Source organism: Capricornis sumatraensis, chromosome 6 (genome assembly GCF_032405125.1).
Source record: "Capricornis sumatraensis isolate serow.1 chromosome 6, serow.2, whole genome shotgun sequence".
Lineage (NCBI taxonomy): Eukaryota > Metazoa > Chordata > Mammalia > Artiodactyla > Bovidae > Capricornis > Capricornis sumatraensis.
The window spans coordinates 119,131,614-119,188,487 of NC_091074.1; the positions used below are offsets into that span (position 1 = coordinate 119,131,614).

At 52.4% G+C, this 56,874-nt stretch overlaps 1 protein-coding gene across 1 annotated transcript; it reads right to left on the reverse strand.

Annotated features, from left to right (window-relative positions):
- Window positions 1–19,703: 19,703 nt before the first annotated feature.
- Window positions 19,704–40,177, reverse strand: TRAF1 (TNF receptor associated factor 1). The gene is made up of 8 exons (XM_068974314.1): window positions 39,324–40,177; window positions 37,082–37,166; window positions 28,399–28,464; window positions 27,491–27,901; window positions 25,648–25,825; window positions 23,549–23,697; window positions 19,835–21,052; window positions 19,704–19,726 (listed from the first exon to the last, which is right to left on the reverse strand). Exons 1-7 carry the CDS (start codon window positions 39,461–39,463, stop codon window positions 20,834–20,836), a joined length of 1,248 nt encoding a protein of 415 aa, XP_068830415.1. The 5' UTR covers window positions 39,464–40,177; the 3' UTR covers window positions 19,704–19,726; window positions 19,835–20,833.
- Between the last annotated feature and the right edge of the window lie 16,697 nt (window positions 40,178–56,874).

Consider the following 56,874-nt stretch of genomic DNA (forward strand, 5'->3'; position numbering starts at 1 on the left):
AGCTAGTGGAGGTGTTGAAATTCCAGTTGAGCTATTTCAAATCCTAAAAGATGATGCTGTGAAAGTGCTGCACTCAACATGCCAGCAAATTTGGAAAACTCAGCAGTGGCCACAGGACTGGAAAAGGTCAGTTTTCATTCCAATCCCTAAGAAAGGCAATGCCAAAGAATGCTCAAACTACTGCACAATTGCACTCATCTCACACGCTAGTAAAGTAATGCTCAAAATTCTCCAAGCCAGGCTTCAGCAATATGTGAACCGTGAACTTCCTGATGTTCAGCTGGTTTTAGAAAAGGCAGAGGAACCAGAGATCAAATTGCCAACATCCACTGGATCATGGAAAAAGCAAGAGAGTTCCAGAAAAACATCTATTTCTGCTTTATTGACTATGCCAAAGCCTTAGACTGTGTGGATCACAATAAACTGTAGAAAATTCTGAAAGAGATGGGAATACCAGACCATCTGACCTGCCCCTGGAGAAATCTGTATGCAAGTCAGGAAGCAACAGTTAGAACTGGACATGGAACAACAGACTGGTTCCAAATAGGAAAAGGAGTACATCAAGGCTGTATATTGACACCCTGCTTATTTAACTTATATGCAGAGTACATCATGAGAAACACTGGACTGGAAGAAACACAAACTGGAATCGAGATTGCTGGGAGAAATATCAATAACCTCAGATATGCAGATGACACCACCCTTATGGCAGAAAGTGAAGAGGAACTAAAAAGCCTCTCAATGAAAGTGAAAGAGGAGAGTGAAAAAGTTGGCTTAAAGCTCAACATTCAGAAAACGAAGATCATGGCATCTGGTCCCATCACTTCATGGGAAATAGATGGGGAAACAGTGGAAACAGTGTCAGACTTTTTTGGGGGGGGCTCAAAAATCACTGCAGATGGTGATTGCAACCATGAAATTAAAAGACGTTTACTCCTTGGAAGAAAAGTTATGACCAACCTAGATAGTATATTCAAAAGCAGAGACATTACTTTGCCGACTAAGGTCCCTCTAGTCAAGGCTGTGGTTTTTCCTGTGGTCATGTATGGATGTGAGAGTTGGAGTGTGAAGAAGGCTGAGCGCCGAAGAATTGATACTTTTGAACTGCAATGTTGGAGAAGACTCTTGAGAGTCCCTTGGACTGCAAGGAGATCCAACCAGTCCATTCTGAAGGAGATCAGCCCTGGGATTTCTTTGGAAGGAATGATGCTAAAGCTGAAACTCCAGTACTTTGGCCACCTCATGTGAAGAGTTGACTCATTGGAAAAGACTCTGATGCTGGGAGGGATTGGGGGCAGGAGGAGAAGGGGACGACAGAGGACGAGATGGCTGGATGGCATCACGGACTCGATGGATGTGAGTTTGAGTGAACTCCGGGAGATGGTGATGGACAGGGAGGCCTGGTGTGCTGCGATTCATGGGGTTGCAGAGTCAGACACGACTGAGCGACTGAACTGAACTGAACTGAACCGATGAGACCAGATGCCATGATCTTCGTTTTCTGAATGTTGAGCTTTAAGCCAACTTTCTCACTCTCCTCTTTCACTTTCATCAACAGGCTCTTTAGCTCCTCTTCACTTTCTGCCATAAGGGTGATGTCATCTGCATATCTGAGGTTATTGATATTTCTCCCGGCTATCTTGATTACAGCTTGTGCTTCATCAGGTCCAGCGTTTCTCATGATGTACTCTGCATATAAGTTAAATAAGCAGGGTGTCAATACACAGCCCTGATGTACTCCTTTTCCTATTTGGAACCAGTCTGTTCCATGTCCAGTTCTAACTGTTGCTTCCTGACCTGCATACAGATTTCTCAAAAGGCAGGTAGGGGATGGCTAAACTTCTCCTGTCCCCTCCATATAATGGAATACAACACTGTCATGATAATAATTTTTCATAGATCTTTAATGGTATGGAAAAATGGTAATAATAATAATATGAAATGGAAAATAAAAGATAAAGATTGGAATACACATATAATACCAATTTGAAGATTGTGTGTGTGTGTGTGTATCTGATATATATTTATCTATCTGTATCTGGCAAGAAATGCACCACTAAGTTAATAGTATTTATCTCTGAGTAGTGAGACACTTTTCTCTATTTCTCTCTCCCATTTAAAAATAGTGAGTGAAAAAGAAAAGAATAAAAATAATGAGCAGCTATCACTTTTGTATTATTATTTTAAATAGCTTTATTGAAGTATGACTCACTTCTCATAAAATGCACCCTGCCTTTGTATTATTTTAAATGATCATGTATTTTGTCCATTTAAAAACAAATTTATGTTTAGAGAATAGAACATTATTTAAAACTAAAAACAAGTCTTCTAGACTGTAACTGTATCAGTTAGGGTTCCACCAAAGAAAGAGAAAAAATATCTATAAATGCCATTGCGTTGCACATTTAAATGGGTGAGCTGTATGCTATGTGAGTTATATCTTAATTATACCTTCCTAAGACTGTTACCCAGAACTCCCCAGCTCTGCCCCTCACTAGCCGTGACTCTGAAGACTGACCTCACCTCCCTCAGCCTCGGTCTCTTCCACTGTTGAATGGTGATGATGAGGGCAGTGACCTCATGAGTTGAGGGATGTTTCGATAAGAGGACAGTGAGCCCTCGGGAAATACTAACAATAGCAAGTGTTTACCGAGGAGGCCTCCCAGGTGCCTGACCCAGGGCTGGGCGCTTGGGCCCAGGACCTCACCGTGCCCTCTAACTCCCCCTGTTGCTGATGATGTAGTGGAGGAGGGGAGGAGGGCCCAACAGACAGGCAGCAGTGGAGCCCAGCTGTCCCGGGGGCCGGGCCTGAGTTCTAACCACAAGGCAGCCCTGGGTCTCCAGTGGCGCTGTCTTTCCCAGCGGGCTGGTCCTTTCATGCTCAGGACCGGCTGCGTCAGGAGAGGTCAACTGCACACCCTGGAGCTAAGCTTCATCCACCTTCTTCCCATCTTCCCTCCCTCTCCTTTTCGTTGGCTTAAAATACTTTCCAAGGTAGAAAATGCTCCAGAGAAAGGCTCCCTGAGAGCTGGTGACTGCCCGCCTCCCTGGGCAGGTCTGGCCTTGGGGAGGAACACTTAGACTTGCCCTGCCCACTCCCAGCCTGGAGAGCCTCTGAGCCCGGCCTCATAAGACAGTCTTCACTTGCCAGAGATGCCGCAAGGCCAGCTCTGAGAGGCCCCCGCGCCAAGGAGTTGGTTTCTCCCGAGACCCCCGTTGGCGGGGAGAGGGCAGGCCTGGGGCTGGCCCCCACCCAGCAAGCCTTGGAGCCAGCTGTGCAGGCGCAGTGAGTATAGCTGCTAAAAACAGAAGTCACGCCCAGCAGGGACATGGGCTGGCTCAGAGGCAAGGCTCAGCCCGGGCAATGGAGTGGGGAGGGGGAGCCAGGACTCTCGCCCACCACCAAGGTCCCCAGTCTGCAGTGTGTGTGTGTGTGTGTGTGTGTGTGTGTGTGCGTGTGTGTGTGCACACGCATGCGTGTGTGTGTGCACATGCATGCGCGTGTGCACCTTGATTCTCTTACCCAGCGTAAGACCCCATCCCCAGAAATTAATTTTAATAAACTTTATTTAATCTAATGAAATGAAATGTTGATTGTTTCTGTCATCAACATAAAAAATATTAAGGAGATCAATGAAACCCTCTTCATCGTACCAAGTCTTCAAAATACAGTGTGTATTTGAGACGCATGGCTCGTCTCAATGTGGGATTGCCATTTGTCAAGTGCCATATTAGCTTTCAACTGCTGTTGTAACACATTGACACTTAATACTTTGAAACAGCACCAAGTCATTATCTTACAGTTCAGGAGGTTAGAAAAGTTTGGAAATAAGTCTCATGGGACTAAAGTTAAGATGTCATTGAGGGCTGTATTTCTCCCTGAGACTCCAGGGGAGAATTGGTTCCTTGTCTTCTCCAGACTGCCTTTCATCCATCCACCCACTCATTCACCCATCCACCCACCCATCCTTCCACCCACCCATCCATCCATCTACCCACTCATCCATCCATCCACCCATCCATCCACCCATCCATCCATCCACCCACCCATCCACCCACCCACCCATCCTTCCACCCTCCCATCCATCCATCTACCCACTCATCCATCCACCCACCCACCCACCCATCCATCCATCCATCCACCCACCCATCCATCCATCCATCCATCCACCCACCCATCCATCCACCCACCCACCCATCCACCCACCCATCCATCCACCCACCCATCCATCCACCCATCCATCCATCCACCCACCCACCCATCCATCCAACCACCCACCCACCCACCCACCCATCCATCCACCCACCCACCCACCCACCCACCCATCCATCCACCCACCCACCCACCCACCCACCCATCCATCCACCCACCCACCCATCCATCCACCCACCCACCCATCCATCCACCCACCCACCCACCCATCCATCCACCCACCCACCCATCCATCCACCCACCCACCCACCCACCCACCCACCCACCCACCCACCCATCCACCCACCCACCCACCCATCCACCCATCCATCCACCCACCCACCCATCCATCCAACCACCCACCCACCCACCCACCCACCCACCCATCCATCCACCCATCCACCCATCCACCCACCCACCCATCCATCCATCCACCCACCCACCCATCCATCCACCCACCCACCCACCCATCCACCCACCCACCCATCCAGCCATCCACCCACCCATCCATCCACCCATCCATCCATCTACCCACCCACCCATCCATTCATCCACCCACCCATCCATCCACCCACCCACCCATCCAGCCATCCACCCACCCATCCATCCACCCATCCACCCATCCATCCACCCACCCATCCATCCATCTACCCACCCACCCATCCATCCACCCACCCACCCATTCTTCCTTACTTCCATCCATCCACCCTCCCATCCATCTCTCCCTTCCCCCATCTTCAAAGTGCACTATCCGAACTCTGGGTCTGTCATCACGTCTGCTTTCTCTTTGCTTCAGTTGCCTCTTTGCCTTCTCCGACTCTAAACCTCTCCACTCTCTCTTATGAGGACCCTTGGGATGATATTGAGTCCACTCAAAAGTCCAGGATGACCTCCCCTATCTCAAGATCCTTAATCACACCTGCAAAGTCCCTTTTGCCATGTAAAGTAGTATACTCACAGATCCGAGGATGGGATGTGAGCACCTTGGGAGGGCGTTATTCAGCCAGCCACACACACTTTACAGCCACGTGTGTCAGTGGCTGCCGGACTGGACAGCACTGTTCTAGGGAAGCTGGGGGGAAATCTAGTTAGATCTCAGCTTCACACTCCATTTTAGCCACCAACTCCTGGTGGGATCTCAGGCACATCTCCTCCCGTCCCTGCTTGCTTGTACTTTCCTTGTTTGTAAAATGGGGTTGATAATAACCTATGCCTGGGAAAATGCAACAAGCTGGGAGGGACATAGGTGCTTATTTAACTGTAAAAGGTGTGGGGGGCAGTTCAATCGACAGGTTGTTGAGGGTTGTTGCCCTGTGGTGGGAGAACTGAATACTAGGAGGGTCCTCAGAGGCCATTGGGTTCAGCTGTCTCATTTTGCAGATGGGAAAACTGAGGCCCAGAGTGGAGAGGAGGCTTGCCAGAGCACCCCATGAGTTGGCAGCTGAGCCAGGAGGGGATCCAGTGGGACACCCCCACCTGGGGACTGCCCACCCCCATCTGAGTTTCCTCAACTATAAAATGCAAATAATAATGACATGTTTTCAGGCTTTGTGGAGATGAAAAGAACTCTCAGGTGTGAATATGCTTGAGGAGCAGCTAGAGGGTTGTGTAAAGGACGGTCACGATGACACCTGAGCACAGGTGATTATGGTCTCCCTCTGGGGCAGCTGGCTGCTCCCTCCACCTACCCGGCCTGCAAGGCTTTGGGCACCTCGGAGGGTGTCAGTCCTGTTTACCCGTCCTGGTTCCCACTTCTAGAAGCCAGCCTCAGAGAGGGAGGAGGCAGACCTTCCGCTGGCTGACTAGGGCCCACAGCCCTCTCACGGAAAGTGCCCGCCTGCGGGCATGGCCCTCCCTAAGCTCTGCTCCTGGTGGGGGGAGGGCGGGGGGCAGTTGTGGCGCTGTGCTCTGGTTGGGGCAGGGGACCAGGTGAGCGCTCCCCCAGGCCTGGATGGAGGAGCTCCACCCCCTGCTGGCCGAGCAGCCTTCGCATGTTCCTGGCCTCCCTGTGTCCTTTGCACAGAGGATGGGAGGGGGCAGAGATGCCCACAGCCCCCTGAGCTTAGGATTCTGGGGCTCCCGTCACTGTCTTCACAGGAGCCAAAAGACAATCTATTCCTGATTCCAACTCCTAGCTGCACAGGTGGGCAGGGCTGGCGGGATGGCAGGGGCCCCGGGGAGAGGCAGGGTGAAGCAGGAATGCAGGGGGGCCTCCATCTGCATCCGGCTCTCTCCTCCCACCATCCTTCCGGCTCCAACCTGAACCAGGGCCAGGGGGCGGGGGCAGCAGCCAGGGGGCATCGGCCAGGGGACAGCGGCCAGGGGGCAGCGGCCAGGGGGCAGCGGCCAGGGGGCAGGGCTGTCCTGCGGAGCTGCAAAGAGGCCTCTGTGTCAGGAGGAGTGGGTGCCGGCATCAGTGGGGAGGTCTGAAAAAGCCTGACTAATGAATAGAGTGCTAGATTGCTAATCTACGACAATAGGTTTGCACCAAGCAACAAAGTTTTACTGCGCAGCACAGGAAACTACAATCAACACCTTGTAATGACCTATAATGGGAAATTTCAAAAATAATATACGTGTATACGCACATCTGAATCACACAAAATGAGAGTTCTGCTTTTTGAAATTTAGTAACGTTTATCTTTTTGCCAGTTTTCCTAACTGTCCTATGGAAATCTAAAAACAACATGAGCTACAAAATTTTTCATATATTCGAGTCAAATATAAGATTAATATAAATTACTATAATTATAAATATTATATTTAAATTGTCAGAGAAATGTTAATATGTCTCACTGTGACTATGTATTTTTTCTTTTCCCTTATATTTCTTCTGATTTTTGCTTTATGTATCTTTGTTTCTTTGCTGTTTGGTGTCTAATGGTTTATGATGTCTATCTTCTTTGTGAATTGTACCTTTTGTCATTAAGAATATTCATCTTTGTTTCATTTACAAATAAAGGAAAGAGAACACCTGACTGCAGCCGAGAACGGGCCTCTCCAGGTCTTAAAAGCCCATTTCGCTGTTCAGCGAAGTTCCACGCTGGAGGGAGGAGCGGGCGGACATTCCCCGCACCTCTGGGGCGCTGGAGACCTGAGACTTTGCAGACACAGTGCCCGAGGGGCAGGGGCGCCTGGCCGGCAGGTCTGTTCACTGCCATCTCAGTGCCAGCTCGGCTCTGCGTCTTGGGACCCAGAGTGAAGACACTGGTTCCCGCCCTCTCACAGTCCGAGCGTCATTTTCTAGGCAGGGTCACCCAGGCCCCACGAGGGGAAGGGGCTGGCCCCAGGTCCGTCAGTGATCCGAGACAGCCAGGGCTGGTGGGAGGAGAGCTATACGGCCTTGACTCCTGGGGCCTGCGGGTCAGGACCCTGACGATGGCTGTAGCCGGCACGCTAGGTACTCCTCGCCCTCGGGGCTCCATCCAAGTTCCTACTGTGTGTTGGTTTGCTTCATCCCCGCCACGCCCCCACGAGGTAGGAATTTCGTATCTCCTCTTTTCCCTTGGGGGAATGGGGGCACAGAGAAGTTGAATGCCTTGCCCTAGGACACGCAGCTACTAACTGACAGAGCCAGGACTCGAACTCACTGCTGGGCTCCAGCATCTGCTCCCGCCCGAGCAGGTGTGAGCATGGCGGGTGCGGTCCGAAGCGCCCTGCATGCCCTGACCCGTGCATGGGCACGCTTCTCCTGTGCCAGGGGAAGAGGACCTCCATTGGTCTCTATCCCAGAATCCCACATGGTCAGCCTCGTATCTTTCCCCAACCACCCATGCACTGTGCGGATGGGAACGTGAGCTCAGAGACGGCAAGTGACTGGCCCAAGGTCCCACCGCCAGAGTCTGGAGTCCTCGGCAGGTGGGACACCGGGCACTCAATGGTCTAGGGGGTTGGGAGTGTCCTCAGACCCCCACCCAGGCCCCCGGAGATGGCCACGGGGCAGGCAACCCTCCAGGGGGCACAGCAGCAGCAGAGAAGAGCTCTTCTCACCCGGCCCAGTCCCAGACGCCCGTGCCCAAATCCCGTGGATTCCCCTCCAGTGCTGGTCCCGGGCTTCCCGCCCCGATGGGGCTGTGCTTGTGAGGGACAGAACCAGCCGTCCCCATAAAGAGACTCTGCAGCCTTGACACCACCACGTTAGCGGGGGCAGCAGAGGTGTGTGTGGCAGAAGACGCCAGGGCTACCCCAAGGGAGTCTCTCTTCTCTGAGCGCCTTCTTTTCATCTGCACAAAGGTAGCCGGGGCCCTACTGCCAAAAGAATGGATCCGGCTGCCCAGAAGTTGGCAGGAGGGAGAGAGCAATGGACGGGGAGGGATGATGGCTCAGCTGACCTCCTCCCACCAGAGAGGAATCACAGGCCACCGCAGCTGAGCCCCTGACCCACTGGGTGACCTTCCTCCCTGCCTTACCAAGATCAGCCGGGGCGGCGATGGTGACTTTAGCACCTGACACCCCAGGTTTTCTAAGGAGGAAAATGCCTTGAAGTGGGTAGGGCTTGAGGAAAGGACCAGAAAAGGAAGAGCTGTCATCACCCCAGGTGACTGTAACTCCCCGGCCCCTCTGGCATGGTCCTCTAACTCTGTGCCACCTAAATGTGCCTTGGTTAAAATGAACACTCAGGTCCCAGATGCTGAGGCGGCAAAGGAGGTCCAGCTACTGGCAAAGGTTCACTGGCCCAGCAGTGGCTCCCCCAGCTTCGTCCTTCATCCCCGTGGCCTGTGTCAATCCCACCCAAAGGGGTCCCGCCAGGCTGAGCGCTCCAGGCAGGGGCATCTCCCCCGGAGGACAAGGGCTGACAGTCAGTCCAGAAGGGACATCACATCCATTTGACCTCCTGCTCCCAAGGCACTGGAGAGGACCCCGTCATGGGTAAAACCTCTGACTGTCATGGATAAAACAGAGGTGTGCCTGTGAGCTGTGTGACCTTGGGGAAGTGGCCTGACCTCTCTCAGCTTGTGTCTTCATCTACAAAGTGGGGAAAACATGCCTTGCTCCCAGGTCCGTCACCAACATAAGGGTGCTGCTCACAAGCGAAGCAGGTGTGGTGGGCGCTCAGGAAACGGGAGTTCTCCTCCTTTCACGGTTGCTTAAAAAGGGGCCCACAGTCTGTGCAGGATTGTAGCCATCTCATCCTTCTGCACCGTTTCCACAATGTCACTCTGATGACATCAGGGGATACGGGTCTGAATCTGGCATTTCGGTCCAAGTCCTGGCTTCCGGCCCTCGTGTGACCTTGGGTGAGTGATTTTTACCCCTCAGAGCCTGGGTTTCCTCCTCTGTAAAAGAGGAATGATCATAATCCCACCTCCTCGTGGGGTTTTCTACGCAAGTTTCATGCCTGTGAGGGCTCAGCTCGGTGTCTGTCGGTCAGCCAGGCACTCCATCACTGTCTGGGATTCTTGTTCCTGTTCTTACTAGACTGGGACCCCACAGGATACAAAGTGAGTGGTTTCCCGGACCCTGGCACCCTCAGAGCAGCCCTGCGAGGCTAGGAGTTCCACCTCCACGCAGAAGAGGAAACCGAGGCTCAGCAGGCCTCTGGGCTGGAGGTCAGTAGGGAACAGGGGCCTGTGAGGGGTGGCGCGGGGCCTGCCTGCTCTCCTGGGGTGCAGCTGCGGGGAGGCAGAGGACGTCTCTCTCTCCCGCTGCCCGGGCGGCCCAGCGTCCCACCCTCCGGCTCCTGCACACACCATCTCCTCCAGACCCAGAGGGCAGATGCTCTCCTGAGACTTCCCAGGCGGGCAGAGGAGGGTCCAGGAGCCCCACAGTCACGTGGCCTTGCGTGACCTCCTCTTCTTGGGGCCTTGGTTTCTCCATCTGAGTGTGACTCACACCGGAAGAGTGAATCCTGACCCCACCACTGACCCGGATGGGGCTTGAACATATCACTTCCCTCTTCTTAGCTTCCGTGTCTTTGCCTACAAACAGGAGCCAACGGGTGGGTGTGATAACGGGGTGTTAAGTGAAAAAACGAGAGTAAAGCTGTAATTAGTATGATTTAAACACATTTTTTTTTAAGTCTGTGTGTGTGTGTGTCTGTGTACATACTGTTTCAAAACGACAAAGAACTTTTACTAAAGTGTTCCCAGTAGCTCTCTCAGGACACTGGGCTCATGACTGTTTTTTTTTTTTTTAAACTTCCTTTTGCACATCACTTTTGTAGCTATCCAGCATTTCTACCAGAGGGCATGTCTCTTCCCATTAGAAATGGACAATTAAAGGCAGACATAACAGCTGCCTCTATGGCTCAGGGTGGTCCAGGATTCCCTGCAGACACCACTGAGCTGGCCTGTGAGTGCCCAGTGAGAGTGGAGTCCCCGCGGTTGTGCTCACGTGCCCCTCCTCACGGGCTCCGTGGGGGTGACAGGGTGGTTCCCACAGGCTGGCCCTCAGGCTGGGAGCAGAGGGACCCATCTCCTCCCAAGGCCCCCCGTGAAGATGTGACCTCATCTTGGCTGAAGACACAGAAGGAATGGAAATTCCTCGTCAGTCTAGAAGGAGAGCCATTAGAACCAAAGATCCGGCTCCTAACTCCATGCCTCCCTTGCTCCCACCTGACCTTGGGGAGGGGACCTGGCCTCCCCGGCCTCAGTTTCCCAGTTTCTAAATGGACGCTCAGCTCTGCCTGCCTCACAGGGTGTGTGAGGGGCCAAGGAAACAGTAGTTTTGCTTGAGTCTTGCCTCCCCTCCCCCCGAACCACCTGTAAACGGTAGGACCTCAGGTGTACGGCGCACTTAACATAGGGCTTTGGTGGAAGATAAATCAAGGTTTAAAATCATCATCTCGCCCTGCTGTCGACAGCCTGAGGGTCACACACAGGTGATTTGAGGCCCTCCCACCCAGTGCTGACAGTCAGGCGGCTGGGGCCGCCATGGGTGCCTTCTGTACTCCAGCCCATCCCACCTTCTTGCCTCTTCCTCCGTGGTTCTGCCTTCCACACGTTACCTGAAGACAAGACAGCACCCCATCTCTGGGCGTTTGCTCTTCCCCACAGCCCTATCCTCTGCATCTCCAGATATGTAAAGGCTGAGTTTATATGCCACCTCTTCCAGGAAGCCCTCCCTGCTTCAACCAATGGGTCTGGACTTCCCATGCTTTCTCTGAGCTTCTCTTATGTATCACTTTCAATGATCTACTTATGGACCTGTTTTGCCCACTGAGCTAAGAGTTCCGTGAAGATAGAGTGCATCGCTTATCTTTCCCCACCCACTAGGGTCCAGCGCAGTAGGTCTCAATAAAGCTCGGCCGACGATTACTCAGAGTGAAAAGTGAGCCAGAAAGAAAAGCATCAATACAGTATACTAACACATGTATATGGAATTTAGAAAGATGGTAATGATAACCCTGTATGCGAGACAGCAAAAGAGACACAGATGTATAGAACAGACTTTTGGACTCTGTGGGAGAGGGAGAGGGTGGGATGATTTGGGAGAATGGCATTGAAACATGTATACTATCATGTAAGAAACGAATTGCCAGTCTAGGTTCAATACAGGATACAGGATGCTCGGGGCTGGTGCACTGGGATGACCCAGAGAGGTGATATGGGGAGGGTGGTGGGAGGGGGGTTCAGGATTGGGAACTCATGTACACCTGTGGCGGATTCATGTCAATGTATGGCAAAACCAATATAGTATTGTTAAGTAAAAAGATAAAAAAATAATAAATAAATAAAAATAAATTTGAAAGATTAAAAAAAAAAAAAAAAAGCTTGGCCGAAAGAATGGCTGCAGCTCACACTGTTTGAAGAGAGTGTGTCTCCTCCCATCAGACACAAGTGGTGAAAGGGACAGAGTGATAGTGTCTCTGGGAGTGCTTCTCCCACAAAGCCCTTATTAGCTCAGCGAGTAGGGATGGTTGTTCCTTTGCCAGGACACCAGCTTTGAGACAAATGTCTCCATCACTCATCTCTGGTTTCCACACACATCAAAGAAGCAAGTCAGCCTCATGACAGGTTGTCAGCAGTGGGGATGGGAAAAAGAAGTCCTGACGTGTTGGTAGCCTGTCTTGTTTGGCAAGATGCCACTACCCTGCAAAGCACTGCTACTGCTGCTGCTCAGGCACTTCAGTCGTGTCCGACTCTGTGCGACCCCAGAGACGGCAGCCCACCAGGCTCCCCCGTCCCTGGGATTCTCCAGGCAAGAACACTGGAGTGGGTTGTCATTTCCTTCTCCAATGCATGAAAGTGAAAAGTGAAAGTGAAGAAGTTGCTCAGTCGTGTCTGACTCCTAGCCACCCCATGGACTGCGGCCCACCAGGCTCAAGCACTGGAGCATCGTATCTCAGCCTTGTGAAAGCCCTGTTGGGGGGGGGCAGGGCCAGGCAGGGTGCTTCTCTGCGTTTGTAAGTGAAGAGGCTGAGGCAAGATGGGATACCAGGTCTGCCCTGGGAGCTGGGCTCTTGGTTTTCTGATACACTGAGCCCATTGGGCCATGCTGCCCCCTCACCTCCCAGGGAGGGCCAGCTAAGAAACGCCGGGCTGGAGAGGACAGGCAGGGGTGCTAACCCATTTCACAGATGAGAACACTGAGGGTCTGAGGAGTGACTCAGCCTCAGCAGGTACAGGAGGAGTAAGCTGCAGAGAAGGCTGGAGGGGAAAAGATGAGGGGGCTGCTCTGGAGCTCTGCGTGGCAACATGAAACCTCAGGGCTCTGGGAGGATGGGCCAGTGCCGGGGTCCAGCCCCGGTGGATCCAGGGAAATTCGAAGGGTGAACGGCGGAGGTAAGGAAAGCTTATTTATTTAGAAATATAAGATTAGATTAGGAAGAAATAGCATTCAGTTCAGTTCAGTCGCTCAGTCGTGTCCGACTCTTTGTGACCCCACGAATCGCAGCACGCCAGGCCTCCCTGTCCATCACCAACTCCCGGAGTTCACTCAGACTTGCGTCCATCGAGTCTGTGATGCCATCCAGCCATCTCATCCTCAGTTGTCCCCTTCTCCTCCTGCCCCCAATCCCTCCCAGCATCAGGGTCTTTTCCAATGAGTCAACTCTTCTCATGAGGTGGCCAAAGTACTGGAGTTTCAGCTTTAGCATCATTCCTTCCAAAGAAATCCCAGGGTTGTAGGAAAATTTAGTGGAGAAAAGAGGCTGAATAACTTGGTTTACATGGAGAACTAATAAAACTTCAGGACGAGAAGTTTGCACCATCTACGTTAGGCCACGGGTGCCCGTTTGAATATCGGAGAGTGCCCCGCCTTGGGCTCTCTCTCTCACGGAACCTAAAAGCCGGGGCAAGTAAGTAGACATGGAGAGCCTCCACGCCCCTGATGGGAATTCAGCCAGAGAACAGAGCAAAGAGGAGACACGGGGGAAACCAGTCCAGCGACTGGCCCAGCCTCTATTGTTGCAAAGGCTTTTTATACCTTTTTTTGTACATAGACATCAATGGATAATATAAAATTATGCAGCATCAGCAGCCCTGACTCTTATTAAAACCGAGCTTTCTCTCTGCATGCCTAGTTGTATACACAAGTCTTAGGTGGCGGCAGAGGAGTTCCCTTTTCCTTTTGTGGTGAATCAGGTGTCTGGGGGACTGTGACATGACGAATCAGCCTGTCTGGGATCCAAATTGGCAAATCTGCGTCCTGTGGAAAAAATGTAAACACCTCCTCGACCACCAGTTAATATTAGGTTGGGACCTTTTTATTGTCTGGAGAGGAGGTCTTTCCACTTTACCAATGGCTTTACATTTTATTGTTCCAGACGAATCAGCATTTAATGTATTACAAAGAGAACATGCTGTAAAATCTGATGGGGGAAAACTATACTTAAATTCTCCTTTTTTAATTTTTGAATTAACAAAGCATGTGAGGGTAAATGATGCAAGATTTGACCACGATAATTTCCTATAGCAATCTGCCAATCATCATCAAACATTTGAAAAGCATCAAGTTGTTCTCTGTTATATGGAATTACAATTTTTGATGGCTCTTACCAAACAATTTAATAAATCAATATTCTTGAATTAATCTTTATAATTAAAATATTAATTAATATATATTGCAGCAATACAACATCCACACAACTAATACCAACCAACACAAACCAATGCACTGTAATAACGTATGTCACACACAATGTAATTATACAGTATATATAACACGTTATCACAGCACGCCAATCTACACCAATTAATATCAGCCACATACATACTATATTACTGCAATATATACATATGTATATATAATTATACAGTATATATTCAATATGTATATATATAGTATACATATTAATTTATATACGAATTAATCAAGCATAGTTCTATAAATAGAATTAGGTATACTGCATTTTTTTTTTTGCACTGTGTAATCCCTTCATATTTCTGCATATTAGTGCTTTACCAACACTACAACCATAAAGAACAGAATTCCAAGTACTGTACTTTTTAGTTTGGGGAGATCACAGTCTACAGACTCATTTACTTATATTAGACAAGATTAACCCATTCAACTTATTGCAGTTTTTAAATGCATATAAAATACAGAAATTGATGCAATTAAACAAAATCTGCAGGATCTTTTTTTTTTTAATTATTAGATTGTAATTTTTTTTCTGCAGGCTTAATTACCGGTCCCCATGATTACCAGTGGTTATGGCTCAATTTAACTACACCAATTTATCAACCTTTCCTTAAAGATAACATAAGTGAAAATTACAATTTCTTATCAAAAGGTTTAGGGTTTTCCGAATTTTAAATATTTGCTCTCCCTCCTCCCCTCACCTTAAGACATTTCAAATAAACTAAAAATAACCACATCTCACCTGCAACATTCCTTAGCAATCATTTGATGTATAAAATTTTAACTATGCCCCCAGTTATTTTAAGACACAAAAATGGCTGCCTACCAATCTGTCTTGTCGCAAGTTAGAAATACTACATTTAAGAATTAACATGAGGGTTTCAAGTTTCTTCCAGTTTAGACATTTATACCTTTGTGCTTGTCGCTTCCGGACGTTACTGTAACATTGACATTTGTGTAACCCATGTTTATGTACCTTATATGTGATCCTTTAAGACACTAGTAGGTATACCTTTATTATATTTTATTTATACCCACTCAGGCAAACTGTAATTAGGCAAATATATTTATATTATGTATTTATATCAATATATGAAGTATTGTTAATTGTACCACCTATTGAGAACTAAGAAATTGAGAAATCCCTTTTCCAAGCAACTCCTATTTGAAATAGCACGTCCCTCCCCCATAGGGTAAAGGGGAGTGAAGGAACTACACAGAGTTAGGAAAGTTTCACAGCTGTCCTCAAACTGCCAAGCTAACATTTTTGAACTTTTAAGGACTGCAGGGGCTTGAGGGCAAATGAAACAAAATTTGACCCCTGAAATCTATCAGGACAACTTGCCAATTATTACTACTTTGTAAAAGACTTGCAGTTGATCCTCATTGAATGGAATTACTATATTTGTTACTTCTTTTCCAGACAGTTCCACACTTCTTTTCCTTCCTTCTAAAATTAACTGTGCCACCAAGCTGGGATAAGATAAAACTATTTTTCTTGGGGTCACTGGCAGATGGAACCAATGGGCCTTCTTGTCACAAGTATCCTGATTTGTGGCGAATAATTTAATCTCCTCTTTTGGCAATATTAATCCTAATTAACTGATCATTAAAGCCTCGTCCACTTTAACAAAAGCCAACTCTGTTTCACTAGGCAACTTTTTCCTAGAACTGGGATTAGGATTGTTTTTTAAGCCATCAAACAAAAGGCCTTAAATCTGCAGTAGTCAGTTTTAAATGTGAGCATATCCAATTAATATCCCCTAATAATTTCTGGAAATCATTTAAAGTTAGTAAACAATCTCTCTGCAGCTTTAAAGGGACATTATCAGTTTTCAAAACTTTTGGCAGACCTAAATATGAGAAGCAAGTAAAGAGCTGTTACACAACATCTTTATAAGCTTTTCCAAAGATCCTTTTGTAGCCTAAATCTGGTCTATAGCTCCTTAGGTGACCAGTAACCATCTAATCTTTGTTTGAATACCTCCAGCAACGGGGAACTCACTACTTGCCAAGGTAAACTCTCTCTCACCTCGTCCTCTACAGCATTCCCATCCTCATACCACTTTCTCTAATCCCACCAACTCATTTTTCAGTAGTGTGTGTTGGCCAGGAGCTGGGCCAGTCTTTCCCAGCAATGCAAGAAACGTCCTGCCTATTGTCTAACAGCCCTGACATTTTATTTCTTTGAATTAAAAATCTTTTAAAGGCCTAGAAGCTGTAATTTTTTGCACCCAAAAGCTAGATCACTAGATCTAAATCCTCTGGGGCTCCTAGCTTGAGAAGTCAAGGTTTTTCCTGTCTGATAGTAAGGTAAAAGCAAAAGCTGTATTATTCCTTAACCTTTATTAATTTGCACAGTTTTAGTAGGTGGCGAGATCAAAACTTTAATTTCCTTAGCATAATCAGAATCTACTACACCAGACATCACCAAAATTCCTTGAAAAGAAAGCGAGCTACATCCCAGCACAAGTCTTACAATGTCCTCGGGCAGGGGGCCAGCCACTCCCATTGGAATCGGAGTAACTGGCACATCAGGGGTTAATATTGTTGCCCTGGCGGAGCTGAGGTCTAGTCCTAAGCTTCTGCTGCTGCTGCTAAGTCGCTTCAGTTGTGTCCGACTCTGTGCGACCCCATAGACGGCAGCCCACCAGGCTCCACCGTCCCTGGGATTCTCCAGGCAAGAACACTGGAGTGGGTTGCCATTTTCTTCTCCAATGCATTACAGTGAAAATTAAAAGTGAAGTCGCTCAGTTGTGTCCAACTCCTAGCGACCCCATGGACTGCAGCCTACCAGGCTCCTCTATCCATGGGATTTTCCAGGCAAGAGTACCAGAGTGGGGTGCCATTGCCTTCTACCTGGGGTTAATTGGCGTGGCCTTTTATCTCTGTTTAGCAGGACATTGCCGGCAAAAACGTTCCATTTGGCCACAAGAGAAACATTTTGTATTTGTAAAATCCTTTTTATTACGATTATTTTTCTTTTTCTCTTTTTTGTATTTCTTTTTCTCTCTTTTTTTTTTTGCTTGGGTGAGGCCCTCCTGAGGGGATTTTCTGCAAGGAGCAAGCTCTGTTTTAAAAGCTCCTTTGTTTTTTAAAATTCTGCCTATCTTTTTCAACCTTAGGCAATGTTCTGGGAGGCTCTGGATGTAAAGTGGAGAGTTCTTAAGCCCTGGGGAGGCGCAAGCAGAGATTGCGGTGGTCGCCTTAAGTCTGATAAATTTTTAAAGGTTTTAGATTTTTAAAGGTTTGCGTAGAGGGGGAGGGGGCTCGACAGGGCGCCCGGCCGCAGCGTCCTGTAAGCTCTCTCTTTCCTCGGGAGATAGAACACAGTCTCCCTCTTTTTGTTAGCCAATGGCAGAAAAATATGATCTGCGTAGAAGGTGGAGACCCACTACCATCCACCGCTATAGCCTCTCCCATAGCCTGTCTAACAGCCTCACGACGGGGGTCCAGAACATTCCTAATCATATTCCACAGAGCAAAAGCATCTACAGGAACTTTTTCTGGCTCCTGTAAAGTATAATAAGTTTTTAGCTGTTTTCATACCTTCACCCAAGTATCCAAATTAACAGTGTCCTTTTCTGGAAACCAAGGACATTGCTTATACAAATTTTAAAAGAAATTGAATGGTAGCCTTTTTAACTTTAATTTCTCTTTTGTTTAACAGTTGCAAAATTACTTCTATAAAGAGTTGTCATTCTTTTGACTCATTGTTACCCGTGTCAGAAAATTAAGATTTATAGAAAAGTCTGCCTTGTCAAGGTTTTACCTTAGCCAAGGTGGGGGTTTCTTTTCAACCCGTCGGTTTCTTTCAATCCTTCAACTGGGTTTCTTTCAACCCAAAACTTCCCACCCTTCTTTCCCTACCTATCTTATGCAGGGGGGTCCGCGACACCCTGAGTGGGGTCCTAGCCGTCCCGAAAACTGCACACTGGGGGAGACCTACCTTCGAATAGCCTGTTCCAGGCGCCACTTGCCGGGGTCCAGCCCCGGTGGATCCAGGGAAATTCGAAGGGTGAACGGCGTAGGCGAGGAAAGCTTATTTATTTAGAAATATAAGATTAGATTAGGAAGAAATAGTGTAGTAGGAAAATTTAGTGGAGAAAAGAGGCTGAATAACTTGGTTTAAGTGGAGAAGTAATAAAACTTCAGGACAAGAAGTTTGCACCATCTACGTTAGGCCACCGGTGCCCGTTTGAATATCGGAGAGTGCCCCGCCTTGGACTCCCTCTCACGTGGAACTTAAAAGCTGGGGCAAGTAAGTAGACATGGCAAGCCTCCACGCCCCCGATGGGAATTCAGCCAGAGAACAGAGCAAAGAGGAGACACGGGGGAAACCAGTCCAGCGACTGGCCCAGCCTCTCTTGTTGTAAAGGCCTTTTATACCTCTTTTTGTACATAGACATCAATGGATAATATAAAATCATGCATCAGCAGCCCTGACTTATCAAAACCAGGCTTTCTCTCTGCATACCTAGTTGTATACACAAGTCTTAGGTGATTTACGTCATCTTCTGGCCAGAGGGCCAATTAACATTTTACGGCCCTTTTCTGATAAGGGTTTGTCAACCAGAAGACATATTTGTGTTGAAAATGTTGTTCTTCCCAAAGTCTGGTGCCACTCTCAGAAAGCACTAAATAAAGTTACATTCTTACATAGCAAGGACACAGCAATTTACAAGTAAAAGGAGTACGGTGAGTTATAACAAAAGAAATTAACTCAAAAGTCTAGTGTTGCTAACATCAAAACTACTATATTCCTTTTTCTATATCCCAATTACATTGATTAATATCCTTCAGGCATTAAAAGATAAAGAATATGGAGGCCTGGCAACAGTCATTGACTCAACAGTGAAAACCCATCACCAATATGATTTTTAGCTCTTTAGAAAAGGCTCTGTATCTTTAAGATGCTTTAAGCTTTGTGCCTCTTGTGGTTGGGGGGCTGGAAACAATTCACAAATTGTAAAAAGTCCGGGGGAACCTGTCAGGCAAGTTAGAGAGCCATCAAAGGGGTTTGAGCTGATGCAGGAGACTGAAGCCCTGAATTAACTTTTTTCCAGAGAATGTCAGAAGACTGAAAAGCACAGTAATAAAGCAGGCAGACTCTGGTTTCGGGGGTAGATGTTCAGGAGAACTCAGGGGGAGCCCCTGAAGCCAGATCACGCCTTTGCGTTTTGTCGGGCTTCCTTCCTCATGACCTTTGCCATGGGCGGGATTCCTCACGCTGGCTCCCAGCAGGCCAGGGTCCTGCGTAGCGACCTCCAAGGTGAGAAGACAAGTGAGCCCCAGCCTGGCCAGGCAGGCAGCGGTGCCCTCACTTCTTGGCAGCCTCTCCTGTGTAGCATCTCCTCTGAGGTCAGCGAACTTGGTGAGTGAGGCAGGCAGGGCAGTTCCCCCGTTACACACAGAGAACCAAGGAGAAGAAGCTTGGGTGCCGCCTGCAAAACTAGCCGGTCCACCCAGAGCTCAAAAGTTACCGCCAACTCCCACAACCCTTCATGAAAACTGCAAAAGAGATTAAAGAACAGTTCTTTCTTTGGTTTTATACACACAAAAGGACAGTGCCTGCAGGTGGCTCAGAGGTCCTGACCCGTCAACTAGAGATGTGGTTACCTGGGTTCAGCAGGTGACATGGGCTTCTGGACGTGGCCGAGGGTGGGGCCCCCAGGCAGGCAGCACAGAAAGTGTGGGTCCCTCTCCTTCTCCACACTCCTACCGGCTGCTCCTGGGAGCTCAGAGCCCCGGTCTCACCTGGAGGAGGCGGAGGGGCCCGTGGCTGGGGGAGGCGCAGGACACAGGGCCTGCACGTGGCTCTGCATAGAGGGGAAGCCGACTGCCAGGCCCAGTGGGGGCTGTGCAATGCAGGCAGCTCGCCCATCGCGAGGTGCTGAAGGTAAATCAGGCCACTGGAGGGCACGGGGCTCCTGAACGCTGCAGCCCGTGGCCTCAGCTGGCCTGGGGGGCTGAGAGGTAGAGACTTTCTGGGCTTGGAAGGAACCTCAAAGGTCTTTAATTCCACCCTTTGTTTGATACCCTCCCCAAAGTGTAGCCCTCTGTGGTTGCTTGTTCACCTCCAGGGCCGGGGAACTCAGTCCAGCCTAGGACAGACTGAATTACACTGGGCTCCATCCCTTCCACCCCTGGTTCCAGTTCTGACCCCCAAGCAGGAAGAGAGCGAGCACGGTCTCCGCGGTGACCTGCAGAGGCCTCCCCATCCCTGGAGCCCTTGGCTGAGGTCCTGCATCTCCAGCTCAGCATCCATGCCCCAGCCTGGTCCCCACACCCTCCCGCTCTTGCCCAGAGTCCACCCCCACGTTCAGGGCTGGGGTGGCCCTCTGGCCTCCAGTTCTGCGTGGTGAGTGCTGAGGGATCAGTCCTGCACCACCTCCCTCTGGACCTTCCGCCTTCATGGGTCGGCCCCAAGGTCCCGCCGCTAAGTTGACGGCATGTCCTGGCCAATTTGTCAGCCGGGCTCAGGTGATGCCAGCCCCGGCCCATCATCGTGCCCTGGGGTCCTGGGCACAGGGGGCCGGGACCTCGGGCATTGTGCTGAACCCTCTTCCGAGCTGGTCTCCCCGAGGACTCGGGCGCGGACGGCTCGGCCCGCCAGCCCTAAGTGTTTGTCTCCACGACGCACTTGAGGAACATGGTGTCGTCCTTTACGTAGGCATGCTTGGGCGACTGCAGCTTGTTGAGGGGGAAGAAGAGCGGGCAGCCGCTGGCCACGTTGGTCTCGCTCTGGGGCCGCTGGAAGGAAGCGGAGTTCAGGTCGGGCCGGAAGGCGTCGATGGCGTGTTCACGGTTGTTCTGGTCCAGCAGCATGAAGGTGACCTGCCGGGCAGCGTGCTAGGAGGTCAGGCCCGGGTCTGACCCATGCCGTCCCTCTGATGCTGAGCTCACGCTGCTGTTGCTTTTATTTAGTTCCTCCGGACTCTTTCGCAACCCTGTGGATGGTAGCCAGCCAGGCTCCTCTGTCCACGGGATTTTCTGGGCCAGAATACTGGAGTGGGTAGCCATTCCCTTCTCCAGGGCATCTTCCCCACCCAGGGATCTAACCCACACCTCCTGCACTGAAGGTGGGTTCTTCACCACCATGCCACCGGGAAAGCCTGAGCTCACACTGAGCAGAAGCTAAAGAAAGAAATAAGAGCCACACGTGGCACATGGTGAGAGCTGGAAAGCAGAAACACCAGGTACTGTGAGCAGGCTCCAGGGGAGTTCTATGATTAGGACTGAGACATTCTATCTGACAGGAGGGGGCAACTCAGATGCCACTGTCAACTGTGGTTGGCTGCTAGAGGCTAAAGGCGAGACTGAGTCCTGACAAGAAGCTGGACCCCTTAAGCCAAGATGCCTCTTTCTGCTCAGAGAGGTTGACCCTTCAACCGCAGCTGGATCCTCTGGGACAAGGCAGAGGGGTAAGAGCAGCCAGGCCTTCCGCTGAGCGGATGTCAATCACATCCTGAAACACAAACCCAGCTTCTGCTCTGCACAGGGGCCCTGTGTGTCCCCAGGAAGCCAGTGATCTCGAAGTGATATATATTCTCCCCTCCGGCCCCCACCCCTGAAATCCCCGTCATCCCCGCCACAATGGTTCTCAAACTCGGCTGCACTTTAGAATTCCCTGGGAAGGTCTGAAAATTCCCAGTGCCCAGGGCTCACCATTCACGGTAGTGAGGCCCAGTCATTAGCATTTTTAAAACTCCCCCAGAACGTACGGGAACCGGTTTCAACCTACTGACTCATACCCAGACCCCGTGGCACCCCGCCCCCACCCATTTGCTCTCTCTCTCATCCCCCTTCACCCCAGCTGAGGTCTGGAGTCCACCCTCTGCCCTACCCTCCTGCTGCTGCCCACCTGCGGGGCAATGCCTGCCCCACCTCCACCTCCGGCTGCCCTTTGAAACATTTTTAACAACCTTTATTTTTTAGAGCAGTTTTAGGTACATGGCAAAATTGAATGGAAAATACAGAGATTTCAAGTATCACCACACTGCCTCCTACACTGTCAACGTCCCCCACCTGAGAGGAACACTGGCTGCAACTGACGAACCTATGCTGAGACATCATGTTCACCCGAAGTCCCTGGTTCACTTCAAGGTTTGCACCTGGTTTTGTACATTCTATAGGTCTGGACAGATGTGTAAGCACAGGAACCTATCATTGTCATATCAGAGTGTCTAGTAGGGTAGTGTTAGTTGCGCAGTCGTGTCCAGCTCTTTGCAATCTCATGGACTGTAGCCCCCCAGGCTCCTCTGTCCATGGGAGTCTCCAGGCAAGAAGACTGGAGTGGGTTGCCATGCCCTTCTGCTGGGGATCCTCCCAACCCAGGGATTGAACCCGGGTCTCCTGCATTGCAGGCGGGCTCTTGACCATCTGAGCTCTAGGGAAGCCCCTCAGAGTGTTTACACTGCCCTAAATCCTCTGCGTCCCACCTACTCATCCCTCCTGTCTTCCGTGAACCCCTGGCAACCTTTGATTTTCTCCCTGTCCTCACAGTTTGCAGCTTCCAGAATATCACATAATTGGAATCACACAGTGTGCAGCTTCTTCAGACTGACTTCTTCCACTCAGTTAACATGCACTTAAGGTCCCTCCGTCTCTTAGGCTCCCTAGCTTATTTCGCTGGAGCGCTGAATAATACTCTATTGTCTAGATGGACCACAGTTTATCCATGCATTCACCTACTGAAGGACATCTTGGCTGCACCCGAGTTTTGGGAATTATGAATAAAGGTGCTATCAATATCTGTGTGCAGGGTTTGGGGTGGCCATAAGTTTTCAACTCATTTGAGTAAATCCCAAGGAGTGTGATTTCTGGGTCACATGGTAACAGTATGTTCAGTTTTGTAAGAAACTGCCAAACCGTCATCCAAAGTGGCCGTCCCGTTTCATATTCCCGCCAGCAATGCATGAGGGTCCCTGCTGCTCCACAGCCTTGCCAGCACTTGGTGTTGCCAGCACTGTGGGTTTGGGCCACTCTTAAAGGTATATGGTGGCATCTGCCTCTCTCCCTTTTTCTGAGAGTGCTGCTGCTGCAGGCTAGGCCCATAGTACCTCCTATAGAAAGTTTTCTTTATTCACCCCGCTGTGTGAACTCCATCCCTACATGTCTTCCAGGGTGGCTGGTCCAGGCATTTCAGCTCCTGGACTCATGCAAGCCTTGGCTACTAGAGGGGAACCCAGGCTCTTGTTTCATAAGCGGGGAAACTGATAACACAGAGGGTGAAGGGCTCTCCGAGGTCACACAGGCAAGCTCATGGCTAAACCAGGAGCAGGCCCCAGGTCTCCCCCACCCGAGGAAGCCCCTCATTTCCCAGGCCCGTACCTTGTTCCTGAAAGGCCATGGCAGCAGGGCGTCGTACTCCCCTCTCATGATCACGATGAAGAGGGACAGGTGGGTCCTCTTCCCCGTCCCATCCCCATTCAGGTAGAGCCGCAGGCACAGCTTGTATCCATACTTGGCGGTGTAGAAAGCTGGAATGCGGAAGCCAGAGTCATCGCCAGGGCAGCCGTCAAGTGCTAGGCTCTGCAGATGAGGAAACTGGGGCTGCCAGTTAGGCAGGCCCAGGCCGTGGCCCCAGAGACTGTGACATCTAGGACCGGAGCTGCTTCTCCGCCACAGAGCATCAGGGGGCTTCCCCGGCGGCTCGGCGGTAAAGAATCTGCCTGCAAGGCTGGAGACGTGGCTTCAAACCCGGGGTCAGGAAGATCCCCTGGAGAAGGAGATGGCAACCCTCTCCAGCGTTCTTGCCTGGGAAATCCCACAGACCGAGGCGCCTAGCGGGCTACAGTCCATGGGGTCGCAAAAGAGTTGAACGTGACTTAGCGACTCAACAATAAACGAAAACACAGAGCCTTAAATCTTGGAGACCGCCTGAACCGCTGGAGGTCAAGGGCCACCAGAATCGCAGACGGCCAGGCCCCAGGCCTGGAGCTTCTGACTCAGCAGTGCAGGGCAGGACTGAGAATTTACGTTTCTGCCAGGGGACAGAGGCGCTGCTGGCCCCACCACACTCCCGATTTAACTGACGTCAGGAGCCGGAGCCCAGCAAGGGGAAGTGGCCGGCCCTCAAAGTCACAGCGAGCTGGGGTCAGGGCCAGAGTGAGGGGCCCGGCCTCCTACGTCCCAACATGCAGCTCTTTCTGCGGCCCCAGGCTAAGCGGCTGGGGTCTCCTGGCAGCTGGGAGGGAGTGGGGAGGCTCACAATCTGCCGGCCACCCTTGGCACAGGCCCCTGGGATGAATCACCCCCTGGTGATTAGGTACAGGGCCTGTGGGCTCTCGCCCTGGGCAGCTGAAAGAGCCATCTGGGTGTGGGTTCCAGCGGCTGTCCCCATGAGGGCCCATCTGGGAGGGGCAGAGCGGGGACAGCTTGTGCAGGGCAGGAAGGCGTGGAGCAGGGACAGGCTGACGGTCTGACTCATCTCTGCCCTCTGTGCTTTGGTAGAACAGGAAGCCAGAGACACTGCTTGATTTTTCCCTCTTTGGAAAGCAGCCAGGACAAAAAGCTTACGTGTAGAGGGCAAGGCCACCCCACGAAGGAGCTGCCCCGGTTCTTGAGGCAAGGTGCCTGGCTTGGGGGCCCACCTGCCCTGTGGGATGGGGCAGACTCCCATGCCCCCTCTTAATCCTCGCACTATTGGCCTTGGGTGAGTCAGAGGAGCTGACAGACAGGAAAGGCATAAGGCTGGAGCAGACTTGAGTGGGGGTTAAAACCGCCTTCAGCAGAAATCCTCCTTAACAACCCACCCATCTTCCTTAGACACACACAGGGAGGCAAGGGGGAAAGCACAAGGTCTGAGCACAGACATGCACAGCGTCACATAAGCAGGTCTCAGCCACGGAAGAGAAACATCGGCCGAGTAACTGCCTACTTTACACAAGATATTGGGCCAGGCCCGGGATCCCAGAAGTGAGTAACAACTGCCCTGATTTACACAACACTCACTCACATGCTCCCCACAATTGTACACAGATGCCTGTGGTTTTACCTAGATCTCCCCTTGTCTGATTTCAGATCACTGGGTCTCGGAGGGCTGGGGCACCTGTGAAAGCCATCCTCCACTTCCCTTGAGTCTGCACAGACTCAGGTTCACAGCGCACTCTCTTTCAAAACCAACGCCCACACAAACGACTGAGATGACTTATTCCTAGTTGCAGAATGTAACTGATGTTCAGGGAGGCAGAAGGCCAGCGTGGTGCCAACAGCCCCTGCTCCACACGGTGGGGTGGGGAGGAGCCTACCACCTCCACAGGCCTGGCAGGGCCGGGCATCTGAATGGCCTCAGGCCTAACTGTACGCAGCAGAGTTGTCAGAGTGGACCACCCCCCACCCCCTGCTTGTCTCCTGGGCCCCGTGGGGAACGCCTCCCCTGCAGGTGCCTGTACCCCCAGCCCCCTGCTTGCCATCCCAGGAGGAGTTACCTGGGGAGAAGAGGCTGACAGTCCTGCCGCAGGCCGACTCATGGCACCGCCGGGTGACATTGGTGATCTTCCACAGGAAAGTGCCATCGTAGGAGGCCTCCTCCATGAGGTGCAGGCTCTGCTCCAGCTTGCCCAAGGCCTGGTCCTTCTGGGCCAGGGTCTGCTGCAACTCCAGCACCTGTGGCGGGGAAGCCCATTTAGCCAGAGGCACCAGAACCCAGACTGAGGGTGAGGTAGGGATGGCAGGATGTATAGATAGATACAGCTGTTCCCCAAATGGCCTTCCTGACCTCGCCTCCCTCAGCCGCAGGCACCTCTCTGCATATGCTGGCCCTCCTGCCTGGAATTCCTCTCCCTCCCTTCTCCACTGGCCAACTCCTATTCATCCGTCAGGAACCCAGCTCACATAGCCCTTCCTCTGGGAAGTCTTCGACCACTGCCCTAGTTCAGCTGGCTTCCCTCTTTCTTCTCTGTTCTGACAAGCGTCTGAGATATACTTTTCTGCTTCTCCTACAGGATGGATGGTCTCCCTTGTCAGGGCTGCGCCCATGCTCATTTCACCTGTGGCCATGTGGCTCAGACGGTAAAGAATGTGCCTACAATACAGGAGATGCAGGTGTGACCCTTGGGTTGGGAAGGTCCCCTGGAGAAGGGAGTGGCAACCTACTCCAGCATTCTTGTCCGGAGAATTCCACGGACAGAGGTGCCTGGCGGGCCACAGTCCATGGGGCTCCAAGGAGCTGGACAGGACTGAGGGAACGCCACATGACCTGCATGTTGCTGGGCACGCAAGAGTTGAGCCACAGAATTTGTCAGGAAGTGAAGATACGGTCACTGCCCTGGGGGGGAGCAGGCAGGCACCACCTTCCAACTGGGGCAAGCGTCGCACAACTAAAGCCTTTACTCTGTCACTCAAAGCCAGCGTCTGGCTCTTCTAGTAGGGTTCTCCACTGACATTTGAAAAAAATACAAATTTATTCTCAGGGATACTCAGGTAGGGAAGTCAGCAATGGAAGTGAGCATCCTTAAAGAAAACCAAATCCCTAATTTACAGATGAAAAAGTCACAGTCCCGTGACTTGCTCAGATCTACATAGCAAGTGAATGGTGGGCCTGGAACTAAAATCCAGGCCGAGCTCAACATAAGAAGGTGATGTACTCTTGTTGCCCCACAAGAAGCAACATAGCATTGTGACTGGTCATATTAAGAGAAGTATAAGCTCTGCAACAAAGGAGGTTACAGTCTGACTCAACCAAGAACTGTCAGATAGGTGAATTATCTGGTGGTGTGGTGCCACCATGCTGAAGAGTGGAATTCTTGAGAGACTGGGCCAGAACACAGAAAGTAACGTACTCTGGTGAAGTGCGAAGGCACGGGGGTTGTTCAGCCTCAAGAAGGAAACACTCAGGCAGGATATTATTACTGACTTCTCATCTCCGAAGAACTTCCATGGGGGCTAGAAGTCGGATGTTTTGTGGGCCCCGAGGGGCAGCGAAGACAGAGAGACTAACTTTAGCTTAGTTTGAGGGACAGCTTTCTAAGCATGAAAAGTGGAATGAGGCAGTGGAGTGAGGTGCTTGGGGTGGGAATAGTCTCCTGCAGAAGAACTGAAGCAAACGACAGGAAGCGCCGGATGGGGGGCTGCCTATCACTCTGCCTCAGTCCTCTTCCTAGAAGGTCTCAGGACACAGGAGAGAGATTTTTGATGGGGGCGTGGCTGGTCTGTGCAGGCCGGGGGCATAGGAGGAAGGCTGGTCCCTTTGCTCTGGAGACCAGATGGGGCAAGGGGTGGGGCGGGGCTGCCCTGAGCTGCCTTGAAGGTGAACTCGCCTCCCAGGCTCACCCGCTGTTCCAGGCTCAGGATGTGTTCACGGTCCAGCTGGCTCTGGTGAATGGAGGCGGCCAGGGCCAGGTGGGAGGCCTCCACCTCCTTGTTGAGGACGGCGACAATGTTCTCGAACACACACAGCTTCCCCTCCAGCTCGGTCAGGAGCTTCTCCTTCATGAAGTGATGCAGGGCCAGCTCGTCCTGGCTCTCGGAGCAGGGGGCCCGGTAACAGTCCACCTCCAGGCCCCCGGCCGCCTCCACGCCCCCCTGCAGCTGCAGGTCTGACAGGTTCCGTTCCAGGGCCATGGGCCCGTACCCCAGGCCAGAACCCAGCTGGGCCTTCCACTGCTTCATGAACCCCAACAGCAGGTTCAGGTGGGCGGCCTGGGAGGTGACCTCATGCTCTTCCATGAACTGAGGGCTTCCCTGCCGAGAGAGCGGGGCTGAGCAGTGAAAACAGAGGAGGAGGGAGCACCAGGGAGCCAAGGAGAGTCCTGCCATCACAGGTTACCAAGGGGCGCCATATCCATTCACTCAGCAACAGGGAGTACATAGCAAGAGGGATGTGGAGAAGGGCCCTGGCATTAGACACACCCGTGCTGAGCCGTGTGCCCGCCACCTTCCAGAGCAGCAGTTCTGTCCTGCCCTCGAGCACAGTGATGATTCAGGACCATGGAGAGAGGCACAGGGGTTGGGGGTAGTGGGGAGGGGAGGGTCATTTTTGTGATGCGACTACAATGCTCAGGTGAGACTTTAAGAAGAACTCCCCTGAATACAAAGATGACTTGCTAGTGATTTTGTGGCATGTGAACCACGTACGGTACATCCAGAGCAGCAGCTGGATGTTGGGGGAAAACCCAAGGGGCTGAGTGCGGTCTGAGGCTGCAGCGTACAGACCTCCTTTCTCACACCTAGATACTTACCTTGAAGGAGCAGCCAACACCTGCAAAGGGGCACCCAACTCCAGCCTCAGCCGCCTCGGGGTGATCCTGGAAGTAAGGACCACGTCACTGGATGTTGCGGGGGTCCCGGTGGCACTGGGGCTGTCTGTGAAGCACCAACATCCACCAGGCAGGGGCTGGGCTGGGCCACGAAACTTTGCACACGCTGTTCGTCCTGCCTGGCTGATTTTTTTCCACCCTTCAAGCTTCACCCCTTCTGTGACCCTCCTTCAAAATGAGAACAGAGCTCCTGCTGGGATCCTGGGAAGCACTGCCGCCCCTCCTGCTGGGACAGGTTCCACCCAACTCACTCTTTGGTTGCCCTCACTGGTCTGGGAGCTCCCCGAGGGGCCCAAACAAGCAATGCTGTTAACCTATGTGCAGGTCTGAGGAGCTTGGAAAATGGGCTTCATGGCCATAGTTCTTCTGAGGGCCCCAAACAACCCTTGGGGATGGCAGGGTAGGTTTTCTGTTCCCATTTGATTGATGAAGAAACTGAGGCTCACAGAGGGAAAGGAATTTACTCAAGAAGGAACAGCTAGGAAGCTGCACAGCTCCAGGACTCTTCCCACCCCATACCTCTCGTCGTACAGCCGCTAAGTCATGCCGGTCTCTTTTTGACCCCATGCACTGCAGTGCTCTGGGCTTCCCTGTCCTTCACTATCTCCCAGAATTTGCTCAAACTCATGTCCATTGAGTTGGTGATGCCATCTCTGTCTCTTACCAAAAGTAAACCCGAGAGAGACTGGGAGGACTTTTTTTTTTTTCCCAAAACATACACTTGTAAAGGCCTTAAATACAGAATATATAAAGAACTCTTGTTGCTACTGCTGCTAAGTCACTTCAGTCGTGTCTGACTCTGTGCGACCCCATAGACGGCAGCCCACCAGGCTCCTCCATCCATGGGATTTGCCAGGCAAGAGCACTGGAGTGGGGTGCCATTGCCTTCTCCGTTACAATTCAATAATAAGACAGCCTAACACAAAATGGGTAAAACACTGAACAGATAATTCATAAAAGGAGACGCATAAATGACAAGCCTATGAAAGTAGGTTCATCATCACCAGTCATCAGAGAAATGCAAATTATCATAAAATGCCATTGTCTGCTCACTAAATGGCTGAAATTTAAAAAGAATGGCGATACCAAGCTTTGGGGAGAATGTGGAGGAACTGGAAAACGCTTGCAGAGGTTGCTAGTGGGAATGCAAAATGGCGCAGCTGCTTTGGGACCAGCGGTGCCAGCATCTCAGGAAGTTAAGTCACAAAGGATCATGCAGACCATGCTCACCAGGCTGGCGGGCCCCGCACGCTCCACCCCAGGGGTTTACCCAAGGGACACTGAACACGCTTCCACGTGTGTTACGTGAATGCTCGGGCGGCTTTACTCATAACAGGCCCACACTGGAGGCCGCCTGAGTTTTCATCTGCTGGTAGATGGGTGAACAAAATGTGGTGTGTTCGTACCCAAGGACACTCACTCAGCACTCAGCAACTGGATGGACTAAATTACTAACAGGTGCAGTAACAGAGCGACCTCAAAGCATTCTGCTAAATGAAGAGTCAAACACCAAAGACCACATACTAGAATTCTATTCCAAGTTAATTTTTTCTTCTGATATTAAAAAAATTTTTTTTGGCTTCACCATGCAGCATGTGGGATCTTAGGTGCCCGACTAGGGATCAAACCTGTGCCCGCTGCTTTGGAAGTGCGGAGTCTGAACCGCTGGACCGCCAGGGAAGTCCCTAGGATTTCATGCTCATGAAATTCTAGAAAAGGCCAAACCATAAACAGAGAGTAGGTCGGTGGCTGCCTGGGGCTGCAGCTGGGGGAGACTGACTAGCCAGGGGCACAAGAAAATTTTATCTGGTGCAGAAATATTCCCGTTCTTAACTGCAGGTCACACGACTGCAAGCATTTACTGGCATCCATCAATCTGTGCACTTAAAATGTGTGAATTTTATTACACATAAATAGTGTATTGACTTTCCAAGAGCTTTGTTGCTGTTTTTAAGAATGACCTCACGGGGCGAGGTGAGGGGAGGTCTGGACGGGAGGACAGAAGTCTTGGGGCTGAGCAAATATAAAGTCACACTCGTCGTCATTCTGTAAAAGCTAAGAAAGTGAGAGCTGTGGGCTTAATGAGACAGTTGGACTGGGACACAGAGCACAGCCCAGCAAAGCCTCAGGCTTCAGGTACAGGATGTTCCCAACAAGAAGCAGAAAACAGATGTTTTCCGGGAGGGAGGCAGCCGTGGCAGGGAGACCAGGCGGGCTTCGCAAAGGGCCCGGCAATGCAGCTTCTCCCAGCAGGTAGCTTCCTAATGTGCGGGGAGGGTGGAGGACCCGAGGCCGACGGGGACCTGGTGATGGACGAGGGGTGACCGCTCAGGCCGCGAAGCGCCCTCCAAGCCCGCGATTCGAATCCTCTGCAGCTCTAGGTGAGCGGCAGAGGGAGGTAAGATGCAAGGGAGAAAACTAACGGCGGGGTTCCAGAGTCACACACGGGTGGGGAGCAGCTGAGCCTCGTGGCGTCGCGTCTGTGCAGCGAAAGCCCAGGCAGAGCAGCAGGTGCTGTGTGTGCAGAGCAGGCATCCTTGTCACCACGCGGCGGAGGAGCCAGGGCCAGCCGCTCACACCGGCAGAGCAGAGGCTGCGGGGGGCCGGCCAGACCGCCAGAGTGCCGTCGTCAGCCACTGCCTCTCATTTCTTGGGGTGCTTACAGGGCTTGGCCCTGGAGCCATCCCGTTGGGGTGCAAAGCCCATTTCTGTCAGTTCCCACACTTAGCTGTGTGGTCCTGGGGGACTTATTAACTCCCCCACGTCTCAGTTTCCCAATCCGGAAAATGGAGACGATAATAGAACCCCCCACCCCATAGAGTTATGGGGAGGATTAAATGCCAGAATACACGCAAATTCTGATACGAGTGACCTATTCCGTTATAATAAAATACCATAAACTTAAAAGGCTTAAACAACCCACATGTATTATCTTATGGTTCTGGAAATCAGAAAAGAGTTGGATATGACTGAGCGACTGAACTCAACTGAACATCAAGGTGTCAGCAGGACTGTGTCCCTTCTGGAGACCAGAGGGGAGAACCTGTTTTCTTGTCTCTTCCGGCTTCCAGAGGCTGCCTACATTCCTTGGCTTGTGGTTCCTCCCTCCAGAGTCAGAGGCAGCAGCAGAGCATCTTCCAGCTTCTCTCTGACTCTGCCTCTCTTGTCTTCCTCTTTTGAGGACCCTTGTGATTACAATGAGCTCACCAAATAACCCAGAGTCATCTCCCCATCACAAGATCCTTAACTTAGTAACGTCTGCAAAGTACAGACCTTTTTGCCATTGTCATGGGCTGAGGAGTGTCTGTGCGTCCTGAGTCACTTCAGTGGTGTCTATCTGCGACCCTATGAACTGCAGCCCCCCCCAGGCTCCCCTGACCACAGGATTCTCCAGGCAAGAATACTGGAGTGAGTTGCCATGCCCTCCTCCAGGGGATCTTCCCAACCCAGGGACTGAACCTGTGCCCCCTGCACTGGAAACTCGGAGTCTTAACCACCGGACCACCTGGAAGTCCCTGGAGACATGGTCTTTAACGAGGTGATTAAGTTAGAATGAGGTCATTAGGATGGGCCCTGCTCCAGTGTGACGGGTGTCCTTATAAGAAGAGGAAGCGAAGACACAGACATTCAGAGGAAGAGGATGCAAGCATGCTGGGAGAAGACGGCACCCACAAGCCAAGCGGAGAGGCCTCAGGAGAAACCGACTCTGCCTGAACTTCTTGCCTCCGGAACGGCGAAGAAATCGGTCTCTACCACCCAGCCTGAGTTGCCTCCGGAACGGCGAAGAAATCGGTCTCTACCACCCAGCCTGAGTTGCCTCCGGAACGGCGAAGAAATCGGTCTCTACCACCCAGCCTGAGGTCCTCTGTGGCGGCAGGCTAATACGGTCACGTGAGGTGACACATTCACAGGTTCCGGGGATCAACACGTGGGCAGCTCTGGGGAGCATCATTCGGCCTGACACATGCTTGGTTTAGCCCCGATGAGCGGGAGTAGGCCTGCTATTAGCATGATCACTCCCGTGGGTGAAGCGCTGCCCTTGGGACAGCTCTCCCCTCCCCCTTCACGGCCGCCACATACATGCACCTATTTCATCTTCACGCCTCAAACCCGTACTCATTCTGTAAAACCCCGCCTCCCCACTGGATCTCCCCAGGGGCTGGCAGAGGTGGGGAACATCGCTACATGCACGTGCATTTCTAGAGGACCAAAGCATTTTTGCAAGCCACCTCATAGGATCCCTGCAGTCGTCCCTCAAGGCAGGCAGGGCGGAGTTGGTTTCCCCTGAACACACGTGGGAGACCTGGGCGAGTGGCCAAGTCTGGGTCACGTGGAGCTCGTACAAGTGAGAGGCCCAGTGTCCCGCAGGCACGGGCCCTTCCAGGGCCGCGGCTTTCTCCACCCCCGTGTGGGCACAGCCCTGCTGGGTCTCCCAGGACCACCCGGAGGAGGTCGGCGCTCTGAAGTTCTGCCTCTCTCACGGAGGTGATGAAGCTGAGGCTCAGGGAAGGTTGCTGACTTGCAGGAGACGATGCAAGTTTGGGGCAAAGCTGTGGTGGAGGCAGGCACCTAGGATCCACGTCCAGGGCCCTTCCTCCCCCCAGGCGAAAGAGGGGTAGCCCATCTGAAGGCAGGGCACCCAGGGCACTAGAGAGGCAAGGGGGCTGGGGCCGCGGAGGAAGAACAGGGCATCCGTCCTGGGCCAAGCCTATGCCACAAGCGGCTCCTGTGTGAGCGGCCTCATGGCTGGCAAACCGCTAAAAATAAAACTTGCGGTGGAATTTCCTCTGAGGAGGAAACAGAGAAAACACAATCCCAGCCCTGAGCGAACACTTGTCCTTCTGTCCAAGTCCGAGAAGTCGAGGGGGTGTGGTGTTCCCGGCTGCCTACTGACCCAGGCCCTTTGTGACGGGGTCAGCAGAGGGCTGTCGGGGGGCCTTCACTTCAGGACCCGGGGGCCTCTGATAATGTGGGTGTTAAGAGGGTACTGGGGGCACGAGAGAAGCCTCCGTGAAGCCACCGCACAGAACAGAGGGCCTGCAATGTGCCAGGCACCGCCCACACTGCTGTGCTGGGCACAGAGGCCGGCCAAGGTCTTTGGGGGCTGGGCGGGGTGTTTCCGCTTGCGTCTCAGCTAGTGCTGAGGGAGAGACTCTACCAGGACAGGGTGGACCCAGTCCACCCGCCAGTTCCTGCCCTCCTCTGCATCTGAGCCAGTTTCCTTTCTGGCAACCTCTGCTTGGCTCACCTGCCACCTCCTCCAGGAAGTCCTGCCTGATTCTCCTAGTTGAAAGGAGTCTTGCCCATTCCTGTTTTCCCAGCACTTGCTGGATTCCAGCACTTAAGATTGACTGGGTATTTAAACCTGTGTAAACAAAACACTTGGGGTGATCCCCCCTCTGGAGGCAGTAGAGAGGTGCCAGGAGGCCCGGGGGCAGGAAGAGGGAGGCCAGCTCCAGCTTCCCTTTGCACTAAGACTGGTGCAGGCAGGCCTCTTCCCTGAGCCTCCATATGTCACCCATTGGTATCGCCACAGCCCATGACACAGGATGTCACAGGACAGATGAGGCCACAGATGCAACTGCCAAGCTCAGAAGTGTGAGGGGGCTCACTTCCAGGGGCTGGATTTCAACAGACACGAATCAGCACGGAGGCCGAGGGACATCCTGCCCAGATGCAGGATGGCCTCAGGGTGCAGGAGGCTGACTGCCTTGCCTTTTGAGGCCCCGAGGGAGACGGACGTCAGCTCAGGACAGAGGGAGAGGAGAACACAGGCCAGTTAGTTCCTCACGGTGGACATGGTGCTTTTGTGCAGCGATGAGCTGCCCGTCACTGCAGGGACACCAAGCCACTTGCCAGGAATCCAGTACAGAAAGGAAAGGGGACTAGACGGCTCGAGCTCCGGCCGTTCTCAGCTTCTAGAATAATTTGAGGCATTCTTGTAAGCCACTGGCAGCAGAGGCCAGCCTGCTTTTGACCTTGAGGGGCCTCAAAGGGAAGAGACGAGAGCAACAATCCCGTCCCCAGGGTCTCCCGGAGGCAGGACTGATTGCTATTTCCCAGCCGCCAGGCAGTCCCGACTTCACTGTCACTCCTGTAGGAAGGTCATTCCAGGCCAGAACCAAGTCTCTAACTGGCTCATCATCCTTTACCGTCTGCTTCTTACGCGAGCTAATCAGGGCAGGGCTCTGAGCGCTTCTCGGAGGGACCAGGGACGTGACCCTAAGGAAGCCAGAGGAGGAGGGCAGACAGGTGAGCGCATGGCGTGGAGAGGGCCGCGAGGGCGGGCGCCTCGGGGCTCAGCTCAGCCGCCCGGGCCGGCCCCTCCACCCCACCCACCTCCACTCCCCAGGTTTCCTCAGACGCACAGACTTCGGAACCACCATGTGTGCAAAGTGTTGATGTATCATCAGCTGCTTTCCTTTGGTCAAAAGTCCCCTCAAAGTTCCCATCGGGTCAGGAGCTGGCGGAGTCCCTGGTCTTTCCACTTGTGGCTTTCTGCAGGTGTCAGACCACTGGCTCACGCCGCCCCCCAGCTTTCCACGGGGTGTGCACCCCCTCACCCCCATGCTGCAGTCAGCTGAGAGCCTGTAATTCCATCATTAGAGTCACTCCACTTGGTCAAAGGCATCAAGTTTCAAACTGCACCCAGCAGGGCCCTAGGAATCCACAGAGTCTCTGGGGGCTGGGGCAGGAGAAAGAAGAGGGGTGACCGCAGGGCCAGAGGTCCAGGCTCCCCTTCTGCTTTCATCTGATTTCACGCTAACAAAGATGAAAAAATTAGAACTACTGAATTGGGAGATATTAAAATTTCTCTGCTTTATGTTATCTAAGATTTATACAATGAATCTGGATTCATTCTGTTAAGAGGCAAGACTAAAGCAAACCAGAAACAATCCCCCTGATGCCTCAGGCAGGTAGTTGCCTTAGAAAGCAGATAGCCTATCCCTCCCTTTGGAGGGTGGAGCACGGAGGCCCACTGAGCACAAAGACGCCCCACGAGGGAGGTGTGGGAAGTTACTCCAGGGGTGTTAATCCCACCAGCTCTCACCACGGGGTAGAGTAGGAAGTTCCGGGAAAATGCGTTAGATCCTTACTGTGATTCCCCTGAGGGTCTGTGGGGGACAGGGCTGCTGAAGAGGAGAGAGGAAAGCCCCCAAAACCAGCTCTGGTGGGACAGGCGTTCGAGCGACTCTCTGGAGGAGAGGGGGCTGGAGCGGAGAAGGGGGAAGGAGGCATGGAGACCTGCCTGCCTCTCGTTCCACAGCGGAGGGAGAGCGCCCCGCCAGCCAGTGACTGGCAATGGGACATCGCCGGCAGTGACAAGGCCCTGTCCAAGGCGGCGTCTTCATTTCACAGGGAGACAAACAGCAGCCATCTCAGCCGTGCGCTGAATATATAGCCATCCTCGACACCAGGCTCCTGATCCCCCCTACCCCCTACCCAGGGCCACAGTCTGGCCAAGGGTAGAGCTTTGGTCCAATGGAGCCGGGTGCCTCGCAGTGTGGACAGCGCGGGTGGTCACCAGGGAGCTTTGCAGTGAGAATCCCCAGTGGGTGTCGGGCCCCACGTGTAAGAAGAGGCGATTAGATTTAGAGCCCGGGCTCTTAAAGCTCTGGATTCACAGACCACTACCAGTTTTGTTTGCTTTTTAAATTAGGACGTCAACATAAAGATCACTGTTTTTTAATTTTACCCCAAAAAAGGCTTTACCCCCCAATTCTACCATCTGTCATGATCACTTCCTTTATACAAAGACACGCACAGGAAGGGCATCGTCTCAGAGTAAAGGGTGATTCTACAAATGCAAAGAATTTAATTTTGTAAGAAAAAGTCATGGCAATTTTCTTTCTCTTTCTCTCTCTCTTTTTTTTTTTTTTTTTTTACCATTTTTGTCATGAACTGGTTTGGGAATGGACCAGGGTGGTTGCCATGCGGGCACCTCTGGGCTGGACACATGACTCCGCAAGGGTCTTTCCAGCTCAGAAGGGCCAGGGTTCTAAAACGGTGCCTGAGAATGTCTCTTTGGCCCCTCTTACTCCTGGAAGCACAGCTTGGGGAAGCTGGGGAAGTGAGCTGAGGCTGACCTAGCCCTGTCTGAGAGCAAACAGGGTCAGAAAGAGCTGTCTGCACTGAGCTGGCAAACTCTTTCCAGAAAGAGCCAGAGAGTGGCTATCTGGGGGCTGGAAGGCCTCTGTTATAGCTATTCACCTCTGCCATCTCAGGGCCAAAGCGGCCGCGCACAAGACACGCACGAAGGAGCTGCGGCCGGGAGCCCACCCCGCTCTATTTAGGGATCTGGAAGCTGGAAGGCCGCGCCATTTTCACGTGTCACAAAATCTCACTCCCCTTCTCAGCTCGTGAGCTGTGTACTAACAGGTGCCAGGCTGGCCTGGGCCCGAAGGCCGTGGTGTGTGGGTCCCTGAACAGACTGCCGCTCTCCCCCTGAACTGGTCAGCCAGGCGGTGCAGGACAAGCGGCTTTTCCACTGTGGACATCAGTCTCCTCGCCACCAACAGACAGAATTCAGTCTAGACTTGGGACAAGCAGGGAGGCACCTGCCAGCGGAGACCATGGACCATCTTTCCTGGCAGCACCAGCTTACCTTCTCCTGAGACAGAAGGCTTCCTGGACTTTCAGACGGGGTGTCATCCCCTTTGCATTTGGGACAGATCCGATCCTCATCATTCCTGGGAACACAAGAACAAATGCCCCTGAGCAAAGCCTTCAAGACTCCACGACACCAACCTCCACCCCCAGGGCCCCAGAAGCCTGGGCCTTGCCCAGCATGGCAGCTGATACCCACGAGCATATACCTCCATCCCAGACCCACCATTCCCAAACCTCAAAAACACTGGGCACCCAATGTTTTCCCACAGCTTGCAGTGAGTTTCTCTGGCAGCCAAACCTGATTTGAACTGACTAGGCTATTAAAGCCCTTCTTATCCTGCTTAGGGTGAATATTCACATTTGCAGAAATATCACTGCTTGATGCTTGAACATAAGTTATGTCCCCAGTCCCTGCTGGAAGAATGCCAGAGTAATGTACTGACTGGCTTTTCAAAAATCTGAAAACTTCTTCGTTCCACAATACATCTGAGCCCAGGGCTCAGTTAAGGAATTGTGGGTGTGTACTATATTAGGTCTTCGCAGGTTCCTCTACTTTATTCTGGTCTCTGATTTTTAGTACTTACAGATGACTCCAGCCTCTCAGAATAAGAAGGGGCCTCCAAGAACGCCCAGCCTGAGATTCCTAACCAGGAGACACATGGGCCTACATGCTTTTGCAAAGTGATCTGATGCCCAGCAAGCGCCCCTAGTCAGGCCCATTTCACAGGGAGGAGAATGAGGCCTCAGAGGACGTAGGGGTGGGCCGAGGCAGAGAGATGCAGGGCAGACCTGGAACTCTTCCCTGCCCCTACCACGTTTTGGAAGAAGAGGGAAGGAAACCAAGAGACCCACCGCAAAAGCCTGAGACGAGCCCAGGATGGTGAGACCAGTCAAGCCCTGCTCCCCCGCCCCGTCTGCCTTGCCAGTATCACCACCTCTCTCCTCTTTCTCTTAGCCTTCTCCTTCATCAAAGCATTGGAACTTCTCAAGTTTGCCTCAGGAGTTTCCCACCTCCCTAACCTGTAAAGTTCCCAGCAAAGGTCACGCTGGGGGTACATGGCAGTCTGAGAACACCTCTGCCAGGAAACTGACCTCATCTCTCCATTAGGCCTCACTGTCCTCTTATGGTAAGCGTCCACCTTTCCAAGGCTCTTCTGAGGAGTGTTTGGCACACAGTCGGCACATAACAGTTGCATAATAAGGTGGGATACTGATGATCATATTGATGTCACACCTCTCTGAATTATTTATAATATACACATTTTAATATATATGGTGTATATCATATATGTCTATTTTTATACATATGCCAGATGCATGTATTATATATAAAGAAGTGTTCGTTGCTCAATTGCATCTGACTCTTTGCAACCCCATGACTGTAGCCCGCCAGGCTCCTCTGTCCATGGGATTCTCCGGGCAAGAGTATTGGAGTGAGTCACCATTCCCTTCTCCAAGGGATCTTCCTGACCCAGGGATCGAACCTAGGTCTCCTGCACTGCAGGCGGATTATTTACCATTTGAGCCACCAGGGAAATATAACGGTATTTGTATACAATATAAAATATAAAGATATTTATATACAAATATATAGGAGATGGTGAAGGACAGGGAAGCCTGGTGTGGTGCAGTCCATGGGGTCGCAAAGAGTTGGACACGACTTAGCAACTGAACACGGACAATATACACATATGTAAGTCTATAATATGTGGACATGCAGTAGTATACTAGATACTTCTGTCCCCTTTAGAAGAGTTCTCAGCAAACAGTCTGAGCTGATGGGTGGTAATGGGGAAGGAGATACATCTGTACAGCAGTCTGTCATTTACCCAGGAGGTTATAGATAAATTCCCTATTATAAGAATCTTTTGAAATGTTATTGATTGGGCCTTGTAACAATCCTGGGAGGTAGAAAATCACTTTACAGGCATTTTATTGACAAGGGGGCTGAGGTTTGGGGACGTTAAGCCACGCGCACAGGCCACATAGTGGGTGAGTAGCCCAGCTGGGCTCAGAGGCTCTGCCACCTTCGACGGCCTTCTGCAGAGGGAGCTGAGGGCTTTCTGTGGCCCCTTCTCCTTCTGCCAGAAGTCAGACAGGGCGGTATGGGGGGAAGCCGAGGCCAGAGAGATGCAATCACCTCCTTGAGAGCCAGGGGTCCTCTCGCCCTCGCCTCCCATCAGGAGTCCCTCCCCGGCGCCTCCTCCCCAACCACCCCTTTTCCTCCGACTCCTCACCTCGCGTTCTCAGAGAGACAGACGGCGCAGCAGAGAGGCCTGGGCTCTGGGGGGTCCTGGCAGGCGGTGGGGGGGCACCCAAAGGGGAACTCGTTCTCATCAGGGGCCGGGCGGGGGCTGCTGCCCGAGCCAGAGGCCATCCTGGGGTCCCAGGCGGGCTGCGGGTGTGGGGCCTGGTCCAAGCTCCTCAGGGCAGAGGCCCAGCCCCTCGAAGTCTGTGCTGGAGAAGTGCACTCTGCTGGGCCACCCACTGATACTTGGGCGGCTGATGCCTTTATCTTCAGGCTGGCTTGTATGGTTCGACGTCACAGCTGAGTCACAGCAGGGAAGAGACAGGAATTACCCTTGGTGGTGCAAAAACCCCCTGGATGGTGACTGCAGGCTCCAGGAGTGTCCAGTCATTCTTTCGAGTGAGAGGGAGGTGAAGAGCAAGTCAGACAGAGAGAAGAACCGCATCTCGGACTTTCAGGGACGGCAGTTCAGAGTTTCCCCTGTCGGGGGACCTCAGGCTGCCACTGGCTTCCTCCACCTCCTCCCCAGGGACAGGGGCAGAGAGAGCTCCAGTCCCTGACTTAACTGTGTCCCCTGGGCCCTCCGAGCAGTCTGAGATTCTCGGTGGGGGTGATCACCACTCCAGTGGAAATCCCCAGGGTTCTGGAGGCAGGTCCAAAAATGAAAGTTCCCTGCGTATGAGCTCTGCCCCATCCAGAGGTGAAAGTCACTTCCTCACAGTGGGTCTCAGTTACCCCGTCTGTAAAAAACTGAAAAAGGAATTGCAACAGGGCGTCTCCAAGCCTTCTCTGGGCGCTAAGATTCCAGGACCCCATGGCCAAGGTAACCAGGGGCAGCAGGAAGGCCCCTGAAGGCCCAGCCCTGCCCGGGGCATTCATCAGCAAGGTGATGACACCGTGGACTGCTCAGGGCCCTGCCCCCATGGCCCCAGTCAGGAAATCATAGGTGGCCACAGACTCGGGTCAGGGACCACCACTTCCTGGCACTGAGGCGAACAAAGGGCTAAACAAACAGAAGGTCGTGGAGGCTTGGTCTCAGCAGCCCAGCGGGAGGCAGGTCCACAGCTGTGTGGGGAGCATGGCTCCTGGCACACTTCTTGTGCCCGGGGGAACATTTTCCTTCCTATTCCTTTAGCAAGCTGCTGGGAATTCCGCAGGCGCGTAGAGGCACAGAGAAGCTAGAGACCTGGTCTGGAGTCACACAGCGCCCGGCGGCAGAGCGCGCCTAGTGCCCGGCCTGTGCGACTCCAAGCTCTGTGCCCCTCCTCCTGCTCCAGAGAAGCGAGAGCAAGGCAGTGTGGAGCCTGCGGAGCCCAGGACGGAGGTGCAAGCTGCTAGCCACTGTTTTCTATCTATCAAATGGAAAAGACGGGCTTCCCTGGAGGCTCAGGCGGTCAAGAATCCACCTGCAATACGGGAGACCTGGGTTGGATCCCTGGGTTGGGAGGATCCCCTGGAGGAGGGCATGGCAACCTGCTCCAGAATTCTTGCCTGGGAGAATCCCCATGGACAGAGGAGCCTGGTGGCCTGCAGTCCGTGGGGTCGCAGAGTTGGACATGACTGAGCACAGCACAAATGGAGAAGACAATCAAGCCCTCCACATCTGTCTGTCCTGCTGGGCTGCTGTTAGGGGTTATGCGAACTTTCACAGCAGTTTCAAATCACGGGCTCTGAGGTCTGACAGATCTCAGTTGGGGTCCTGAGTCCATCACTCCCTAGCTCTGGGTCCTGGGGCAAGGTCAGTAACTTCTCTGCACCTCAGTTTTTGCATCTGCAAAATGGGGATAATATTAATACCTGCCCCACCTGACTGTCACAACAACCAGATGAGATTTTGGGTGAAAGTGTGGTATGGTGCACAGCCCAAGTGAAGTCCTCAGAAGGCTTTGATATTGATGGCACAGCCCTTCCAGCTCAAGATCAGGAAAAAAAGATTAAAATGGGAAATTATGCTTATAGTGTTTTCACATTCATCAAATTTAGTGGAGCCTCACAAATGGGCAAGGTAGGTCAGAGTTTATCCTCTTGAGTCTAGTAAATTCAACTGCCCACCTTCCCTGGAACGATGCTGAGTCTGCCAGGGGTTGCTGGCAAAAGGGCAAGGCATCCTACGCTACTGCTACAGTGGAAATCAGGTTCTCCAGCTTCACCTGGGCCAGCCCTGGCCTGGCCCTTTCAGCAAATGACTTTGAAGGTTGCCTCATGGAAAGACTGTCCAAAAGCCACTCACTTAACCACACACCCCAAACCTGCCAACTTCTCTGCATCCCCAGCTGCTCCCTCCTTCCCTTGGTGCGGCATCCTGGATTTATCTCTCTGTCCAGGTTCTTGGGCCCCTTTCTCTCCCCTCTGCCTTCAATCCTCCCAGCTCCTTGCTATCGGCCTCAGCATGCACCCACGCTGCTCTAATGATTAAAAGCGAAACGTAGCAGGTGCCGTGTTAAGCGCTTTTACAAGCACATCTCATCTCATCTTCACCGAACCCCAGGAGGCACGTATTGTCACCTTCATCCCCATTTTACGGAGGCTCCAAGGACTTCAGTGACTTGCCTCAGGGCTCACAGATAGTGAATGGGGACTCCGGATCCCTGTGTTCTAACCACATGCGGTCCTTTAAAACGCATTCCACATTTCTCTCCAGCATCTACACGCTCTCCTCAATTGAACAGAACTTTTAGAAAACACTGTCTACACGGGCGCTCCGCTTCCTCACTCCAGCCGAGGCTGCCCCAGGCCCGCGGCTTGCCCCAGTTTGTATCCACCTGGCCCTGTGGCCAGCCCGTGCCACGCCTCCGGGCGCCTCCTAATTCCCTTCCTTGCTGGGGCCTCCCGCACCCCTTCCGTGCTCCCCAGCCCCACCCTCGCACTTCTCCTTGACCCCTTTCTCTTCCGAGGATTCTCGGCGCTGCGCACTGCGTCTCCCCAGCTTTCCCTTCGTCTCTCGGGGCGCAGCTGGACCAGACCACTTCCCCCCGGGAGTCCCCGTGGGCGGCCCCAGGGGTGGGTGGGCTCCCGGCTCTGCGATCCCACGGCACCCCGCCCCCGGAGCCCAGTCCCCCGCCGCCTGGCTCCGCGAGGCCAGAGGGCCTGTTCGAGCTCCGGTCCGTGCGTCTCCCCCGCCGCATCTCCAGGTGCGCGCGCAGCGCAGCGAGCAGAGCCGGCCCGGGCTACTCAAGGAACAGCGACCGCAGGGCGGCCGCCGGGCCCGCAGGGAGGGCAGGGGGCAGCGAGTCCGGGGCGGGGCTCGGCAGCCCGGACTCCAGGTCCCCGAGGTGCGCGGGGAGGCTCGCGGCGGGGAGCGGGGCCCCGGGGTCCCGGGGCAGGCGGGGGCGGGGTGCGCTGCACCCACCTCGCTGCCGCCGCCTCCTCGCGGCGGCCCGGCCGGAGCTTCCGGTGGCGGGAGCACTTGGCCCCGGCGGCGGAAGCCGGGGAGGGCGGGCCCGGGGCCGGTTCCTGCATCCCGAGCCGCCTCCCGAGGCGGCCCCGGGGGCGGGGCGAGCGCTCTCCGCTGGGGAAACTGAGGCTTGGGGCGGGAACCACGGTGTGGCAGTCTGTTTTTGCACCGAAAGCCCACCTGCTTCCGTTCTCCTGCTCCCCGCGCGAGTTCATGGCACAAGTGTGGGACTCGCGCAATAAACGAATGCAGACTTGGGACTCGAACCATCCCGGCCCCTGCCTGCCTGCAGCCCCTTGCGGGGTGGGGCGAGCGGCAGAAACACCCGCGTCTTAGCCCTCTTGGGTTCCTGCAGAGATCCTGGCTCAGCGCTTACTGAGTTGGACGCAATCAGCAAAGAGATGTAGAAAGCAGTTAGTTCCGAGCGCTAGGCGCTTCCACAAAACTCGGTGTTTTCAGGAACCAAGACTAATTTTTTCTAAATATACACACGCGCGCGGGTGCGCGTGAACAATCACTTATCCCCTATGAATTTTGTGTATATCAATTAAAATAATTATGGTACTTAGCGTTGGGATAGAATTTTTGTTTAAATATACAACCTTTATTTTTGCGAATTTGATCAAGGCTCCCCCATCAATATCTGCAGGACTTTTAGCTGAGGACCGAGGGAGCCTGCCTACTTTGCTGGTTTTGTTTTCGTTGCTCAGACCCATCCATTACGTTCTCTACGTGTTAGGATCTCATTTTTCTGTCCTGACACCCAACCGGAGTTGGGAACTGTGTGTTCCTTCTTTGGCTTGGTTTGGTTTGAGCCCGGGATGTGTTTGAGCCTCTAGCTCACCTGGGGTGGAACCCCAACTTCTGCTGGTGCTGCAGGACGGTCCTTCTGGAGAAAGGAGGGCCCCCTGTCCGTCGTGGAGGGGAGGCACCTGCCTGCGGACGAGCTGAGGGTCTAAGGGGCCTCCCGGCTGGCAATCTGTGGGGCACTGAGAGAGGTGGCTCTGTGGTCACTCTCAGTTCTAAGAGAAACGCATTCAGAGCTTGGAGTCTCTGATTTAAAAACTCCTTGGTTCTCAGTGCAATCCGTGAAGGCTTTGGGGCCTCTAAAAGCCGTTCTCTGGTCCCGTGTCTGTCCCACCCACCCCTTCCTCTCTGCCCCAAGCCCGCCTCAGTGAGCGGTCGGCCTGACCTTACTCTCTTCGTGTGCCACATCCTGTTTTCAGATTAATGAGCTCATTTGGTGGAAACTTACCGAGGGAAATAGTTTAATTTTGGAAAGTACCAAAAACTTATCTGTAGTCACTCGACTTATTTTGGGGGGCTCTCGAAATAGAGCGGGCATCACCGGGGGACCTCTGAGCCATCAGGGAGCGGCAAATTGAAAGGAGAACCCGATGAGGCTGAACGTGACTCAGAAAGGAATCAAAACCTTTTGGAGACCACTCATCTCTACCCAGTAGAAAAAAAAAAATTCCAAAAATAATTTGAAGAAGAAAAGCAGTACGTGTGGCTAAGGCCTAAGATCTGGTGGTGTGAGCCTGGGGCCACGACTGGGCACGAGAAAGCCCACACAGGGAAGTAGGGGGTGTTTGAGCCGCAGCGTGCCTCTCACATTCCTATCTGCTCTCCTTGTCCTAAGAGGCACCAGAAGGTTTCCGTTCTCCAGTCTTCCCCTGGTCCTTCAGCTGTCACACTCTTGGCCTTGAGGCTGCCTGCTAGCCTTGTAGCCTGTTAAGCTTGTGGTTCCTGCAGGGAGCTAAGGATTGAGTAGTTAGGAGGACTCTGGAAAATTAAAGTTTTTTGTGCCGTTCTGCATTGAAGATGGTAGAGCACGGGTGACAAGCCCCCTAAGTGTCCGATCACCTCCTTGGCCTGCCCTGTTACCTAGAGGAGAGACTTTTCATCCCTTCTAAGAGGTAGGATAGAAAAATGGTGAAAATTGACAAGGCACTGACAAGTTAGTACTGGAATGAAATTGTGTCTTCCTTCTCTCTGCCCCGCCTTCCCCCAGCTGAAACCTGTATAGATATTTTGGAGGATATATTTATATTTTGGAATGAGCACTGGACTAGGAGTCAGGACATTTTGTGTGTGTGTGTGTGTGTGTGTGTGTGTGTGTGTGTTTTCTCCCTGTCACTAAAGCAGTTTTGGGGGAGAGTAGCTGAATAAATGAATGCTCAATAGTTCAACAAATTACAGTCCATAGTGTTGCTATTTTTTTCCTAAGTGGAAAATGACCTGGGTGGAGTGCCGTGGGTTATCTCAAAACTTGTATCAGCTGTGAGACTGTCTTCAAATGCTTTTTCACCTAGAGCCCGAGGATGCATGCTAAGTCGCTTCAGTCATGTCCGACTCTCCAGAGACTCCGCCAGGCTCCTCTGTCCATGGGATTCCCCAGGCGAGAATCCCGGAGTGGGTTGCCATGCCCTTCTCCAGGGGACCCTCCTGACCCCGGGATCGAACCCGCGCCTCTTCTGTCTCTTACACGGCAGGCCAGTTCTTTACCGCGGGCGCCACCTGGGAAGCCCAGAGCCCAAGCCTACGGGCCAGCTAGAAGCATGGATTTTCTGTTAAGCAAAGCAGACAGCTAGGAGTCTGTGCCTTGGGCTTCTTTCCTCCCCATCCTGACCTCTAGGCTCTAGGAACATGGTTTAAAAATGGTGGATATCACTCCCAGATCCCAGAGGTGGAAACTGGGATTCTCTCCTGAGCTGGCTTGCCTCTGCTGTCCCAACTGTTGGAGCTTTTTTTCCCAACGACTGAGCCTTTCCAGATGTTAGAGTCCTGACGGGCATCGGAGGAGGGAGAGATTGATTGCCAGGGTCATCAGCCTTCCAGAGGGTGGGGGGCAGGACGAGACTGGAGCCTAAGCGCTTGGAGGACTGAGGGTGGCGGTCGCGGTGAAAGCGGCAGTGACGATGTCAGCGCTACACGTTAGTATCAGTCACCGCGACGCTGCTCTCATCCGAGCGCACCACAGGCCTCGCTCCCTTTACTGATGCCATCGAGAAGAGGTGAGAAAACGACTTTCTCCTTTCTAAAAGCCAGGCCCCAGATTACAGCAGCAAATGAGGCAGGCGGGGCTGCTGGTCTCAGGGCCGCCGGCTCCTAGAGGCGAATGCGCCGCGCGTGTCCCTTCTCCGAATGCCAGTCGTTCATGAGGCTTCTGTGTGTGTGCGCGCGCGCGCGGGGTGGGGGGTGGCGGGGCTCAGTTGTGTCCAGCTCTTTGCCATCACATGGATTGCAGCCTGCCAGGCTCCTTTGTCCATGGAATTTTCCAGGCCAGAGTCCTGGAGCGGGTTGCCATTTCCTGCGCCAGAGGATCTTCCCAATTCAGGGATTGAACCTGCGTCTCGTGTGTTTCCTGCAGTGGCAGGCAGGTTCTTTATCACCGTGGCGCTTGGGAAGCAGCAGAGTTGGACGTGACTGAGCATGTTAAGTATGTGCGGATTCCTTGACTAGGGATCAGACCGGTGCCCCCTGCAGTGGAAACGGAGTCTTCACCCCTGGCCTGCTAGGGCTGGTCCTGTTTCGGCTTGTCAGCTCTTAAACGGGGGCCCAGAATGGGCTACTGACTCCTCTTCTCGTAAACGCGACATCCCCCTCTTTGCCCCTATATTCCTTCTCTCCATTGCCAGCTGCAGGCTTTGTCCCTGTCCCTGTCTTTAGTAAAAACAGTGAGCAGCTTTCCCGCTATCATCTATATCTCCTCTGAAAACTTCTGATTCTTGGACCAGGAAATTTAATTGGACAGATGATTACAGGTTATCAGACATCTAGTATTGATAGATTAGAAGAGCAAATGGTCCTGAGTTCCTCAACCCAAGTTAAGCACCTCCCCATGGTAACTTATACACAGCTGACATCAGCAATGGAACCATCTACCGAATGATCTTGTAAAACCTTTAGCCTATAAGACACAGCCTTTGCTTTGATGTGATGATTTAAAATGTCCCAAGTTTCCTTCTGTTACCCTCCATCTTGTTCTTTCTATACTTGTTATAAGTGGCAACTTATAAACTATGCTTGTTTACAGGTTTTTTTCCTGTACCACTAGAATTTGTGAATTATATGAATATAAGAAGTTAAATGAATTAAAGGTGTTAAAGTAAAGCTGTGTCTGATTTCTCTGTTGTCTTTTCCCCTGACTCAGCACAGAGGAGGCAATCAATAAACATTTGTGCAATCAATGGCTAATACTCAAGACACCATCCATAACCATTTTTACTTGAGGTGATGACCATTAATGATGATCTCACCATCGTCACAAAATATTACGTATCTTTGGCCTGATTTTTAGGGTGTTATGAAATTAGAAATAGCATTCTAGTGGAAATTTGATAAGAAATTTGGGGTTCTTCTCTGAAAGGAGTTTCTATGCCAAGTGATTTTTCGTATCTCAACAGACTTCCAGATTTTAAGGAAAGAAACAAATCACTTCAGAAGTTCTTTGAATTGTAGGCTCCAGAGCTGTCCCTAGGGGTTTTCCAACTATTTGTGGGACTGGCCGCTTTGAGAGTGCCGTGGAGATTCCAGTTTGTGATGGGGGTACCAATGACACTCACAGGGATGGTAATGTGCTCCAGGCAAAGAGCTTGGCAGACAGCCCCTTTGATATCGACAAGCTCTTATGAGGCCAACGATGAGGAAGGCAGACAACTCTGGGTCTGCAATAGTCCACGTGCCACTTCTCTTCACCACCTCTGGCCACCCGGGTGCCTTGTTCTACAAATTTGGTTTTTCTATGTGTCAAATCCCTTTTTTCAGGGACGCTTGACAATTACAAATGATTCTGAAGGTGGATGCCCGGTCCTCCAAGGCCTTTTGCTGGGCTACAGAATTATTGCTCTTCCCTCATACTTGTGAGAGGGTGGGTTTCTCAGGCTCTTGGCTCGAGTGGAACAGGGATGACTCGATGTCCTAGCTGCAAAGCAGTCGACATCTGCCTGAGGAGGGATAAGCCTGGGGATCCTTCTCTCACTTTGTCCTGATGACTCAACCTGAGAGAGAAAAATCAATGTGTGAGCAGAGCTCTTACTCAGGAATCAGGAGACCTGCTTCTGACATTGATTTCAGGACAGTGGGGAAACTCTGTTCCATTTTTGGACCTCATTTTTCCCATCTGCAAAGTGGGTGAATGACCTCAGACCACCCTTCAGGGCAAATTCCTTGGCCATTCAAACCCGGTTCTGGGGAAGGGGTGCAGCCCTCCCACCTGGTGAGGGGCCGCTCTCCCCACCTGGGCCAGGAACGTCTGTAACGGACGCTGGAAGCTCCCACCAGATGCCTGGCTTTTTTGGACTCCACACACAATTTTTTTTCCAAGACAAAGCAATATGAAAAACCTGATGAATTTCTTTCAGAGCTCAGGCTAGGTGAATTTACAGCACAAGAATATGGGGCAGGGAGTAACGGGCTACGAACCAGGGCTGCGGCCTGTGTTCCCTCAAAGGATACCCAAGCTCGGGGCTCGGATCGTGAACACGTGGAGCTGATGCTTACTCATCTCTTCTGAGCTTCTTGTCTAAAAATGGGGAAACGGGAGCTCAGGTTGGGGAAAGAGCCTATACAGTAAGTCAGAGTTTCCGAGGCATCTTCCTCTGGGTGCTGCTGCCTTTTGTCCCCAGATGTCTCATTATGTCCCCATTATATATATTTTGTCTCATTATATCCCTGTCCTTTCTCGTTTCTGCATTCGTTTCTCCTTGGCTGTCTCTCCACAAAACTGAGTTTCCCGAGGGCCAGAGAGCAGGGTGTATCCATCTTTGTCGGCCCCTCGTGTTCAGCCTGTCTCACACCCTAGTAAATATCTATTTAGAGAGACTGCTTAGCCATCTTAAGAGGATCCAGGAATGTTAGGAAAATATCCATCCTGTCTTTCACATCTGCGGGCTCCGCAAACGTAATTAACAGTTTTCACTTCTACCACAAATCTATTTACTCCTCTTTAGAAGAACCATAGTATAGACATTTAGCCACATTTTCTGCGGAGATCATTGCCTCAAGCGTTTTGGAGGTAGAATGCAGGAATTTTTAAAATGCAAAATCAAATAATACACAAGAAAAGCTAGTCTGTCTGGCTCCCATCCTTGGTTGCTCTCTTCTGTAACCAGCATCCAGCTATACAGACAGAGGGCTGTGTGTGTGTTTGTGGGGGGGGGGCGGTGGTGCCCTAAGGCCTCTCCAGCCCCTCTGATTACTGAAACCGGAGCTGCCTGGGGAGGCCAGGACCTGGCACCAACTCTCACAGGGTCCTGCCTCTCTGTTCACAGAGAACGTGTCTGCACACGAGCGCTCCCAAGCCACCCTGGAGTCCCTCCAAGGACCGGCCTGGAGGCTGGCCAGGGGGAGGGTGCTCCTGGAAAGGACACATCTCTGAAGCAGAACCATGGTGTACAGGCATACACATGCAGATGCTTGCAGGATGGCCAGGTCTTTCAAGGTTTCTAGAGAAATTGTAAATCTGGATTTTTACGTGTAATAGCTTAAATTTAGAACGCTCCCAAAAGCCAAACCCTAACCAAATGAGCATCCTCACAAACCGTATCTGAGGGCCACGATATGCAACCTCTGGTACAGTCTGGCACATCACACACACAGCCTAAGCAGGGGAGCGAACGCCCTGCACGAAGCTCACTGGGCTGCACACACTGCGGGTGCTTATCCAGGTGCAGACCTTGGGCACGACCGACAGGAGTCACCCAACGTTTGCACACGCTTGCTGCCTCCTAGGACATCCACTTTCCAGCTAAGGAGACTGAGCGTCAGCGGTCTCCAGGGCCGCGTCGCTGGGCGCTGCCTGGCCACAGAGCCGGTGTTGGCTGCCCACTCACCTCCAGGATGTCTGCATGCTCAGCTGTGTGCAACTCTCCGCCATGGGACTCTCCAGCAAGAATGCCAGAGTGGGCCGCCACTTCCTTCTCCAGGGGATCTTCCGACCCAGGGATTGAAGCCTACGTCTTCTGGGTCTCCTGCACTGCAGGTGGGTTCTTTACCTGCCGAGCCATCAGGGAAGCCTGTGACTGAACTGGAACGCCGGCTGCTCCGCACCTCCCCATCAACTCAGCTCTGAGTTCAGGGGCTGTGTTCTATTCGCTGTTGCACCCTCATCACCCAACAGACTATACAAGGTGCTCAGTAAATACCTGTGGGATTGCCTACAGGTATGCAAGTGCACATGGATGCAAGCACATGGGAACCCAGCCCCAGAGCTGCCCAGGAAGACCTTACCACTCTCGGGGTGCTCCCAAAGGCACATGCCCACCCCCCGGTCTCCCACCTCCCAAACCAGGCCTCCCCAGTCCCCCAGCTTTGCCCAACGCCTTCACAAATTGTTTCCTGGAAATCTTGAGGCGACTGTGGTGTTCTTTTCCCCTAACTCAGGAGACAACTCAGCAGTTCTGTTTTTCAAAGTCTGGGACTCATAAACCTGGAATCCTTTCTTCGATTTTTCCACTAGAATTTTCCTTGGCTGGGTGCCTCTCCCCAGGGCCCCGGCCAGGAGGTCACACTGAGAGCGCCCTCTGCTGGAAACCGTCTTCCCAACCTAGTGGGCAATTCCAGAGCGGGTACCTGTCCGGTCACAACTGCTGTCCAGATGGGGACACTGAGTCAGGTGGTAGTCTTGGGGAGAGGTGCTTGGGGGGCGGGGCTGGGGACTCACCCCAAGCGCGTGCCAGGGTGCGCTGCTACTAAGTGGTTTGTGATCTTTTCTTTTCCTTTTTTGGAAAAAAATAGAAGAGCTCCCAGAGCTCAGACAGGGCAGAGAAAGGCCCTCCGCTCTCCCCGGGGCCTGTATGTGGAGCAGATGGCAGAGGCTGGGAACCTGTTCAGATCCAGCTTCCTTCTTGAATCCCCACCATGTCTGGTAGGAGAGGAAACCGAGCCACAGAGAGACGCTGGGGAAGGAGGAGGGGGCAGACTTGCTGAGAATCTGCTGTGCCTAGCTGTGCTAACAACCTCTCGTTTAATCTTCCCAGCAACCTTGTGAGGTAGGTGGTGTTGTTTCCATTTCACAGATGAAGACATAGAGCTGAGTGAGGTCTCAAGATCAGAAACGAAGGGGAGAGCTGGGGTTGCATCCAAACCCGCTGTTTTTTTTGGCTGTGCAGCCTTCTGGATTTTTCCCATTTGGCTCCCGAGGGCCCAAGGCGGGGCCTTTGTGGCTGGGCTCATCAAGGCAAGGTTTCCGTGGCCCTTCTCCTCAGCCCCTTCCAGAGGGCACTGTTGGGCACCCTAGGGAGATGGGTTGACCAGCCTCATCAGGCTTCAAGCTGAGAATTCCAGGGCTTGGAGGAGGGTCCTGGCAGCTGGGCCAAGGCCTCTTAGCTAACAGGGAAAACAGGATTGGATGTCTTTATAAACTAAACTTGTGAGAGGTTCCAAAGGGTAAGGGTTTTCCTGGAAAAGAAAGCAGGTCCTGGAAGGTTTTTGTTTTGTTTTTCTTCTTAATGGGGCCCTAGTTAATGACTCAAGGAAATGAAGAACACATTTTGCCGAGAATTAGTCACTGCCGTTCCCAACCCTCCATCCTGCTGCCCTTTCCAAATCTTCCAAAACTCCTCACTTCCGGCAGGAAAAAATCCAGCCCCCTGGTTTTGTTGGTCTTTGGTCCGGCTTGGCCTTATCCTCTGTGTGCTGCACTGAAGGGAGCCGCCCAGGGGTCTCTGTGCACTCTCCCTTGCGTTTCCCTCCTCGGCATTTGCTCTCATTACTAAGACTGCATGTTGGCCTGTCCTGATCTCAGCCATTCTTCCAGCTAAGAAGCTGCCTTCTTTATGGAGCCTTCTCCACGGTGCCCAGTGGGAACCATCTTGCCTTGCGCTAACGGATGCCTGCAGTGGCCCTCCTGACCATCTGAGACCCTGGGAAAGTGTTGGACTCACCTTTGACCCCCTGTTTGGGCACACGGGCATGTGTGCTTCGGGGCGCCCCGCCTGGAGGCCGGGTGCTGTAGAAACAGCCCTGAGATTCTTTATTCTCTCATCACGTCTGACTCTGCAACCCCATGGACTGCAGTCCGCCAGGCTCCTCTGTCCGTGGGATTCTTCAGGTATGAATCCTGGAGTCGGTTGCCATGCTTCTCTCCAGAGGACCTTCCCAACCCAGGGATCATCTCATACATTGGCAGGGGGGTTCTTTACCACTAGCGCCATCTGGGAGGCCCATAGAAAGACCCCTGAGACCTCCTGTTCTTTCATTAGCAGATTAGGGTCGAATGAAGACTGAATGTGCTGGAGAGAGTTGCTTCTCAAGTCGAGAGAAAAGAACTTTACGCAGCCTACTTGTAGAGTGTAAGACGTGTCTACAGCGGTTTGAGATGGGGGGGCACATGGACTCGTCTGACAGCCACCAGAGACACTGAGGAGATGAGAGATGGGTGTCATCTCAGACCAACAAGACAAGGTCAGCCTGAACTCCCAAAGCTGGTTTATGCACAGGGTGCCACTCCCGCCCACTAGGCAAGGGGCAGGCACCAAAGGACTGACACGAAGGCCTCTCCGGTCTGTCCAGCGGTGGACGGGCACCATTGATTCTTAGGGCTTCAGAGGGGCTGACCCGTGGGATAGAGGATGGTGTGGTACTCGTGTAAGGGTGAGAGGTCCTCAGAGCTTGGATGTGCCCACATGAAAGTCAGCTTTAATGCCAGTTTAAGACAGGGCCTTCCCTGGTGGTCCAGGGGTTAAGAACCTGGGTTCTGTCCCTGGTCAGGGAACTAAGATCCCGCACGTTGCAGGTCAGCTGAACCCGTGCGCTGCAGCTACTGAGCCTGCCTGCTCTAGAGCCGTGGGCCACGCAGCCAGAGAGAGCCGCCTCCCCACAGGACTGTCCAGGACGCCCCTCCTGCTCCCTCACTCTCCTCCTCTCGCTGCCGACCTTAGCCCTGGAGAGGTCAGAGGTCAGCTCGCAAACTGGGGAGGGCAGTCCGGAGAAAGGGGAGCAGTGGCCCATGCCCTCTTTCCCAGCTACAGTGGCCGCAGCTGCAGCAAGCCCTCGCTGGGAGAAAAGACAGGACTTTAAATCAAGTTTGCATTTTGCTTTTGTATGGGACTGATTTATAAACAGACTTTGTTGAGTGACTGAAGGGACCACAGGAGTTTCTTACGTCCTGAGAATGAGCAGATGATCAGAAAAGTCGTAAGATGTGTGAATTTTTATCAAAGGTCAGGAAAAGGGCTTCTCTCCCTTCCCTCTGAACACATGTATCGAGCGGGGTGGGAGACAGAGGGAAGCTGATTATGACTGCGCACTGCAAGTCCTGCTCCCTCTAGGTGTTGGCCACATTTGCCATTGTAAATGGGTTGTTGTCTTCCGTCCTGTTTTTCTAACTGGTGGTATTTTCTCCTATCACTTCCAAACAGTGAAGCCCCTGTGCGCCCCTCAGGCAAAGCCACTTAACCGTGGCCTGCAAGTTCAGCTGTGTCTCAGGCCTCAGATCCTGACCTAGTAGAGGTCTGAAGGCACCTCAGCCTGCAGGGAGAGACTGAAGGAAGAGGTGGAGGGACTCAGGATCCAAGCGCCTCTCCTGCTAGGTACTGTGCCTGCCAGTCAAGCTCTCCGCGTGGCTGGCTTCCTCCTAGAGTCTGTGTTTTCCTCTCTGTGTGTTTCTGTTTTTCTTCTTTTAAGGACCCCAGTCACATTAGAGGAGAGACCCGCCCTACTCCAGTATGACCTCGTCTTACCTGGACTGATGACCCCTGCAACAATCCGATTTCCAACCCTATTTCCATTCTGAGGCGCTGGGTCGGGGAGGATGCCGACGGATCTTTTAGGGGAGACGCAGTTCAACCCACAGCATCTTCCTTTCTCACTTTCCTAAGTTTGCGTTTTCTCCTGCTTCCCCAGGTGTGTAAAGGGCACCTGCAGCGCCTGAGCCAAGAACCCCGGAGTAAACCTCGAGTCCTCGTGTTCACCACCCCCGTCCCAATTCCTTCAGCAAACTCTTTCAGCCCTAGCTCCAAAAATATCCCAGACCCATCCGCATCTCTTCATTTCCGCCATGCTAGCTGAAGCTGCTTTCACTTCTTGTGAAGACAGCTGCAGTCGCCCTGAGCTGGTCTCCCTCCCTGCCCCTTTTATCTGTAATGTGGTCTTACCTGCCTTGCTTACTGCTCTCTACTGACAAATCCAAACCCCTCCCTCATGCTTACAAAACCCTATTGATCTGGTCCCTCCCGTCCTCCGACCTCATTTCCCATCACTTGCTTGCTTTGATCCAGCGGCCTGCTTGCAGTTCCCCGGATCACTGGCCTCCTTTATGGAATGATCTCCTCGAGGTCTTTGTGTGACTACCCCTTCTTGTCTGAGAGTCTCAGCTTAAACGTCATCTTATTTAGTGACATCTAAGAGAACTTCCCTGACCGCCCCCTCATCAAACCAGTCAATCCAAAAGAAAATCAACCCTGAATATTCACTGGAAGGACTGACGATGAAGCTGAAGCTCCAGTCCTTTGGCCACCTGATGTGAAGAACTGACTCACTGGAAAAGACCCTGATGCTGGGAAAGATTGAAGGCAGGAGGAGAAGAGGGCGACAGAGAATGGGATGGTTGGATGGCATCACTGACTCGATGGACATGAGTTTGAGCAAACTCCGGGAGATGGTGAAGGACAGGGAAGCTGGCGTGCTGCAGTCCGTGGGGTCGCAGAGAGTCAGACACAATTGAGTGACTGGACAATGACATCAAAAGAGAACCCCGACCGCCCCCTCGAGAGCAGTCACTCGGGTTTTCTCTGCTGCTGACCTTTAATTCCCTGCAGAGAATTCAGTAAATAGATTATTTTTCTCATTTATGTGGGTATTTATTGTCCTTCTCCCCAGAATTCCTAGGAAAGCAGGGACCTTGTTTATCTTGATTACACCATCTAGAACTGTGTCTGGCACATAGGAATAACTCCGTAAATATTTACTGAATAAATAATCCTGCATAGACGATCTTTGTGTATGAACTTCTTTCTCCCCCTACTTTTGGGGATTTATATAAATAATCCAGCAGGAGGAAGATTACTGGATCAAGGGATGTAAACATATCTTGGCTCTTGGAATGTATCGTCAAATAGGTTTGCCAAGATGTTGGGTCAGTGTTCATGTGTTAGGCATCCTTCTGAATCCCCAGTGCCAAGGCAGTGATTTCTGGTATGTGGGGGAGGGAGGGAGAGAGGGCATGTGCTAGAAACGGGGGTGGGGGCAAGTCGGGGCTGGGGTCGGGGCTGGGGTCGGGGCTGCAGCAGTGATCAGCCACCCAGCCAGCCCCTCCCCAGCGCCTGTCTGCAGGCGTGACTGCCTGGCCTTTGCAGGCCTGCCTGGGGCGGGCAGGGCTTTCTGCTGTGCGAATGTGGGTCTGGTGTGGGAGCCACGGTGGGCAGAAGGTGCGCCTGCCCTTCAGGGAGGCAGGCCTGGGGAGCTGTGAGGGGTGAGAAGCTGAGGACGCAGAGCGGGGCTCGGAGTCAGTGCTGAGGACGCAGAGCGGGGCGCGGACTCAGTGCTGGAGACCCGTTTGCCTAGGCTACTCCTGGGCTGGAGCTTTCCTGCTCAGGACACTGAACGCGGGGAAATACGAGCCCTTCTACTGCACATCCACCTCAGGAGCACAGACACGAGTCCAGGCACTTTCACACACAGCCAGGCCCCTGCGTTTGTGCCTTGCCCAGTCTCAAAGAATTGCTATAAGAGCTAAAGGAGCAGTTGTCTGTAAGATTCTCGAAATACAGGACCAGACGGGCACCATCCAGGTGTGGGCCGTTATCAGGCCTCTCCCATATTCCTCATGCGACTGTAAGCTTCCTGACGGCAGAGACCAAATTTGAGGCAGAATTAGTGCTAATGAGTCAGCCTGCCTGAGTTCTAAATCCCTGCTCCACCACTTATTGGGCCAAGTTATTTAACCTCTTTTTCCTTGGTTTATTCCTCTGTACCAAACTCATGGGGTTGTTTGTGGATTCATTAAGCTGATGAATGTGGGGGACACATCACAGTCCCTAACACAGCAGGCTCTTGGTGGGTAAAAGGATGAGTTGACGCCCAGACCTGCTCGGGCCACATTCTACGAAGGCGATTTAGCTTTCTTTTAATACTTCCTACCTCCTCCTTTTTCTCAAGACCTCTTTCTCTTTGAAGCTCTGTGTTTCTTTTGTCCCCAGAATCCCCCGGAGTTTTCTGCAAGGCCTTGGGCACAATGGTTTTCAACTAAAGTGCTGGCTGATAAACAGTTGCTTCCGTTCATGCGGGAATCCCTGACTTTATGGAACAATCTGGAACCTTGCTAGGTCCAAGAACCGGCACCACAGGCATCACTTGGGAGATGCAGAGTCTCCGGCCACCCCAGACCTACAAAGTTAGACTCTGCATTTTCATGAGCTCTAGAATAATGCTTCTTTAATTTTAATGTACCTAAGATATTTTCCTGAAGATGTTTAAAATATGGATTTCGGTACTCCTAGAGTTTCTGATTCAGTTGGTCTGAGGTGGTGACTGAGAATGCGTACTTCAGCACTTTGAAAATCCTGCTGTAAGACCGCCAGCCTGCAGAGCCAAAGGGATGAAGCTCTAACAGGGAAATCTGACGCCCTGGGGATGACGAAGATGGCAGACGCTCTCTTAGTCTTTTAAAAGCTCACCAGGCTGTCTTTGCCAGCGGTATCTTCGCACAAAGATGCTTTTGATTATTAATGCCATTACCATGCTTGTTCAAAATTCTATGGCTTAAACATTCTCTCACTTGTTTGATCTAATTTCATCCTGCGACAGCCCTGTACATTGGGCCGGCTGAAACGAGCACCTCACTTCCAAAGCAGAGAGCAGACGCGGAGGAAGCTGTGTGCCTTAGAGACCACAGCCAGCTGGCCCCCACAGGGCAGCTTTGACTTCTTCCCCATGGTAACCACTTCTGTCTCTGTGTCCGTCTCTTACACACACACACACACACACACACACACACACGTCACATGGAGCAGGCTAAGTTGCTTTAGTTGTGTCTGACTCTTTGTGACTCTATGGACGGTAGCCTGCCAGGCTCCTCTGTCCAAGGGATTGTCCAGGCAAGAGTACTGGAGTGGGCTGCCACGTCCGCCTCCAGGGGCTCTTCCCGACCCAGGGATAGAACCCGCGTCTCTTAAGTCTCCTGCATTGGCAGCTGGGTTCTTTA

Bases quoted from the DNA above. Each gene is read 5' to 3' on its own strand.
- TRAF1 (XM_068974314.1), bottom strand. From the start codon at position 39,463: ATGGCCTCTGGCTCGGGCAGCAGCCCCCGCCCGGCCCCTGATGAGAAC. The intron at 27,902-28,398 runs GTAAGTATCTAG...CTCTCTCGGCAG, and splicing joins GTGTTGGCTGCTCCTTCAAG to GGAAGCCCTCAGTTCATGGA. The intron at 25,826-27,490 runs GTGAGCCTGGGA...TCCCCGCCACAG, and splicing joins TCCTGAGCCTGGAACAGCGG to GTGCTGGAGTTGCAGCAGAC.